Source organism: Cervus elaphus, chromosome 19, assembly GCF_910594005.1.
Source record: "Cervus elaphus chromosome 19, mCerEla1.1, whole genome shotgun sequence".
In the NCBI taxonomy this organism is placed as follows: domain Eukaryota; kingdom Metazoa; phylum Chordata; class Mammalia; order Artiodactyla; family Cervidae; genus Cervus; species Cervus elaphus.
This window is the reverse complement of record NC_057833.1, coordinates 19,607,842-19,679,930: the sequence shown is the minus strand read 5'-3', so window position 1 is coordinate 19,679,930 and position 72,089 is coordinate 19,607,842. Positions and strand designations below refer to the sequence as shown.

General features: G+C 35.9%; 1 pseudogene; it reads right to left on the bottom strand.

Annotated features, from left to right (window-relative positions):
• Nucleotides 1-20,899: 20,899 nt before the first annotated feature.
• Nucleotides 20,900-39,923, bottom strand: LOC122675199 (annotated as a pseudogene).
• Between the last annotated feature and the right edge of the window lie 32,166 nt (nucleotides 39,924-72,089).

The window sequence follows — 72,089 nt, the reverse complement described above, 5'->3', positions numbered from 1 at the left end:
GTGACTCTTATATGCTTGCTTTTATCTTTCTGGCCTTGATTCTTGACTCTAGTCTGTGTCTTAATGTTACCTTCAGTGCAATATACAGAGATTTTAACTTCTTGAGATTTTGATTTCCAGAATATCATAAAAACACCTTGATTTTAGATATTTACATTGTGTCACTAAGGAAACCTCTTGATTCCAAACTCTTTTCTTTCACCAGGGAAGCCTTCAGAACTATAATCTTGCCAGATGGGATACAGTGGGAATTCAGACAGTTGTTTCCTGATAACTTAAGGTTCTTAATTTTATCATTTTCCTCTGAGAATCAGCCATTCTTCAGTCCATCACCATTGAAAAGAGCTTGCTATGGGCAAAAGAGCACCGTGATCAGATGTTTATACTGCAAAGAACAGATGTGAATACAGCGTACTCAGTCTGTGTTTCTTCTAGGCAGCACTGACCTAAGTGCCTCTCTTTTCCTTCTAGATGCAATTAGAAAGGTTTGGAAAGAGAAAGCAGACAGAAGCCTGTTATTACTTTTTTCCTATAGTTACAGTAATATAAGTACACGCAAAAAAAGTCTGTTGTTTCTAAGGGATTCTAAGCTGATAGGTTTCTCACCAATTTAATGATAGACTCTTCTACTCATTACTCATTCATTTGCATAAAGACTGTAGTGATCAGGATTTCTAGTTGTTTAATACTGATGGATACACAGCAGGAAAAAAAAAAAAAAGGCTTGATGGAGACCTGAATATACTGATTTTAAAACAGGTCTCTTTTCAAGGCAGCAAAGAGAAAACCCACAAAGTTAGCTCACTGCCTCAACTTCCTCCCTGATGAGGAACACAGAGCATATATACTACCACCTAAGTTGGTAATATCTGCATTTTGGCTTGAAGTAGCCAGTTTATTGGAACCTCTGACCTCACTATTTAAAAAACACACATGCTGTTTTTCCACTCCAAGTAGTGCTAATAGCATAATCCTCAGGGCTCATCAATTATAATTTTGCTTTACCCTTTTTATCCTAAACAGGGAACAGTCTGGCATAACACAAGAACTTGACCTTTTCCTAAGATTTATAGAATATTAGTCAAGAACATAATAAATGCATTTAACTTACCAAATCAGAATTATATGTAATAATCAACCATAGTCTTCTGGCAAATACATTCTGTTACACTCAGTCTGTGCCTTCTCTGCTTCCTCTTGCAATAGCAAACAAAAACCAAATTGATAAATGTAGCATCCATTCAGGGAGAGGGAAATGGCAACCCACTCCAATATTTTGCCTAGAGAATCCTGTGGACAGAGGAGCCTGGTGAGCTGCTGTCCATAGGGTCACAGAATCGAACACAACTGAAGTGACTTAGCATGCATGCGTGCATTGGAGAAGGAAATGGCAACCCAGTACAGTGTTCTTGCCTGGAGAACCCCAGGGATGGGGGAGCCTGGTGGGCTGCCGTCTATGGGGTTGCGCAGAGTCGGACACGACTGAAGCGACTTACCAGCAGCAGCAGCAGCAGCAGCAGCAGCATCCATTCAATATATAGTGATTCTCTGTGACAAAAGAGTAGGATACAGAATGACATATTCCAGGGTATAAATTATCTTTTCTTTAACTCGTCATACTTTCTTTTCTCAAATGTTATCTTTAAACACTTAGCACCTTAGCCTATATCCTTGTATTCAGACTCATAAGCTATTTGTAATAAACTAAAATAATGCATGTAATATTGACCAAGATGACCTTAACATCCTCCTCAGCTTGACTAAACTTTAAACAGTTTTTTTTTTTTTTTTCTGACTCTAGCTCTGGCCACCTTTTACTGAGAGCTTTACTTTAGAAACTGTGTAACTGCAAATTCTTTCTCAGCTTCTTGAATGGAGATAAATCCCCCAATCTCTTGCAAGTTTTATAACCCAGTAATGTTGTTCCCAAGGATCTGGGAGCTATTCCATTTAAATGTAACCATCAAGAAAGATAAGATTCCTATTCTCACACAGAGAATCCTCCCATTCTCTTTGTGAGGACAGGGGTCTAACTTCAGTAAGTTGTTGTTTAGTCACTAAATCATCTGGCTCTTTGTGACCCTGTGGACTATAGCCCACCAGGTTCCTCTGTCCATGGGATTTCCCTGGCAAGGATACTGGAGTGGTTGCCATTTCCTTATCTAGGGGATCTTTCTGAATCAAAGATGGAGCTCAGCTCTCCTGCATTGGCAAATGGATTCTTTACCATTGAACCACCAGGGAAGCCAGCTTCACGGAGTGCCAATTAGCAAAAACACATGGCCTATTCACACTAACCTACTTTTGCCCTAATTTTCTTCGTTACTTTTTCTTTTTCACTCGCTCACTCCAGGGTTGAAAAACCATGTTGTCCTTTGTTTCAGTAGAGCTGAGTTCAGTCTTTCCTCCCTATTACAATAGTCTCACTCTATTTGCAGTAGTCTTGAATAGAATCTTCCTTCTTTATTTAACTCTATCTAGTGCAGTTCTTTTTGAGAGTATCCATAAATCCTTATAAATGTGTTAATATGATATGAAGTAAGTTTTATATTTTGTGATGAGAAGCAGTAAGAAATCTAGGCTCTGTCTATGAAATAACTGTCTGATCTTTTTATACACAATATTTTATATGCAACATCTTATTCAATTTCCAAACTTAATTATTATTAGATTTAATTATATTTTGATTCAAAATTCTGCATTTATGAGAGCTGATAACACTATAACATAAATAAAAGCACTACAAATTGCTTACTAGGCTAATTTTCACTTGGGCCATGGAAAATGGTTAAAATGTAGTCGTATTAATGAAAATGCAAAAGTTTAACCTAGACAGTTAGTTTTCAGAATATACATCACAAACATTACATAGTTGGTCTGTTTTCTTTTGTCTAGGATAATTGCCAAATTAAATATAGCTTGGATACTAGTGAATTTAGTCTTTAGCCAAAGAAACCTAATTTTCTTAGGTTTTCTTAGGTTTATAGAGTTTTCTTCATATCAGTATTATGAGAAAGAAAAATTAATAGATTCATATCCTTTTAAAAAGAAAAGCTAGTCTAGGCTATAGGTAAACCAACCTTTACCATACCTACACCTACATGATTGACCAGATATGCCTTGTTTTCTAACTTTATTATAGTTTTGCTTGCACTAGGTCTTTGTTGCTGCATGTGGGCTTTCTCTAGCTGCGGAGAGCTGGGGTTACTCTTCATTGCAGTGCATGGGTTTCTCACTGCGGTGGCTTCTCTTATTGCGGAGCTCATGCTGTAGGTGCCAGGCTTCAGCAATTTTTTTACTGAATTAATTGCAGACTCAGCAGTTGTGGCACGTGGACTCAGGTGCTCTGCAGCATGTGGGACGTTCCCAGACCAGGGATTGAACCTGTGTCCCCTGCACTGGCAGGCAGATTCTTATTCATTGTAGCACCAGGGAAATCCTGCCTTTTTTGTTTATATGGAAATGTTTTGTATCTAAAATCATTACTTAAAAACTCAAAGCATAATTTTACAACACTTTTTTGAAAATACTAAAAGAAAATACTGAAGTTTTAAATTATGCTATATTTAAAGTGTCCTTAAATATTTAGAGCAAGAGTCTATATAATATGAATTGCCTTTTCATTTTCTACATATATCTACTCTGCCGAAGAATAACTTACTAAATATCTTCAGGCATAACTGGAGAACATAAAGCCTTATCTTACAAGTATTATCTAAACATCCCCTGCTGGATAAAGGGAGCTAGGCTAAGCTTCCAAACATCAAGATTTAAAGAGCTATCATTCATCACATATATGACTGGCACTGAATATTGATCTATGCGTTTAGAAAGGCTTTACGACATTTCTCAACAGTATGTGTAATAGGTGTTGATGGTACTTAGTAGAATAGCTTTTTGACATGAAAATTACTTATGTCCAGTATAATCATTCAGATCCGGACAGTTCAAATGCTTATCCTAACAGAGATGACTTTGCTCTTGCTAGGAAGTGAAACTGACATAAGGGTTGCTGAAGGAAATAAAATATGCAGCACTCTAATTTGTGTTAAAAACAGTCTTCTCATTTTGCTTAAGAATTTTGAGATCCATAGGGTGATTCAAAGCTAAAACATTTGAAAACAGTATGCTAGTTTTGTTTTAGCCTACACACTTTAAACATTCACTGAGTAGTCTAAAGGGTTTATAGTAATACAGGAATGTCTTTTTAATGTATTTGATTTTTGAATGAATTTGGAAAAATGCAAATGAATGGAAGATTTTAAATTATTCAGTCTGGCCTAGTATTTAGAGGTTGAAGTTCAAATATATCTCCAAATACAGAGTTCTTTTGAGAATTAGTTGAGTATCTTAATTGCTTAAAATAATCTGTGATTATAAATAAAGGACAATTGTATGGATATTAGAAGATGCAATTATTACTGTAGATTTAATTTTAGAGATTTCTGTAATTAGTGAAGACTTAGCCTTTAGAATACTTAATGAGTATAGTGAAGGAGAAAGTTATTTTAAATGGGAGAAACCTATTTTCAGTACAGGTATACCTCCTTTAATTGCACTTTGCCTTATTGAGTTTCACAGGTAGTGCACCATTTTTCCAATTTGAAAGTCTGTGGCAGTCAAGCCTCAAACAAGTGTATAGGTGTGGTTTTTCCAACAGCATTTGCTTACTCTGCATTTCTGTGTCACATTTTGCTAATTCTCACAATATTTCAAACTTTTAAATTACTATTTTATTTGTCACGGTGATATGTGACCAGTCTTTGGCCTTACTACTGAAACTTGGTGAAAGCTCAGATCACTAGTGGTATTTTAGTATTAAAGTATTTTTAAATTAAGTTTTGTATTTTTTTTAAATATAAAATACACCATGCAACAAGAACAGAGTATATATTCTTCTCAATTACACATATAGCATTTTCTAATGTAGACCATATTTCTGGGCCACAGAGCAAAACAACAAATACAGATATCATGCAAAGTATGTTCCATATCATACAATAAACTAGAAATCAATAACAAAATGTTACCTGGAAAGTTTGGCAATTATGAATAAAGCTGCTGTAAATATCTTTGTGTGGGCTTTTGTGTTTACTGTTCATTGGAAGGATTGATGCTGAAGCTGAAACTCCAATACCTTGGCTGCCTCATGTGAAGAGTTGACTCATTGGAAAAGACCCTGATTCTGGAAGGGACTGGGGGCAGGAGGAGAAGGGGACAACAGAAAATGAGATGCCTGGATGGCATCATCGACTCTCTGGACATGAGTTTGAGTCAACTCCGGGACTTGGTGATGGACAGGGAGGCCTGGCCTGCTGCAGTTCATGGGGTTGCAAACAGTTGGACAGTACTGAGCGACTGAACTTCACTGAACTGAAATTTTCAACGTCATGCAGTAAATACCAAGAATCATTGATGAATTATTTAGTATTGTAGAAGTATGTTTAGCTTTGTAAGAAAGTGTAAAACTGTCTTCTGAAGTTGTATAATTTTGCAACACTAACTCCCCACTAACAATGAGTATAATAAACCCCTTGTAGCTCAAACGGTAAAAAAAAAAATCTGCCTGCTATGCAGGAGACTTGGTCAGGAAGATACTCTGGAGAAGGGAATGGCAATCCACTCCAGTATTCTTGCCTAGAAAATCCCGTGGACAGAGTTGGACATGACTAAGTGACTAACACTACTGGTACTAACAATGAATAAAATTTTCTGTTGCCATCCTTGCCAGTATTTTCTGTTGTCAGTGTTTCTGATTTGGGTCCTTCTGATAGGTGTGTGGTGGTATCTGATGATCCCTTTAATATTTTGCTGATAATATAATATATGGCACATCATTACATATGCTTGTTTGCCATCTGTATATATTCTTTGGTAAGTTGTCTATTAAAGTCTTTGATCCATTTATTAATCAGGCTATTTGCATTTCTTACTGCTGAGTTTTAAGGGTCCTTTGTATATTTTAATAACTTTTATCAAATGTGCTTTTTTTTCAAATGTTTTCACTCTCAGTGGTTTGTTTCTAATTAGTTTGTCTGCTGCAGAGCAGATTTTTTTATTTTATTTTAATGAAGTCATTATTTCTTTCATGGATTGTCTCTGCTGTTACATTTTAAGAAGCATCGCTGTGTGTAAGGTCATCTAGGTTGTCGCCTATATTATCTCTAGTGGTTTTAAAGTTAGTTTTGCATTTTTAAATTTTGATCCAAAACACATTTTAACTGGTGAAGATTGTGAGTTTCCTGTTTAGATTCACTTTTTTCCATGTTAACAACCAATTGTTTCAGCCTTTTTTGTCCCATTGTCTTGCCTTTGTTCTTTAAAGATAGTTGACTGTATTTATACAAGTCTGTTTCTGGTCTCTACTCTGTTACATTGATTCTTTCACCAAAACCACAGTCTTGGTTACTGTAGCTTTGCTGTAAGTTTTGATGTCAGCATCAGTCTTCCAGCTTTGTTCTCCTTCAATGTTCTGTTGCCTGCTCTAATTCTTTTGCCTCTCCGTATAAACTTTAGAATTAATTTGTTGATCAAGAAAATAATTTTCTAGAATTTTGATTAGAATTGCATTGGACATATAGATCAAGTGGAAAGAACTGATACTTTGTATTGATGACTAGTCAAATTGATATATAAAATCCTAGATTTTTCCCAACCTTGGAGCAATTATGCTGGGTCATGCCAGCTGAGTGCTTTTCATGAAGTTGACTAAGATCTTAGGAGGGACTACATTACAACTAACCTTTTCTTTCTGTTAAGATCTACTTATTTGCCCTCCTTTCCAAATATATTGATCCATAATATTTTACTTGCTAATTTGTCTCAGATTTCACTTTTCCAAGAAAATGGTTTTAAATGGATTTTCAAAACAGTGGGTCAGTTTCTCAGATTCTTGTCTAATAATTTTGGAATTAACTAGAGGAAGACAGCTGGGTTTCAGGCTTCTCTTTCTAGTCTTGATCCTTAAACACTGCACTGACTTAGCAGCTTCCCAATATCTTTACACATTTTTTAAAATAAATTATTCAGCTTTTCCAAATAGCATTAGTAAGAGGGCAAAAGTGACCTAAACTTCCATTCCCCAAAATGTATTTCTTTATTCTCAAAGCAATTTAAAATTTCATTGTAGTATTGTACATGTTTCAGGCTTCCCCAGGTGGCACAGTGGTAAAAGAATCCTCCTACCAATGCAGGAGACACAAGAGACATGGGTTTAATTCCTGGGTTGGGAAGATTCCCCTGGAGTAGGAAGTGGTAACCTACTGCAGTATTCTTTCCTGGAAAATGAGAAGCGTGGCAGGCTATAGTCCATGGGATTGCAAAGTGTCAGACAGAGCTGAGCATGAGTCCTGTGCTATGATTAGTTGCTCAGTGGTGTCTGACTCTGCGACCCCCATGGACAATAGCCCGCCAGGCTCCTCCGTCCATGGGGATTTTCTAGGCAAGCATACTGGAGCGGGTTGTCATGACCTCCTCCAAGGGATCTTCCCAGCCCAGGGAGCACACCCAGGTTTCCCGCATTCCAGGAGGGTTCTTTACCATCTGGGCCACCAGAGAAGACCGCACACATTGCACTACTATTATATATGTTTAGATTAGACAGTGTGTGGTGATGCCGTTGTCAGGACTGAGTTGGATAAAACATAGGTCTGATTAATGTCTTATGGTCTTATGTATGTCCTCAATCATCATATCAAATGTGCTGCTGTGCTGTGCTGACTCCGTTGTGTCCAATCCTGTGACCCTGTAGACTGAAGCTCTTCTGTCTGTGGAATTCTCCAGCCAAGAATACTGAAGTGGGTTGCCATTTCCTTCTCCAGGTATCTTCCCGACCCAGCGATTGAACCTGTGACTCCTGCATTGCAGGCGAATTCTTTACTGTTGAGTCACCGGTGTAGTACCTGAAATTTAGTTTGAAAAGAAGTAACTGATTACGCATCATATCTTTATGAGCTAAAATAAATCATAATGACTGACTGACTGATTGTCAGGGAGCACCATGTGTTTTAATTAGCACTTTTAACAAAAGGATTGTTAAAAATGAGCATGGATAATTTGCCTACCAGACAGTAGTACTTTATTGTTCTTAATGTTGATAGCAGTCATAGTGCAACAGAAATTCATTTAGAGATTTTGACAGATTATGAACAGAAACATGACTTTTTGCTTAACTATATAATTTTAAGCATTAACGAGTTTTGAGAATGCTTTCTCAATTTTATGTTCCTCCATATCTACATGAATATTGACATTGCATTTTGTCATGTATCACCTCGACTTTTAAAAATAGATAAAAATGGAGTTTCTTTCCTCCATTGCTTTCCTCCTCTTGCTTGCAAGTCCTCAAGCAAAGTAGAATTAACCATTACATATTGATTCCCTGTCACATTTCATAGGCCATAACATAAATATCCAGACTTCGTAACATTTAATAGGAATAGTCAGTCATATATTTTCTTTTTTATGAAATTCCAGTGAATAGCTACCATTCCCAAAATAAACAGCAATAAATTTAATGTTATTACATAGATTGCCTTCATATAATTTGGTTTAATACTTTGCAGCTCAAAACTCTTTATAATAAACTTTACAAAGCTTATTGTAGAATGACATAAAAATATTCATTAAGAGAGAACATGTTATACCTTTTAAAGTAATGTAATCTCATAAAGAAGCAGTTTCTGTGTCACACAGTAAGGACTAATATACTCAAAGTAGATTCATTGAGTTTTTAAAATTTTAGATTTTTTCATTCTTTTCACTTGAGGGCCTGCAACTTATTAAGTGACAAACTGAATTTTTTACTGAAAAACAATCTTCAAATTGATCATCATATTTCTATGCTGGTCCTTGCATTATAGAAGGAAAGCTAAGCAGGCTGTTAGGTCACAACATTGAGTATACAGTTTAGGTCTTATTATTTCTATGACCTTGAGTAGCAATCCTGAGACTTTTTTCTTTTCCTATAAAGTGAAGATAAAAGAGACTGTTGTATTTTTTTCTGAAAGATCTTTGCAGAGACCAGATGAAGTAATTTATTAAAAGTCCTGTAATTAAAAAAAAAGTCCTGTAATTATTAGATGACGTTACTATTAAGTAATAAGTTTTATCAATAAGAGATTCCCTTTATCCTTAATGTTTTCTATGTTATAAAAATAGTAAAAAAATAGAGAGTTTTGAACATATTTAATGTAAGATCTTATTATTAATATACTGATTCTATATTTTCATTCTGTGGTTTGAATTTAAAGAAATTTCATGGTCATTTTTGAAGGAAAATATGAAAGCATTCAATTAAATTCAAAAACATTGATTGATGGTCCATGTAGCATTGTGAAGAGATATTAAAAAATAAGCAAAAATAAATAACATGTGTTATTCCTTCAAAATTGATGAATATACTAGGAATGTGATGATGAAGAAAACAGATATATGTTAGTAAATAATTACAGTAACAAGGCCAAATGAAAGAATTGCTCAGGGCTTCCCTGATGGTCCAGTGGTAAGGAGTCAGCCTTGCGACACAGGGGACATTGGTTCAATCTCTGGTGCAGGAAGACCCCACGTGCTGCGGGCAGTGAGGCCTGTGTGCCCCAACTAGAGTCTGTGCTCTGGAACCCGCGAGCCACGACTACTGAGCATACCTGCAGCCATCACTGAAGCCCCTGGACCCTAGAGTCTGTGCTCTGCAACAAAAGAAGCCACAGCACGGTGAAGCCCTTATACTGCAACTAGAGAGTGGCCCCCACTCTTTACACTTGGAGAAAGCCTCTGTACAGTAACGAAGACCCAGTGAAGCCAACAAATAAAGAAAAAAAGAAAGAATTGCTCAATAAGATTATATGAAACATACTATAATGCCACTGAGTAAGGAGACAGTATTTTTTATTTTTATTATTTTTTTTATATTTGGCTGCATGGTTTATGGGATCCTGGTTCCCCAACCAGGGATCAAACTGATGCCCCCAGCATTGGAAGTGCAGAGTCTTAACCACTGGATGGCCAGGGAAGACCCTGGACACAGTATTTTTAAATATTAGAACTAAAGGAATATTTCCTAGGGTAATAAAAATTTATTTAGAATTTGAAAATTAAAAAAAAAATAGAGCATAGAAGAGAGACAGGGACAGAAAAGAATAAAGCTTTAGTGAAGACAGAACATTACAAAAAGTGCTTGAACAGAGAACAATTCTGCTGTAATTGAAGAAGGGTATGAGTTGTAGCACTGGAGTAGCTTCAGAGATATGGATTTGTCAATTTGGTAGATGGCCAAACAGGTCTTATCAAGGATTACGAACATTTTTCTCCATAAAGAACAGAGAGCTATTGAAAATTTTAAAAAGAAGATATGGATTTTTTTTGTTTTTTTTTTGGCAAGTAATTCAAACTGAGGTCAGTGAAAACTGGCAAATGAAATATATGGATAAATAAAGTCAAGTGAGGAAATTATTACTGTAAATCAGTTGTGAAATAATGAGATCTGAATTAGGATTTGGCAAGAATATATAGTTGACCAATATACATCATGGAGTTAATGTCTAACTGGATTGGGCAGAGATACAAAAGAGAGAGCATGTGAAGGTAGCTCTGAGATTGCATTACAATGAGAAAACTTTAAGTGAAATAAGAAGTAGTAAATAAAAGAAGAAATTTGGGGTGAAGGAAGGAGAAGGAATGGTTAAAAGTATTTGTAGATCTCCTAATAATATGCCAGACATCTTATCAGGCCTTGGACATAGATGAAGAAGTTTAAGGACTGTTAGCTGCGTCTCTAACTTCTAACATGTCCTCATTGCCTGAAATGGGCTGGAACCGGAAGAGCCATGTGAATTTTGAGGTTTTACAAACACTCAGTCCATGCACGTGTCTTGTGCTGTGCTGAGTCCCTTCAGTTGTGTCTGACTCTTTGAGACCCCACAGACTGTGGCCTGCCAGGCTCTTCCGTCCATCGGATTCTCCAGGCAAGAATACTGGAAAGAATTACTCCAGGGATCTTCCTGATGCAGGGATCGAACCTGCGTCTCTTACATCTCCTGCATTGGCAAGCGGGTTCTTTACCACTTGTGCCACCTGGGAAGCCCAGAAGGTGAATAATTGGCCTGTGACCAAGTGATTGGGCACACTCTCAAGGATGCTCATTTTGGAAGTTCATCTTTTTTGGTTGTTTGCTTGTTTCTAACTGGATTGGCTTACATACAAGAAAAGATAGGCATTTAAATGGAAGCAAAGTCAAGTATAAAATATGGGTATTAGTTCATTGTCAGTCTGAGATCAATGAAAGCCTTATCTGGAAAGAGGTTCAGAGAAAACAGAAATCAAGAAACAGAAAACATGTAAAAAATTAAACACATACACATTTATTAAGTTGAAAGATAGGAACCGCCCTCACCCCAGAAGAAAAAAACCCAAAATCAATAGGTGGCAAGCGTAGAATTCTGAGTTTAGCAGTGAAATTAATTACTTCCAATTCCTCAAGATTGCAAGAGCAAATAATTTGTCTTGAAGTCAGTCCTGTGCACAACTGTTCCATAAACAATTGGGATAATAGTAGTAGCATAACATGGTAGGTTCTGATGCCAAGACAGATATTTTCCATTTAACCTCAGAGACTGAAAGTGACAACTGAAAATAAAAGTCACCGGGTGCTCTACATTTAGTGATTCATCAGGTCCTGGTGTCACCACCCTGCAGTAGGACATCACCACCTTAGTTTTCTTATTTCAGCTTAGTTTTCTTATTTCTGCATATTTGGTGCTCCAGGCTCATACTCCCTGTTATTATTATAGGCAGTGTACTTGATGCAAAGGTGGGCTATCGTCTGGGAGAGCTCAGCGTTTGTATAGTCATTTCCTTCTTTCATTTTGGGAGGAGGAGTAGATCACTGAGCAGTTGTAACATCAAAGAAAGATAAGGAGGATCCTGAGAACCTCATAAATGTTAAGGGAAATGGGAGGCAAGGAGAGGTTGACATCTAAGTCCTTGGGTAACTCAGTCATCAGGCTTACAACCACTCTTTGTGGTCCAGAAGCGGGGAAGGGCTTAAAGACAAATGATATGCTGAGACGTTCAGGTAGAGAAAGGAAATGTCCCACACCTTGAAGCTCATAGTTTATGAGAGGCATGGTACCTGACGCTCATATTTGCATATGAGTTCTAAAAGTGAACAGTATAGGAGATAATCAGTGAGATGGGGACTGCCGGTTTTCTTATAACAAGCAGAGCATGAAACAGAAAAAGTTATAAGCACATAAGATGAAGTAGGTAAGTGACCACAAGGCTTTGTAAGGGAAACATTTTTACCAAAGAAAGTTGCAAGGAATTAGATTGGAATGTGTAATAAAATAGACTACTATTGATGGCATCAAGCTTTCTGAAAATGAACTGTATGATGAGCAATGATCCCATCAGACTTTACTATAACCTCATGATAGCATTCATTTTAGGTAAGAAATCACATCATGCCAGTCAAATATATCAGCAAGGGAAATTTTATATATATATAATATATGTATATATAATTTATGTAATATAAATACATATATAATATACAAAATCTTCTCTTTCTTGAAGATTACCCCTTCTGAATTGTGTAAATAATTGCATTGAGTGTTAATTACTTGGTTGTAGGAAGGGAAATAAGAATTTGTTATAGAGACCCTTTTTATTTTTCATTTGTTGGTTAAAGGCAGGAGTTTTCTCTCCTTAAAAATAGTAACAACCAAAATCCAATATTTTATCAATTTAAACTCATCTTTATGTCATATGGAATCTAGCATAACATCTAGGACTTTCTTCTTTCCGGTATGTATATGGGATGAAGAGAGGGGGCTTCCCTCATGGCTCTGCTGTAAAGAGTCCACCTGCAATGCAAGAGACGCAGGTTTGACCCCTGGGTTGGGAAGACCCCCTGGAGGAGGGCATGGCAACCCATTCTGTTATTCTTACCTGGAGAATCACCACAGACAGAAGAGTCTGGCAGCCTGTAGTCCATGGGGTCACAAAGAGTCGGACACGACTGAAGTGACTGAGCACGCAGGGAGTACAGTGTGATGTCAGATGCTGCGAAACATGACTCCACCAAAACCCAGTAAAACCCACTAAAATTCAAAACAACATCTTAATCTGTGGGAGGCTCTTCTCTGAGGTATAAATAAGATACTCAGTATTAACAAATCTTTGCCTCCTCTGTTCTTCAAAGTTCTGTGCATTGCTTTGTATACAACTGGTTGGAGAAAAGGAAATAGTATCATGATCAAAAGTGGAAGATAGTCGCAGGCCCTACTCTAATTGAGACACATTTGTCCTCAAGTTCCCATGGCTAGAATTAAGTTATATGATCACATCTTATTGCAAAGGAAGCTGGAAATTTCAACCCAATTTTGTGCCCAAGAAGAGGAGGAAAATAACACAATTAACCAGTTACTCAGTTTCTTCTCTGGTTTGCCAGTTTGCTTTCTGGCCTCTTCTTATCCCATACAAATAGCAGTCACTTAATTCTCAAGGGACTCAATCACAATCAATCAGAATAATTTAGGTTATGCTCATTAATTAACAAAGGCAGTGTCTCAGTGGCTTAATACCACTTAAATTTATTTGTCACTCCACAGTACATGCCCTGTACAGTTCAGCAGAGGGGCTGTAATTATAGTGATCACATAGGGAGTCAATGTGATAGAAGCTTCAGAAAGGCGTATACTTTTATTATCACCATGGCAGGGGGGTCAGAATCCAGAACTCATATAACTGCTGCCTACATTTCATTGGCTAAAGCATGCAACTTGTCCATAACAGCTTCCAAAATTTTAGAGCAGTAATGTTCCCAGAAGGAGGAGAAATGTAATGTGTATCTTAGATCTTTATGACCTTTCTACAATTCCAACTATTACATTCACTTCAAAGTTCTAAATATCCAGTAACTGTACAATACTCTCTATTAGGTCATTGTTTGTATGGCTCTTCATGATTTATCAAGCTATGAACTGAAAAGAAATTTGTCCTTCTCATCCAGTATGTAATGATGAACAAGGAGAAAATGACCACTATGCACGCTTCATTTCAGAAGAGTGGAGATGGGACATCACACACAGTGGTCATAAAAATCATGCAATCTTCCTGAGAAGTAGTACTCATGCCTGGAAAATTCCATGGATGGAGAAGCCTGGTGGGCTGCAGTCCACGGGGTTGCAAAGAGTTGGACATGACTGAGCAACTTGACTTTCAGTCTTTGTAAAAGTTTCCTTCTGTGTTGACAGGAGAAGTTCCTTCACTGGATTCAGATCCTGCTCTTTGGAAGGAATAGCTTTCAAGTTTCTTCAGTGTCTTGCATGTGTGTGTGTGTGTGTGTGTGTGTGTGTCCATGCACACACATGCGTGAGCAAGCATGCCCACCTTAATTATATCCTTCCTCACTCTCATCCTTTGATTGCATCATCTAACGTGGTCCCTTGGAAATGTGTCCTCACTGGGGTCTACACAGTTTCCACTGCTTTTATCCTACCATTGAAAGTTTGAGGGCAAAGAAATGGTTTAATACTTAATAGAGAAAGCCACAATTACATTAAGCTCTTGTTGCTCTTGGTAACACAGTTTCCCCAAAAGAAAGACAGCAAAGTTTGCCTGCTTCCTTCTAGAAATATCTTTGTTCCAGTAAGTTTTTATTCTTCTTAGACATAGGTCTTAAGATGTCTTTATTTCTCAATTTCTGCAGATCTATTTATTCTCTTTCAGCACAAGGCTATTTGAAATTATAGGCTTAGGTGGGAAAGAAAGACCCTTAGTTTGTACTTTGTAACAAGGCTGAGTGATCTTGTTTAATGGGAAACTTAACGGACATTTATTACTCAAACAACTTTTGACTCATTTACTAGATTTTGAGGCCAGAGCAGCTGGGTTTTTTAACTGGCAAGGCCACACATTTCTGGACTTTATTTATTCTCTTACATTTCTGCCTGAAAACTGTCAACTCTTTTCTGTACTTGAGCTCATTTCTCTTGTTTAGTACTCTGGTAAAAGCAGAAAATAAATGCCAACAAACACTATCATTCCATTTCTTTCCAAACACTTCCCACAGAGCTGCAGTCTTGTTAAGGGCATGGACTGCCTTCCAAGTTACCAACAATAACAGTTTTGCCAGCTGTATTGTCTCTTCATAAAATAAATCTTTAGTTTTCTGACTGCTGATACCAGTTTCCTCATAAATCACTACTAAAATGCTTACCTATTTGTATCAGTTACAGTGGTGCTCTAACCATCAAATAATTTCTGCACTGGTTAAAGAAAGCCTATAAAGCCGGAAACAAATAGCTCCAACATGAATAGTGGTACAAACTGCACAAAATTACTTTCTAACTAATATGTTCTAAACACACATTCCTAGTCTGTAGCCTATTTTTAAAAATCTGTTTATAACTTCCAGGAAGTCCAGTATATATTATCTGATAAGAACATTTTTTTCTTTTCCAAAAAAAGTGCTAGAATATGATACAATACAGTTTTTAATCCCACATAGTTCCTTTGTGCTATTACTGGCAAATACATTTCTAGATGCTATAGCCCCAACAATATATGCATATAGTTTTGTGCAATTGATTGTTAAATCCATCACAAGAATAGTGGATAATTTCTTTACAATGTCCTTTATAATTGCATAGTTACTTTTGCTGTTGTTCTTTTTTTCCATGTGAATTCATATCACTTACTTTAAGCCTGAAGCTAGTATTTCTTATAAAGCAGATTTGGCAGAAACAAATTATGTCTGTTTCTGTCTGTATGGGAATGCTTTATTTTTCCTTCATTTTTGAAAGATAGCAGATAGCATTCCTGGATACATAATTCTATTTGACAAGATTTGTTTGTTTGCCTACTCTTTCCTTTGAATACTATGAACATGACATCCTACTTCATGACATCCGTTGTTTCTGATGAGAAATAAGCTGATAATATTAGCGAGGTCCACTTTTACGTGAGCAGTCATTATTCTCTTAAACTACTTTCAAGATTTTCTCTTTGACTTTGTCTTTCAGCATTTTTACTGCAATGTTTCTACTTGTAGATATCTGCATTTATTGTACGTGGAGTTTCATGAAATTTCTGGTTGTGTAGGTTAATGTTTTCAAAAAATACAGAAATTTCCTGCCATTATTTCTTTAAATACTTTTCTCCTTCTTTCTTTTCCTTTTCTCTGGCACTACCATTATGTATATAGGCATACCTTGGGGATATTACCTGCTCAGTTTCAGACCACCTCAATAAAGTGAATATTGCAATAAAGCAAGTTACACAATCTTTTTGTTTCCTAGTGCATATAAAAGTTATGTTCACATTATATTGCACTCTAAGTGCATTATGTCTAAAAACCCAGTATATACATACTTTAATTAAAAATTCTTTATTGCTAAAAATTGCTAACCATCATCTCAGCCTTTAGTGAGTCATAATATTCTTTCTGGTAGAGGATTTGAAAAATTTCAAAAATTACCAAAATACTACACTGAAATGCACTGGAGCAATCTGCGTTGGAAGAATGGCATTAACAGATTTGCACTGTTGCTACAAACCTTCAATTTGCAAAAAAATGAAATATCTGAAAAGTACAATAAAGTGACATGCAGTTAAACAAAGTATACCTATATGTTGGTGTGCTTAATGGTGTCCAACTTTTAAAAACTTTATTTTTCCTCATTCTGTTTTTCTTTTTTCTTCAAATTGTTCGATCTTCATCACTTATGATTGAGTTGACTAAATCTTTCAGTTCAAATATACTGTTAAACCACTGTAGTAAATTTTTAAAATTTCTATTATATTTTTCAACTCTAAAATTTTCATTTTATGCACTTTGTATTATAATTTATACATTTTTGTAATTATTCTTTACCTGATACTACTTTGTCATCATACCTTTCTTTGCCTGTTTAAATATGTTTTGCTTTAGTTCTGTAAGTGTGTTTATCCTTGCTAATATAAAGTTTTTCTTTAAATCCAACACTGGTTGATATAGCAGGTGACTTCTGTTGCCTGCTTAGTTTCTTTGCTGTATGGGTCATACTTTCCTGATTCTTTGACATGTCTCTTTCTTTAAATTAGAAACTGGACATTTTATATAATATATTGTGGAAGTTTGGGGTATTCTTCCTCCCCCCAGTATGGAGCTTGTTACTTCTTCATTTCCTTGTTTAATGACTGACTCGATTATTCTGCTGAGGTCTATTTTGACTCCTCCCATCCTCCAGTGTGAAGCTTCTTATGTGACTCCTAACATCAATAACCTCAGATATGCAGATGACACCAGAGCAACACTCGCCTTTCCCCTTCCTAGTGCATCACCATCATAGCAGCTGTTTCTCAACTGAATTGCCAGTGAGTGAACCCTGAAAATTCTAGGCTCACATTTCTGTTCCTTCAAGTGGGTTAGGGACATTCTTTCTTCTATCCCCACTTGGACACCCTCAGGGCAGAAAGCAAAGAACTAAAGAACCTCTTCATGAAAGTGAAAGAGGAGAGTGAAAAAGTTGGCTTAAAACTCAACATTCAGGAAACTAAGATCATGGCATCTGGTCCCATCTCTTCATGAGGCAAATAGATGGGTCTAACAATGGAAATAGTGAGAGACTTTATTTTGGGGGGCCTCAAAATCACTGCAGATGGTGACTTCAGCCCTGAAATTAAAAGATGCTTGCTCCATGGAAGAAAAGTTATGACCAACCTAGACAGCATATTAAAAAGCAGAGATATTACTTTGCCAACAAATGTCTGTCTAGTCAAAGCTATGGTTTTTCCAGTAGTCATGTATGGATGTGAGAGTTGGACCATAAACAAAGCTGAGTGATGAAGAATTGATGCTTTTGAACTGTGGTGTTGGAGAAGACTCTTGAGAGTCCCTTGGACTGCAAGGAGATCCAACCAGTCCATCTCAGAGGCAATCAGTCCTGAATATTCATTGGAAGGACTGATCCTGAAGAGGAAACTCCAATACTTTAGCCATCTGATGCAAAGAACTGACTTATTGGAAAAGACCCTGATGCTGGAAAAGATTGAAGGCAGTAGGAGAAGGGGACGGTAGAGGATGAGATGGTTGGATGGCATCACTGATGCAATGGACATGAGTTTGAGTAGGCTTCTGGAATTGGGGGACAGGGAAGCCTGGCGTACTGCAGTCCATAGGAAGTCCAAAAGTCACTCCATGCCTGAGTGACTGAATTGACCTGAGAAGTAGAAGAAAAAGAGAAAAGACCATAAGAAATATTTCAAACAATAATGGATGAGAAATTTCCCAAATTAATGTCAGACACCAAACCATAGATTCAGGAAGCTCAGAGACCATCAATAGGATTAATGTAAAAAAAAAAAAAAAGAAACAAAAACCACCAATCAAACCCCAGGATACTTAGGACTATTAATTTTCAAGCCATGGACAATCAAAGATAAAGTTCTGATAGAAGTCAGATGAAAGAACACCTTACCTGTAAAGAAATGACTTTAAGATTAACTTCTGACTTCTCCTCAGTCCGTGCAAGCAAGAAGAGGCTTTAGTGAAATAAACTGTACACTGTACACTGATAAATTATTCTTTAAAATGAAGGAGAAGCTATCTGGATGGGATAGGAGTTTGGGAGAGAATAGATACAGGTATATATATAGCTGAGTTGCTCTAGTGTATACCTGAAACTGTCACAATATTTTAAATTGGCTATACTCTAATATAAAATAAAAAGTTAAAACATGTAGAAGAAATAAAGACTTTCTCAGACAAATAGAAGTTGAAGGAATTTCTTACTAGTAGATCTGCCTTGCAAGAAATGTTATGAGTTCTTTAGAGAGAAGGAAAGTGCTGTGCCATAAACTTGAATTTAAATAAAGAAAAGATCTTCAAAGAATAAATAGATGAAGGTAAAACATGAACTTTAATTTTTCTCATTTTTAACCAGTCTAACAACAATTTGCTAAGCATAATGATACCAACAGTGTATTTAATTATATAAGCTATGTATGTTAGAAAAAATATGCTTAGATATGCTTACTGTAAGACAAATGAATGGTAGCAATAAAACAAGGGATGAAAGGGAGGTGTTAAGATTGTTTTGTTATTATTAAGTCCTCATACTACCTGTCAAATGGCATAGTGCTATTTGAAAGTAGACTTTGATTAGCAACATATAAAAAGATAAAAATAGGAAATACAAGAGATATACTAACAAAGGAGAGAAAACAGAATCATACAGACAAATCACAGGTGGCAGAAAATGGCAAGGAAGACAAAAATAGAAACGAAGAAAATGAAAACAGTAACAAATATGATAGATCCACCTATACTAATAACCACTTTGAATGTCCATGGTTTAAAGTGGTTTAAATAACCACTTTAAATGTCCACAGTTAAAGACAAATTGTCATAGTGGATAAAAAAACAAGACTCAAATATATTTCCAGAGAAGGTGATGGCACCCCACTCCAATACTCTTGCCTGGAAAATCCCATGGACTGAGGAGCCTAGTGGGCTGCAGTCCATGGAGTTGTGAAGAGTCAGACACAACTAAGCAACTTCACTTTCACTTTTCACTTTCATACATTGGAGAAGGAAATGGCAACCCACTCCAGTGTTCTTGCCTGGAGAATCCCAGGGACGGGGGAGCCTGGTGGGCTGCCATGCATGGGGTCGCAGAGTCGAACACGACTGAAGCAACTTAGCAGCAGCTGCAAGTAAATTTTATTAACAAGAAATCCATTTTCAATGAAGAAATGATGAGTGCTTCCCTTCTGGCCAAGATGTATTCACATGGACCAGATTTACCCTCCCATGTAAATTAACTTAAAAACTCTAACCAATCATACACAAAAAAAGGCAAAATACTTGAAATAATATAATGTGTATAATATGGTTATGTAAACAGAATAAAGTAGTAAATGGAGAATCCCATGAAGAGTCAGATATGCTTCATGTCATACGAATTTTAAAGGAAAGGTTTAACTGATATAATTTGTGTTATCTGTTGACATCATGTTTGTTCAGATTTTAAAGGGAAGACAGATATCACCCTTCTAATGCCCAAGTTTGGAACCATTTTGAAGCTAGGTGAAAAATCAAAATAATTTTTTTTCCCTATAAATCTAAACTGGAGAAACTGTGATGAACTTGTGGCCAAATAGACCTCTTAACATGTATTCCAGATGAGAGATCTACTATGTCGTGGGCAGTGCTGGATAGCTGACTGCCACCAGCAGATCCCAAGTACCCTCTTTGCAGGCAGGTGGTTCACAGTGAGAGAACTCCTAAGGATGGATTCATATTTATCTTCCTCTTCCAGTTGTGTGCATCAGCTAAATAACTCTTCCCTCCTGGGAAAAAGTAAGGAAGTTTAGAATCGAATGTTCCTCTCCTGCTGTTCCTTCCAGAAATGGAGTGAAAAAGCCCTTCTCATGTTGCAAACAGAAAGACAAGTGTCCTCTGTCACCTGTAAAGTAAAAACACTGACTTGTCTCAGAAATAAAACAGAAGAAGAAGCTAAAATCAAGCATTATTTACTGTTTCTTCCTGTAAAAGAGTCTGAAAAGAAGTACTTGGGAGGTCAACTTGAAGTTATTATTTCATCTTATTTGTCACATGCAAAGCTACTCTTCACTTAATTATTTAAAATTTCCCCCTCATGAAGATATGGTAATCTTTTTACCATTAGTTAATTTTACTTTGTTGGCTTTTGTGCTTAGAGCAATTTGAATTTGACAGTTGGAGCATTCTAATAAAGAAAGTCAGTTAAACACCTGTCCAAATTATTCCCTACATATACAGCAGTGGAATGTAAATTTGCATTGAAAAAGATTTATTAGAAAAGTTTAGCTGGCTATCACCTACTTTTACTGCCTTTTTTTTTTTTTTAACACAAATAAGACCTTTTATTTATCACCATTAAAAGTCCAAATTTTTCACAGATATTTGGACAGCTGACTCATACCCATCAGCTTGATCAACTTTAGTGCTTATCTCATCCCCAATAACTTTTCCAAAAATGCTATCTTCCCCATGCAGTTTCATGAGTTTTCCAAGTTCATACATGGGCTTCTTCAGCATATTTGCTTTTGTAACAGTGTCATCATGGAACAGATAAATAGATTGGCAAACCTTTTCTATGTGTTTTCCAATGCTGTCTGGAATCAATTTATTGACTACCCTTTTTAAGACATTTGTCTGCACCTCTCAGGTCATGATTTACATTGTGATCTTGTGGATCTGGCTGACCTACCAGTGCTGGGCATAAAAGGTCTTCTGAATCTAACTGTTGCATTTTCAGTAAAACTCACACAGAATAGATGAAGCAAATTACCATCGGTAGTGTTGGCATCAATGTGAGCTTCAATCACAGTCTGACATTTTTTGACTCATAGAGAACATTTTGTCACAGGTGAGATCCATGCCATGGAAATTAGTCAGGCATTTTTTACCCAGAACATCCTCAATAATTAGCTTGAATTTTCTAAATGCAACTTCATCATTCTGCAGATCAGCAAGGCTCACTTCAAAAACACAACCCTTGAAGCCATCAGTTGTGATTTTTGTTCGTTGGGTTCTCATGACCAGTGTTTTCCCAAGATTTCTTGTATTGAACCTTGCTGATGCTTTCACATCATACCAATCCTTCTTAGAAAATGAGTCAATCACTTTCTTCTTGGCTCCCTTTTTGCTGGTTTTGTAAAGTGCTTGTTCTTCCTGACTACCACGGTGCTACTCAGAGATCTAAAAGGGTTACTGCCTTTTTAAATATGAGAGATCCATCCAAATGCTATTAGAACTGATGAAAGTAAATATTCTAATGCAGTGTGTTTCAGTAAAATACAGTAAGAGTTATTTTAGAGGCTATAAAAAATAAACATTAGTTAAAAATCATGATTTTAAATCTCTCCTTAATTCTCTGCTGTTGTTCTTTCAAGATATATTTTACTATCACCTTAAGATGTATATGTATGTGTGTGTGTGTGTGTATACATATATATTAACATACTTGTTTGTATAACTCAAACAGGTTTTTAAAACTCTCAGCTTAGTTGCTATAAGTAGCTACCAGAATGATTATCAAGTTTTCAAAGAAATCATAAAAGAATATTGTCAGATTGCATCCTTGAATTTCACTTGATGGAATGATTTTCTTTTCCATGCATTGTTTTACTCATTTGAATATTTGATTTGTTTTCACTGAAATAATTTCAGATTCAAGTTCTTAGTTCATAATGCCTTGGTCCTTTCGTATAAAATATGTTTTGGAGATTTGTTCATTCAAAGTCCTGACATATGAAAAATTTTAGATTCTCTTCAGAGGTGCCTTTGGGTCCATAACTACTTGTTAGCTGTGTGAAAACTGGGAATTGTCTCCTATTAAGCCTTCAGATAGTCTGTGTATTCTCTTCTAATGTAATATGCTTATCCCCTGAGGTTTCCCCAGATGACGTTTCATGAGGGCATAAACCTAACTTCTGTAGCTTTGATATCTGTCTGTGTTTGCATGTATTAGATAACCCAAACATTTACAGAATGAGGAATGAGGAATGTTTAGCCTTATAACTAGTATCTCTTGCATCACTGAGTGATTTATATGCCTCCCCTTTAAACCTTTTGAGATTAAAAAAAATTAAAAAAAAATAAACCTTTTGAGATTGAGGAAGAAATATTTGTTATATAAGTCTATTGGATTTCCTGTATTTTTTCTTCTTCAGCACTGTTTAAATTTGATGTTTGAATGACTTCTTCTTAAGGAAGATTTACCATTGTCTAAATACTTAGGCTGATGGAAATCCTTGCTTGTTATTGTCTGTTTACAGCTCCATAAAGGATTAGGTTAGTGATCAAAGGGCACATATTTTGATGCTGACATTGAAAGACAAATATCCAAAGAATGTACACTTTGATGATGTGATATACTTCAGATATCATGTTGAAACATAATGGTGTAGGGCAATTTGAAGTGCAGGCTACTGACTATATTAAGTGCAAGGGCTCAGGCGTTTTAAGTCGTTATGCTCACTGGCTTGTCAAGATGGCATGTTTTGTCAAAGAGGTTGGAAAACAGAATCCTGTAGTAAATTAAGATAGTTTTTATTTTTTATCAGTATTTCTAACCCACTGGTTTGATGTTTCATGATTTTTATAAACTCATGATAAGTGAAACTCAGATTATAATTTAAATTTATTCTGAATACGTTATAAACATTGTAAATGTTGATAATTATGTTAAATAATTTTTTTTTAATTTTCAAATTTTCACCAGAAAATGTTTTACAGAATCCTCAAAGTGGTTTTGGAAGGCAAAACCAGAAAGATGAAAACTATTTTCCTTAAAGTTAAGTGCAAAAAAACACGAAGATGAACTTCAACACATTTACTATTTTCAGTCCATTATTCATTTGTAAACTAGTAAATGCAGAAAGTTGTAGAATATTCCAGAGGGTAAGTTTTATTTCCCATTTAAGGAGAATAATGTGGCCACCAAATACACTGTTTCTAATTTTGGTGCTTTCTCCAAATACACTGCTTTGGTACCTTTTTCAAAAAGCAATTATGATCTACTGCTTGGACTTTTAATTTTTCCAGCGTGTATGTATATCTAAAGTTTTAACCATAAACTCATGCAGTTGTTCATCATGAGACCATTCTTAAAATTTGAAGAAAATAAAGATACCTGATTATATACACTTAATACATTGAGATATCACTATCAAAACAAGTGCTTATTTAATGGCAGTACATGTACTATATCAAACACATTTACTCAAATCATATTACCTCTGGGCTCCTGTGTATATTCACACAATGATTTACTCTAGTGTATTCCTTTTCTTGGTTACTATTATCACTATTCATCTAATTAATGTGTGCATCAAGGGACAGTTTGCATAAAGACTCACTTAGTTAGTCATTTGCCCTTAAGTCAATCCTAAAGTAAGAAGAAAGCTAAATCTCACTATTGGAATTAAAATGATACATAAGAAGATGTATAAAATATATGTATCAAGAGTTATAAATGTTAACTCAAGTTTTAAATAGATGATTACATCCTAGTTTCTTACCTTAGAGAACATAATGGAGAATGGAAGAAGGCTAAATGTATCAGAATGAAATAGGATTATCCTTTATCTATAAATTTATAATGAAGATAGCATAGATTAGAAAATAATTTCATACAAATATAGAATTTAGCAGGCAAAATTGAGCAGATTCTTGAATTCATGTAGTTAAATGTTATTTTCAGAAAGTTCACACACATATACTTACATATTCAGTCATTCACATGCATGCATAAAGCAGGATTTTGCTTTTATTCTCTGTATGCACAGCATGGAAGAAAACTAAACTATTTTCTGTTTTACAGAGATGTGTTTAAGATTAAACACACACATACACAGACATACACACAAGTATTCAACTCAGTGAAGGAAAAACAGAAAAGTGCTTTTCTATTCTATACATCTAAATTTTAATCTAAATACTGAAGACAACATTTGGCAACTAGATATGTTTTATGTATGATCCTTTATTATTTTTTATTAATTGTATTGAAATATAGTTGCTTTACAATGTTGTGTTCATTTCTGCTATACAGCAAAGTAAATCAGCTCTATGCTTCATATATCCCCTCCTTTCTGGATTTTCTTCTCATTTAGGTGGCCATGGAACATTGCGTAGGGTTCCTTGAATTATACAGTAGGTTGTCATTAGTTATCTACTTTATGCATAATATTAGTAGTGTATATAATAATCCCAGTCTCCTAATTCATCCCACCCCTTTCTTCCCCCTTTGGTATCCATGCATTTGTTCTCTGTGTCTATGTCTCTATTTCTGCACGGTAGCTGTTGGTTCTCAACTCATGCTGTATATCAGGATCTGCTTAAGGAACTTTATAAAAATACTGATGCCAAGACTTTACACCAAAGATTTTGATACACTGTTTCTGGGTTTAGGTCTTTATTAGGATAAAGAGAACTAGTGTCTAAAGCCATTTTTGGAGATAAGCAATTATTTGAAATATCGCATGTAGTGAGAAACATGTTAGAAGAAGAATCAGTACTAGCATCTGGTAAGCTGCCCAGTGTGTGGGACTGAACTAGGATGGACCTGTTCTCTTTGAGCCTGACCTTCCTTGTGTGCAAAATGAATAGTTTGAATTAAATGATGTTTAACATAGATTATGTAGAATTCCAGTTCTAAAATTTCTGATGTTGTCATCACGTATACACGCATTTACAGAATTTGATAGAACACAGTGACAAAAATAATTGCAGACAACTTATAATTTGATAGCAGTTGTTGAAACGGTTTGTTTACTGGCAAAACCTTGCTCTGAAAGATTTTACTTTCAGTACATTACTTTTATAGACTAGAATTATGATGAAATAAAAATATTATATTTGGCATCATAAGACTGGTTTAAATTTCAGCTGCGCTCTGTACATCTTGCATGGCCTTGTACATGTGGTTTGACCTCATTAAATTCTGATGTCTTCATCTTTAAGGTGGTGGTGGGTAGGATAATACATGACAATTATTCAGAGAGCTGTTATGAAAATAGCACTGTATGTTTAATATTCTTTAATTAAAAATTTTAGTTATATTTTTAAGAATTGAAAGAGTTTTACAAGAGGGGAGATAGAATATGAAACTCTAAAGATTAAAAAAACAAGAATTTATAAATTTGTAGACAGGTTATTTTAAAAGTGATTTTTAGTGAATGCAGCTTTGGGTTTTCAAGGGAACCTTAATCTAGTAACCCTAGAAAAGAATTTAAGATCAAATAAAATATACTTCACCTATGATTTAGTTTGGGGGATGCTTTTATTGTCTTGGGATTTATTTTATCTCAGTGGACATAAGATGTGGGATCAGTGTATCTCAGAGTGAAGAAGGAATAAGACCCTCAAGGAGCTGCAAATATGTTACCTTGGTGATTGATGAGTATGAAAACAAGATGATTTTCTGGATGTTTAGGTATGTTCGTAAGATCTTTTGGTCCAGCCACAATGCATCTGTGAAACACTACACAAAGTGAATTACAATGACAGCAATAAGTTCACTCATTTATTTGTTCTTTGAGCAATTATTGATTAGACAACTAATGTCAGGAAGATCTCCTAGAGGAGGACACGGCAACCCACTCCAGTATTCTTGCCTAGAGAAGCCTATGGACAGAGGAGCCTACAGTCCATGGGGTCACACAGAGTCAGACACAACTGAAGCAACTTAGCAATACACACACATTAGGAACTGAACATCAACAAGATCCCTGATCTCGTAGAGTTTTCACTGTACAAAGAGGAGCTAGACATTATCATAAAGTCATCCAAATAACTTGCCAATTTTAAATGTTACAAAGTGCTATATAGTAAAGTGCTTGAGAGCATGTAATAGAGGACATTTATGAAGAAGAAATAGTGTAACTAGGTTCTGAAAATGAGCAGCAGTAATTATTTGGAGGTATGAGAGAGCATCCTTTATAGAGGTATCCCTACCAGGCTTCAGGTGTTTTCTGCCTTCAGACTGCACAGCTCCATTTCCTTGCTAATGTTTTGCTAACTTATCCGGCTTGTGTTCAATGGCAGAGTGTCCGATGCCTCTTTAGGATCCAGTTCCCTTTCAGTTTACTTTATCTCAACACAAAGGGATTATTCTTTTTAATGGAAAGGTGTAGTATTTTCTGGGAGAGCTCCAGGATTTTGCTCACCCTTTTCTCATATACTTTAAGTTCATATCCTGAATTTTCCAGGTTTTTCAAAGTGAACACAAAATCCAAAAAGAACTCCACATTTTGTCCTCTTCCTGCATTTCCAATTCCTCACTTAGGCAGTGTGCATCTTTGCTTGAAAGGTGGGAAGGGAAGTAGGCCAATACCTGCTAAAAGAAACACAGATGAATATATCAGAAACTTATTCTGCTAAATCGCTTAAGATTCTTTTTGGACTTTTGAGTGAATATGTAAAATATGCAATTAAACATGTAAGTAAAGAGGTCAGAAAAAGGCTTAGGTTTATCTTAGAAATTTGTGTTGATTTTGATGTTACCTATCTTTGTTCATATACAAATACAGACATTTGTATTGATGTTGATGTTATATATTGTTGTTGAAATATGTATGTCTATGTATTTGTCGTTGCTGTTGTTGTTTAGTCTATAAGTCATGTCTGACTATTTTGCAAGTCTGTGGACTGCCGTGGACTGTAGCCCACCAGGCTCCTCTGTCCATGGAATTCTCCAGGCCAGAATACTAGAGTGGGTTTCTGTTTCCTTTTCCAGGCGATCTGCCCAGATCAGGGGTTGAACCTGCATCTCCTGCATTGGCAGGTGGATTCTTTACCACTGATCTACCAGGGGTCTATTTTTTAACTTGCACGGCAATAACTCTGACCTTGTAATAAGTAATAAATACTATAGCATATGTGTTTAGAAAGACTAATCTAAAATTAGAAGACTATTCAGTGTTCAAAATGTTCTAGCAGAATCTTTCAGAATGATGATAATATTCATGTTCACTCCTTTAACCGTACAGACTTTCTGACCTTTGAAGAATATTTTGGATTATAGCTGTTGAACATGACAGCCAACATAACAAACACTCATTCTCCTGCTCTAGGTAAGAATTAGTCATTAACGATATGATTGATGTACTAATATCAAATTTTCAATACAAAGTTTATAATTACTGCCTTAAGTTGTTTCTGATACTACTGTGTGTGTCTCTGTAAATTCCTTTCCATAAGATATGTATTTCTCAGGAACCTCGGGATTTTGGGGATCTCACCATTTCATCCTCACCCACACCACATGGATCATGCCTCCTAGCCAAGCATTCTGGTGTTCCCCTCTTATGGTACTCCTTAGGAAATGATCAGGAAACATTTATTACAATCAAAATTAATTTAAACATTTTCAGCATAAGATTATCAACTATACACAAACTAAGGCTAAACTTGGGTGCATTTTGTTTATTGAGAGAAGAAGTTTCCTGGCAGAAAATTTAGGGGAAGGGAATATGACACAGAGGAAAAGTAAAATCTAATGTGTAAAGAAACACACTACATGTGTGCATGCATGCTAAGTTGCTTCATTCAAGTCTGGCTCTTTGCAGCCCTATGGACTGTAGTCTACCAAGGGACTGTCCAGGCAAGAATAGTGGAGTGGGTTGCTGTGTCCTCCTCCAGGGGATCTTCCTGACCCAGAGATCAAACCCACATCTCTTGTCTCCTGCATCGGCAGGTGGGTTCTTTACCAATAATGCCACTTGGGAAACCCCAAATACACTATACACAAACACATGTACACATTTATAGAATTGAAAATTGAGAAAAACTGAACACTAATTCATTTATAGAATTTTAATTTATAGAATGTTCAACCTGGAAGTGTATTCTTTTTTCAGAGAAGAACGTTACTAATACACCCTCTGTTTCTGGATACTAGGCCTCTAGATTCAGTTCTACCAGCTAACTCTATGCCCTTGCTGTATCACTCAACATCTCTGGGACTCACTTTTCTTTTTTATTAAGTATGAATAATACAGTGATTGTATTACTGGTTTCTATTACTGGTTGAACAACAGAATCACTGAGGAATTTACATTTTAAAGCCCAAACTGATTTTTTAGGCCCCAAATAAGATCTACTGGGTTAAGTAGTGCCTACTAAACAATAACTTCTACTTTGAATTTTCAAAGTATTTGAAATGAGCAGTCCATTTTGAGAATTGCTAGACTAGATTATTATTGCTAACACTTCTGCTCTCAGCAACTTTAGAGTCTGTAGCTTAGCTAGAAATAAGAAATAAATATCACTAGAATGTTATTATATGCTTCAAATGAAAAATAGTCAGAAAGTTGAATGTTTATATATACAACCTGACTTAGATGTGATTCTTGTAGGGCACAAAGAGTAAGTTGAGAGCTACATGTATATACAAGGACTATCAACTTTCAACCAATAGGATTTGAAACTCTCAAGGTATTACACTTCTACAATTTTACTTTCATAATTTGACATTAATTCAAAGTACATAAGATTAAATAATTTATTTAAAATATTGTACATTTGAAGAAGTGAATATGTCAATTTGACCAGCCAACACTAATCATCAAAACTTTTAAGATTACTTGCTTTGTTTTGAATCCATTTATTTGTAACTAAACATAGTGATTAATGCAAAGAAATAGAGTAAACAATAGAATGGGAAAGACTAGAGGTCTCTTCAAGAGAATCAGAGATACCAAGGGAACATTTCATGAAAAGATGGGCACAATAAAGGACAGAAATGTTAGGGACCTAATAGAAACAGAAAATATTAAGAGGTGGCAAGAATACACAGAAAAACTATACAAAAAAGATCTTCATGACCCAGATAATCACAATGGTGTGATCACTCACCTAGAGCCAGACATCTTGGAATGTGAAGTCAAGTGGGCCTTAGAAAGCATCACTACAAACAAAGCTACTGGAGGTGATGGAATTCCAGTTGAGCTATTTCAAATCCTGAAAGATGATGCTGTGAAACTGCTGCACTCAATATGCTGACAAATTTGGAAAACTCAGCAGTGGCCACAGGACTGGAAAAGGTCAGTTTTCATCCCTATCCCAAAGAAGGGCAATGCCAAGGAAGGCTCAGACTACCACACAATTGCACTCATCTCACATGCTAGTAAAGTAATGCTCAAAATTCTCCAAGCCAGGCTTCAGCAATACGTGAACTGTGAACTTCCAGATGTTCCAGCTGGTTTTAGAAAAGGCAGAGGAACCAGAGATCAAATTGCCAACATCCGCTGGATCATCGAGGAAACGAGAGAGCTTGAGGAGAACATCTATTTCTGCTTTATTGACTATGCCAAAGTCTTTGACTGTGTGGATCACTATCGACTGTGAAAAACTCTGGAAGAGATGGGAATAGCAGACCACCTGACCTGCCTCTTGAGAAACCTGTACGCAGGTCAGGAAGCAACAGTTAGAACTGGGCATGGAACAACAGACTGGTTCCAAATAGGAAAAGGAGTATGTCAAGCCTGTCATTGTCACTCTGCAGAGAACATATGAGAAACGCTGGGCTGGAGGAAGCACAAGCTGGAATCAAGATTGCTGGGAGAAATATCAACAACCTCAGATATGCAGATGACACCACCCTTATGGTAGAAAGTGAAGAAGAACTAAAGAGCCTCTTGATGAAAGTGAAAGAGGAGAGTGAAAAAGTTGGCTTAAAGCTCAACATTCTGAAAACTAAGATCATGGTATCCGGTCCCATCACTTCATGGCCAATAGATGGGGAAACAGTGGCTGACTTTATTTTTGGGCTCCAAAATCACTGTAGATGGTGATTGCAGCCATGAAATTAAAAGACACTTACTCCTTGGAAGGAAAGTTATGACCAACCTAGCTGCTGCTGCTGCTGCTAAGTCGCTTCAGTCGTGTCCAACTCTATGCGATCCCATAGATGGCAGCCCACTAGGCTCCTCTGTCCATGGGATTTTCCAGGCAAGAGTTCTGGAGTGGGATCAAAGTAGACAGCATATTAAAAAGCAGAGACATTACTTTGTCAACAAGGTCCATCTAGTCCAGTCTGTGGTTTTTCCAGTGGTTATGTATGGATGTGAGATTTGGAATATAAAGAAAACTGAGGGCCAAAGACTTGATGCTGTTGAACTGTGATGTTGGAGAAGACTCTTGAGAGTCCCTTGGATTGCAAGGAGATCCATCCAGTCCATCCTAAAGGAGATCAGTCCTGGGTGTTCATTGATTTTAGTATATGTGCTGCCAAAGTGAGCACCTGGGTGTTCATTGAAAGGACTGATGTTGAAGCTGAAACTCCAATACTTGGGCCATCTGATGCAAATAGCTGACTCATTTGAAAAGACACTGATGCTGGGAAAGATTGAGGGCAGGAGGAGAAGGGGACAACAGAGGATGAGATGGTTGGATGGCATCACTGACTCAATGGACATGGGCTTGGGTGGACTCCAGGAGTTGGTGATGGACAGGGAGGCCTGGAGTGCTGTGATTCATTGGGTCTCAAAGAGTCGGACACTACTGTGTGACTGAACTGAACTAATATATATATAAATAATGAAAACACACATAATTAACCTGACCTAGATCATAGTCCCCATGTCTACACAAATTTCCACCCAAATCCATTAAAATGGAGTTACTTTTATATCTTGTCACTATATTCTATTTACTCTAATATCTCCCTGAAAACTCTGATGAATTAGAATATAAATAGTGAATCTTACTGCTTCCCTCTGAAGCCAAATATGAACTATAATATTTTGCTCTACTGCAGAACACTATTTGATATCCTGTACCTTGAAGGGTATGAACCTTTAAGCATTTATGGACAGATGTCACATATTAGTGTATGTATAGCAGATTATATATTGAATGATCAATTTTCTTTCCTCTGTGGATAGCAGACTAGCTATCTGGTCTACTAGTCTAGTCTAGTATCCAAATTTTCCTTGCATTCACACAAACAAATGGATTGCCTGTATGGTATTTGAAAAGGTTGCTGCAGCTCATTGAGGTGCTCATCATTAAGGGAGAACCTACACAGAAAGCTCTCAGAAATGAAATGGAAGCAAGACATATTTTACTCTGTTTAGCATTTAGGCAGCATTTTTGAAAAGTACATTTTTATTAGAGAATCCTCACAACAGTCTTATGAGCTTCATCTAGTGGTGTTATGCTCACTTAGAAATGGATAAATTAAGGGCCACAGGAGCCAGGCATTGTTCCAGGTCATGTGGCAGCCAGGCAGTGGAGGAAGCCCAAATTACCACTCTGAGACCTGACATTTCCTTCGTGTTATTTTTCTTCCATGAGCTACACTCCCCATTTTTTCCACAGAGGAAACATTTCTAGGTAAAATCAGATATATAGTATTCATACATAAGGTTGGTAGTTACAGATAACTTTTAAAAAGGCAAATGATGGCAAACTGTCACAGTTATCATTCATGAGTGTATCACCTGTTCTTCACTCACAGTGATTCTTCTAATCATATAACAGTTTATCATATGTTTTAAGGTAATTGGTAGGTTTTATATATTTATGTATTTTATGATACCTTAGACTATTTTCTTCCTTTGGGGGAAACAGTAAACAAGATTCCAAGATAGGAACTGATCATGCAAGTCAGAAAACAAACAACATTGGAGGCAGACTGATGGAAAAGAATCATTCTTAAATACCAGAGTGGCATATTTTCCTAGGGTTTAACAAGGTCTAATATGCCTCAATGACCCACCAGTGATTCTGAAGGACTGATGCTGCATGCAGATAAATTTCATTTTTGCAGTGAAAAGTCCAAGAAAGCTTGTTAGTTTTATTCAGTGCTGTAAGAAGCATGACCACAATAATTCCACTTGTGAATGGTCATCTCTAAGTTGACCTGAACAAGTGTTTCTTTTAACTTGTGATAATCCTTGTATGTCTGCCTTAGGAGACAGAGCTTGAAATTATTTTTTCTTAGTATAAACGCTTTCTACTTTTGAATTCATTGCTTAAAACAGCTGTTATTCTTTGGCCTATTTTCATTCATTATTACATAAGATATGACCTAGAACAGGAAGAATGTGAAAATACTAGTCCTCATGGAATTAGTTACTATTCTTGATACTCATTCAAAGATTTTTATTATTGGGTTACTTCTTTCTGTGCTCAATTGTGCTTTTTATTAAATTTTCTTTTTGCCCTCTCTGCTTTTACTTTGTTAATTCCTAACTCTGTATGCAAAGTTTGAAATATATAGAGATTACATCATATAGTTTTAAGCAATAAGGATGTGCCGAAAACAGACTGGACTTGGTTCTCCAAAGAACGGTTTTTCAACCTCAGCACAAGTGGCATTTGGGGCCTAATAATTCATTGTTCTGTGAGAGGCTAACCTGCACGTTGTGATTGGTTTAGCAGCATTCCTGGCCTCTACTCACTAGATTCCAGGAGCATTACTCCTCTCCTTCCCCAGGTCATGGTAATCAGAGTTATCTTCAAACATTACCAAGTATCCCCAAGTGGAGAAAGACAAAGTCTCCCCCATTGGGAACCTCTTTCTCAAGGTCATTCCAGCCTCTCCTCTCCAGTTCTGCAGTTTATCATGTACTGTTGTAAGTCCATTTACTCAAAATTTACTTTATCTTTAGCTTACTCATGATTAGTTTATTTGTACTTAAGGCCTTACACAGTGTAGTCCATGGCTGTTTCTTCAACATTTTCTTTGCTTTTAACTCACTCTGTTACAGCCTCACTAGCCTCCTTGCTTTTATTTAAAAATGGCAGGCACTTGAGAGTCTTGGTTTTCTACTGTCTTGAATGCCTTAGTCCCAGTTATCTACATGGCTTACACCCTCACTAACTTCAAACCTTTGTCAAATCTCCGCTTTTCAACAAAGCCTAACTTGGGCACACATTTAAATTATAAAAACTCCCAACAGTATTTCCAAGTTCATTTATGTTATTCAATTCTATAATTTATTTACTTATAACTAAATTTATTTAGTTTAATATTATATATTATATTTTATCCATCAATATTAACAGTCTCCAGACATGAGAATGCAAGTGCTGTTATTTTTAAATGTTTTTCTATTTTTTTCACTGTTGTAGCCTGAGTATCTGCATTAGGAACTGGTCTATAGCAAATGCTTAATAAGTACATATTAAATTAATTAATTAATTTTTAACATAAATTTTTGGTCCTCATTCCCCATTATTCATCTTGAGCTAAGGATAAATCAAACATCAGAAAATTCTCTGGAAGTGCTATCTTTGTTTTCTTCTCTGAGACAAAGTGCACACACATTTGGTGACTGAAATTTTGGCATAGACTCTCTTCATGGTGAAGGATGAATGGACATAAGGGAAAAATGAAGCACTCAGAAATAAACTCTACTGATTACATCAGAAGGACTAGTTCAGTTCAGTTCCGTTCAGTCGCATCCGACTTTTTGTGACCCCATGGACTGCAGCACACCAGGCCTCCCTGTCCATCACCAACTCCCTGATATACTCAAACTTATGTCCATTGAGTCAGTGATGCCATCCAACCATCTCATCCTCTGCCGTCGCCTTCTCTTCCTGCCATCAATCTTTCCCAGCATCAGGGTCTTTTCCAATGAATCAGTTCTTTGTCTCAGGTGGCCAAAGTATTGGAGTTTCAGCTTCAACATCAGTCCTTCCAATGAATATTCAGGATTGATTTCCTTTAGGATGGACTGGTTGGATCTCCCTGTTGTCCAAGGGACTCTCAAAAGTCTTCTCCAACACCACAGTTCAAAAGCATCAATTCTTCGGCCTCAGCTTTCTTTACAGTCCAAATCTCACATCCATACATGACTACTGGAAAAACCATAGCCTTGATTGACTAGACGGAACTTTGTTGATAAAGTAATGTCTCTGCTTTTTAATATGCTATCAAGGCTGGTCATAACTTTTCTTCCATTGAGCAAGCATCTTTTAATTTCATGGCTGCAGTCACCATCTGCAGTGATTTTGGAGCCCCCCAAAATAAAGGCTATGCCAAAGAATGCTCAAACTACTAAAAAATTCCATTCATCTTAAATCCTAGTAATGCTCAAAAGTCTCCAAGCCAGGCTTCAACAGTATGTTAACTGTGAAATTCCAGATGTTTAAGCTGGTTTTAGAAAAGGTAGAGGAACCAGAGATCAAATTGCCAGCATCTGCTGGATCATCGAGAAAGCAAGAGAGTTCCAGAAAAAAATTTACTTCTGCTTTATTGACTCTGCCAAAGCCTTTGACGGTGTGGACCACAATAGACTGTGGAAAATTCTTAAAGAGATGGGAATACCAGACCACCTGACCTGCCTCTTGAGAAATCTATATGTAGATCAGGAAGCAACAGAACTGGATGTGGAACAAGAGACTGGTTCTAAATAGGGAAAGGAGTACATCAAGGCTGTATATTGTCGCCCTGCTTATTTAACATCTATGCAGATTACATCATGAGAAACGCTGGGCTGGATGAAGCACAAGCTGGAATCAAGATTGCTGGGAGAAATATTGATAACCTCAGATATGCATATGACACCACCCCTATGGCAGAAAGTGAAGAGGAACTAAACAGCCTCTTGATGAAAGTGAAATAGAAGTGAAAAAGCTGGCTTAAAACTCAACATTCAGGATGGGGAATACATGTACACCTGTGGCAGATTCAAGTCAGTGTATGGCAAAACCACTACAATATTGTGAAGTTATTAGCCTCCAATTAAAATAAATATATTTATTTAAAAAAAAAACTCACATTCAGAAAACTAAGATCATGGCATCTGGTCCCATCACTTCATGGCAAATAGATGGAGAAACAGTAGAAACAGAAGGACTGGTACTAATGATAATATTCTGTGCTCTTAAAAGTGTATGACCATAAGTATATGCTTATTCTGTAAATCAGTCTTGAACTTGAGAACACTCTATTTATATTGCACACTTTCACCAAGTTGCAGTTTTCAAAGGCTTACACTACGCCCAGATACATCTATACAAACTGATTCCATGTTCCTTAAAAATTCTAACAGTTAAGTCAAACAGCCTAATTTCTGTCCTCAGTGAGTAAACACTGTAAAAGACAAATCAGCAATGAACATGAAAATAATAAATGATTGAGATTGTATATGTTGCTGAGTGTTAAGAGAATCAATTCTGATAGAAAATGAGGAAGCACTATTGGAGCTGTTAAGAGGGGCCAAGAAAGGGCCAGTAATATATATAGGGGAATAAGGCATGGAGAAGGAAAGGCACTATAGATTGGAAATAGTACTGGCCCTAGAGCAGCAGTGAACACATCTTCCTGGATTAACTGGCCAGTGTATTTACAAAGGGTATTAGAGATGTGAGCCAGGACATTCTATTAAGATATATTTTATTTCTACTGACTGAATGAACATTTATCTTTTAACATCTTAATTGATGACTCATTTCTCAAATGATGAATCATTTTTTAGAGTAAATCCAGAGTCCCATTACAAAGGTATTTTGTTTTTTAATTTACAAAGCTCTTTTGTCTTAAGTATCCACAATAAAGATGCGTGTGTATAAGTTTTATTCTCCTCTGACCACCTGGAAAAGCTAAGAGGAAGAGAAAATTCCTCAGAAATCAATTCTTTCAAGAATGTAAATCAAGAACTATTTTCCAGAATTTTTAAGTACTTAAAAAAAATTATTACAAAAATATAGTGTGTCCTATGGTATTTTTCCTTAGAATTATAAAAATATAAAAGATCCTCTGAGTACTAAATTAAAATGATAAATAATAAAATAAGAATATCTCTAAAGAATTAAGGTGCTTCCCCACATATGAAGAGTAAAATGGATTTGAAAGTTGTGTGATGACAATTTTACTTCTGTTCTTAGCTTGAGTTACAATAATATATCTGTTCTATATTTGGGGATTTTGAACACAAGATTTATAATCATTTAAGGCTGAGAATCTATTTATGTAACATGATATGCTGTAAAATGAAAGGTACTACCTGTTAAACCAGTAAAATAAGACATGCTAAAAGCCATCTTCAAAGTAGTGTAAATATATATAATGTTAAATGTGTGTTTTAATATACATTTCTCTCAAAATACAGAGAATTCATATATAAGTCCCAAATCACTGTAGAATATTTCCATGAAAGAAGTATCATGTTTTGTTACTATTATTGTCAGTCTAAGGAGTAAATGCCTGTAGTTCAGGTCACTAGTTTAATCTTTTACTGGTGTGCTGATTTCTATCAGATGATCAAAAAGATGATAAGTATGTCACCATTTATTTATGATTTTGAACATTGCAGATTTAAAGAAAGTAGTCCATATGAGACTTTTTCTTAGACAATAGCACTATCCTGGTATTTCTTTATTTTTCTTTCTATACAAACATGTAAGATAAAGCTCCATGTTAATATCTGTGCAGTTTGGATAACTGTTAAAAGCATAGTTTGAAAACAGGTTGTTGAATGTCTGAACCTTCTATATCAGTGTTAAATGACCTGAATGTGACATGCTCAAGAGGCCCACTGAAGAAGTGGACTTGAGGATCAAGGTGGTGTTTTTCCTTGTTGTGTTTGTTTGTTTACTTCTGTTTTTTCTAACAGAACAGAGCTATCTGCTGTATCTAAAACTGTGGTTGTTGTTGTTCAACCATTAAAGCCATGGCTGACTCTCTGTGACCCTATGGATTGTGGCATACCAGGTTTCTCTGTCCATCACTATCTTCTTGAGTTTGCTCAAACTCATACCCATTGAGTCACTGATGCCATCCAAACATCTCATCCTCTGTCACCCCCCATCTCCTCTTGCTCTCATTTTTCCTAGCATCAGGGTCTTTTCCAATGAGTCAGCTCTTCACATCATGTGGCCAACATATTGGAGCTTCAGCATCAGTCCATCCAATGATTATTCAGCTTTGATTTACTTTAGGATTGACTGACTTGATCTCCTTGCTATCCAAGGGGTGCTCAAGAGTCTTCTCCAGCACTACAGTTGAAAGCATCAATTCTTTGGTGCTCAGACTTCTTTATGGTCCAACTCTCACATCCATTCAAAACTACTGGAAAAACCATAGCTTTGGCTAGACAGACATTTTCAGCAAAGTGATTGGTCTCTGCTTTTTAATACAGGTTTAACCTGTAGGTTCACCTGTATAGATTTTGTCATAGCTAATCTTTCAAGGAGCAAGTGTCTTGCAGTCACTGTCCATATTGATTTTGGAGCCCAAGAAAGTGAAATCTGACACTATTTCCACATTTCCCCCATCTATTTGCTATAGATGTGGTAGGAGAAGACTTTCAAGATGGAAGCAGTATCTACAAAGCATTAGAAGAAACACCACTAATTAAAATATAGAAGAGAGGGGGATGAATTTCTGGAGTGACACCCTTGAGTAAGGGAAAGGTTTGGGTGTTTGTAGGACAGAGAACACATCTCAGCTTTGCTTGCAGATGAAACAGGAAGGCATTTGCTGGCCGGATGGTACATGTAGTAGAGGGAGTCAAAGCTTTTATTTAAGTATCTCAGTGAAGCGAAAGGGAAGTTAAGGTCATCAGCTGTTTGTGATTTGAGAAGAAAGTGAAATTGGTATTTAGGAATGAGAGAGTAAACAGACTTGACAGCATGCTGTGGTATCCTGATGGAATTACTGGCATATATGAGGTTCAGCATCATTAATCTGTACTAGGTCAGTTAAAATGACTGCATTTTTTTCTTCATTCAATTTCAGTTGTGCAGGTGCATGTGAAAAGAATTTAAATAGTAGCATGTAATGAATGGTAGTACATCCACATAAATACAGCAGAGCCAGAGACGTAAATCCTTTTTATGTATTTATGTTCTGGAGTGTTTGAGAGAACAGGAGAAAAAGCCATACGTAGAATTTAAGGAGTCACAAAATATGAAAGTAACAGAAAAGTGCAAATAATGCCAGCTGACTACTCAAACAGATAGTTCACAAAATGATACACAGAGTGAATGGAAACTGTGTGTCATCCTTGTACCTGTGCATAATTGCTACCAAAGAATAATGGTTTCTTATCCTCTCTAATTACATGAAGCCTTCTTAAAATAATCAAGAGGCTGCTCAGAAGATAGCAAGAGAAAAACTACACTGGAGAAAAAAATAGGGTATGAAGTTCCATAGGGTATATTCAGCATATATGAATTGTATCCCAAACATATTCATTGATTGTTTCACTTAACTGGACATATGCATTCTGATATTAAAAACACATGAAACAGCATTCAGAAGTTGACTTTACAGCACGATTTTATTCACTCTTTCAGTGACTATTTTAGATGGATAAACTACTATGAGCTGGGTATTGTTCTAAGCATTGTAAACACAGTATTTAACAAAACAGATTTCTGGCTCCTGCAGGTTATACTTCAACAGAAAAAGATTCATACAACCATAACCATATAAGTGAGTTACATATAATGTTATCCGAAAGCAGTAAGTAAGATGGAGATAAAGGAAGCAGAGGAGGTGCCGAGGAAGAGGGGTTTAGAGTTTAAAATATGCAATTTTTAAGCAAAATTTCAAATGAGATGGAGTAAAGGGCAAGGAGACTACCTGGAGGGTTTTCCAGGATGGGAGGAGGCGCAGAAGAGGCAGAGTGTCTTGTGTGCGCAAGAAACAGAAAGGATACCCATTGTGCCTGGGAGAGAAGCAAAAAAGAAGAATATAGTAGGAAATGTGGGGAGAAAAGTATTGTGGGGCTATATCATCTATAGCACAAATGTTTATGTTGATATGATCTAGAAAGGAGCCTAAGATGTGGCTGTTTCATGAAGAAAAAAGGAAGTCATTGCTTTAGAGAGAGAGGTTGATGAAAGGTAGTGTTGGTATATAGACAGCCCTGTATAACACAGACAATTTTCCTCTGAATGATCTGATAAAGACCAAAATTTTTTTTTTTTTAATGAAAAAGAAAGAACAAGAAAGCAAACAAGCAAAAACAAAATGAAAGCCCTGTCCTTCCTTAGAAAAGACTCTTACCCAGGGCATAGGATAAATAATACATTTTTATTTACAATGAAGCTGTTAGAGGCCACTCTGAATAGGACCAACACAATGCATTGTAAAACATTTTTTTGAACTATGCATTTAAGTTTCAGTAATTTCTATTCTGTCTGTTCTTTTGAATGTGCTATGTTCTTGGAATAAAGGCATGTGATATACTTTTTTTGCTTTTACTTATTAACTATAACATGATGGAGAATTTGACATTTTATATTGTGTTTTAGTTTCCTAGGGCTGCCACAACAAATTACCACAGACCTCGTGGCTTAAACCACATAATTGTATTCTTTCAGAGTCTGGATGCTGGCATTCTGAAATCAAGTCACCAGCAGGTTTGCACTTCCTCTGGAGGCTCCCGGGAGAGTCCTGTGCCTCTTCTAGTTCTGAGGGCTGTGGCATTCTTTGACTTGTTTTAGCTTCCCTGGTGGCTCAGTCGGTAAAGAATCTACCTGCAAAGCTGGAGACTTTGTCCGATCCCTGGGTTGGGAAGATCCCCTGGAGAAGGGCATGGCAGCACACTCCAGTATTCTTGCCTGGAGAATCGCATGGACAGAAGAGCCTGGTGGGCTACAGTCCACAGGATGGCAAAGAGTCAGACATGCTGCTGCCGCTGCTAAGTCATGTCAGTCGTTTCCAACTCTGTGCAACCCCATAGACGGCAGCCCACCAGGCTCCCCAGTCCCTGGGATTCTCCAGGCAAGAATACTGAAGTGGGTTGCCATTTCCTTTCCCTATGCATGAAAGTGAAAAGTGAAAGAAGATGCTCAGTCGCTCAGTCGTGTCCGACTCTTAGCGACCCCATGGACTGCAGCCTACCAGGCTCCTCCGTCCATGTGATTTTCCAGGAAAGAGGACTGGAGTGGGGTGCCATCACCTTCTCTGGAGTCAGATATGACTGAGCGACTAAGCACAATACACAGAGTAATTCTAATCTCTTTTTCTCTTTCTGTCTTCACATAGCCTTCTCGTTTGTGTTTCTTCTTATGTATCTCTTCTAAGAATGTGTTACTAGATTTAAGACCAACCATAACCCAGGCTCATCTCATATTGAGATTCTTGTCTAATAACATCTGCAAGACTTCATTCCAGATAAAGTAATACTCTGAGGTTCCAGATGGCTTTACCTTTTTTAGAGACATTATTCACCCTAGTATATCTTGTTATATCAGTCTTCTATGTGGTTCTCTTTCAGAGCCGATGCTTCTTCATTATAATAAACCATATTGTATGCATGCTTGCCAAGTTATTTCAGTTGTATCCAACTCTTTGCAACCCTGTTGACTGTAGCTCACCAGGCTCTTTGTCTGTGAAATTCTCCAGGCAAGAATACTAGAGTGGGTTGCCATGCCCTCCTCCAGGGTATCTTCCTGACCAGGGAGTTGAACTTGCATCTCTTAAGTCTCCTGCATTGTCAGTCAGGTTCTTTACCATTCATGCCACTTGGGAAGCCTTATTAACCTGAGATAAAATATATTGAAAGCATAAATAATGTACTCAGTGTGTTTATTGACTCTGTTTCCAGTTTTCATATATTTTACAAAGATTTAAAGCATCAAAACATCTGTAATCTGTACAGTTCTTATTCACAAGCTTCCCCTGACAAGCCCCATCCCTGTGATAATAGTGCTAGAAGCCATTCCCTTTGAACAGCAAGATGCCTCAAAATAGCAGCTTTAAAGACAAAGACTTTGAATACATCAATCAGTGACCTGGGTTTAACATTGATTTTACCCCCCACCCTTAGTTAAGATGCCTGACAAGCTAGTATTTTAATACATGACTTTATCAATAATCCTTTTCCATAAGTAAAATCCAAAGAATATGAGGGGCAAAACGTGATACAGAAATAGATGAATATTATTGACATACCAATCCTAAAACACAGTGAAAGTGAAACTGCTAGTCGCTTAGTCGTGTCTGACTCTTCGTGACTCCATGGACTGTAGCCCATCAGGCTCGTCTGTCCATGGAACCCTCCAGGCAGTTATACTGGGGTGGGTAGCCATTCTCTTCACCAGGAGATCTTTCCAACCCAGGGATCCAACTTGGGTCTCCTGCATTACAGGCAGATTCTTTACCATCTGAACCACCAGGGAAGTCCCCCCGAAAATAGTGGCATCATACACAAGAGTGCATCCCAGAAATAGTTTAGGGACAGAACATTTAATTTTTGGTATTTCTGTGCTGAGAAATAAGAAGACTACACAGGTTATAGATTTTACTTTGTTGTCACACTGAAGTAAAATAAGCAATAATTTGTTTTTTGAAATAAATGCAACCTTACTTTTCTAAGTCACACTTACTGTAACTTTAGACCACAATTCAATCATGGTGAATATTTTAATCTGTTATCTTGAGCCTTCTATTTCTTCTTGTAAATATCTCAGATTTATAAGTTTCAGACACTTAAGGAAGGTCCTTCTGCTCTTTACTCCACATAGGTTATTCTTGGATTAGTTTCTCCAAATCCACACGCTCTTATAAATTTGATTGGTTATGAGTTGTTTGCTAAACCGGAATAAGGCTGATAGCTCTGATTCCCCAAATAAGTATCCCTAGATGAACAAATGTATCTTGAGCATATCTCCCCTTTTCCTGCTCAGTCGCTTCTGGGTCCAACTCTCTAACCACAGCCTTCCATTCTGGCTTTCTGTGGAAGGATATAGTGTATGAGTAAGTTTTCTTCCAGCTGTTCCTTAGAAACTGAATTGATCATTTTCCTTTTATGGAAGATTGATGATACAGACAGCATTATTTTTTCTTACTATATATATATGGGGCTTCCCATGTAGCTCAGTCGGTAAAGCATTTGCCTGAAATGCAGGAAACCTGAGTTCAATTCCTGGGTCAGGATTTTTCCCTGGAGAAGGAAATGGCAACTCATTTCAGTATTCTTTCTTGCCTGAAGAAGTCTATGGATAGAGGAGCCTGTGGATAGAGGATTCATGGGATCACAAGAGTCGGACACGACCTGGCGCTATCTTTATTCTTTATGCATGTGTATATATACAGATATATATATAGGCTTCCCAGATGGTGCTTTGTGTGTGTGTTAGTCGCACAACCGTGTCCAGCTCTTTGCAACCCCATAGACTGTAGCTCGTCTGGTTTCTCTGTCCATGGAATTCTCCAGGCAAGAATACTGGAATAGGTTGCCATTTCATCTTCCAAGAGATCTTCCCGATCCAGGGATTGAACCCAGGTCTCCTGCATGGTAGGAGGATTCTTTACGGACTGAGTCACCAGGGAACTCCCAGGTGGTGCTAGTGGTAAAGAACCCACCTGCCAATGCACGAGAAGTAAGAGATGCAGGTTCTATCCCTGGGTTGGGAAGATCACCTGGACGAAGGCTGGCAACCCACTCCAGTATTCTTGCCTGGGAAATCCCCTGGACGGAGGAGCTTGGTGGGCTGCAGTCCATGGGGGTTGCAAAAAGTCAGACATGACTTAGCCATTGAGCATGCACTCATACACACACACACACACACACACACACACACACACACCCCATCATCATCATCTGTCAATTTGTATATCTTTATTTATTTGTTACTCTTCCTGAATCCCTTCCTCTTTTCTTTGTATTGTTAGTCCTATGAGCTTAGTATTACTCTCTAATGAGTCAGATAAGTTATTGTGACTCTAGGAAAATCAAGAACATATATGGTATTTCCCTGATGCTGAGAAAGAACAAAACATCCTCTGATGTCAGGGAACTGATCTGACCTCACATCTAGGTCTCTGTTATCCCAGTTGATGTGAAGTTTTACACCTAAATCATGTTGTTCTGTTGGACATAAACAATATCACAGAATATCTGTATCAAATGAAGTCACTCAGAGACCATGAAAAAGTGAGACAAAAATGGGATCTCTGTGAAAGCCATAAAATACCAAACACATTTTCTTTCTCTAATGAGTTTCCAATACTCCTTTGGCAATCAAGCTTTACCCTTACTGTAGTATTGTCTTCCTATAGATAAGATTTATTGAGATACCCAGTCATATAATTGACCTCACTTTCTGGCATCATCCAATTTAGAGCAATTGGTCACATGCACAGATTCTCCCCAAAACTACCCAACCAAGTCACAAATCCTGTAACAAAGTCTTGATATGACCTTCTTTCTTGATTCCTGATGGTTCCCTATGGGGTATACTCTCCCTCACTGTTGTCAGTAGTAAACCCAGTGTGTTCAACTGCAGGATTTCCTGGTGATCTTTAGTTGAAGGACGTTAGCAGAGCAAATCACAGTATTATGCCAATTCAGGGGAATGCATTGCCAGTTTTATAAGGAAACCATTGAGCAAACAATGTAGTCAATTTCAAACCAAACCAATCTTTTTGCCAACAGAATGGCACCATGTAATCCATTCTACACACCAAAGATTTAGCTATTTTTCTGAAATAAAGACATAAACATGTTAATTCCATGCTGATTTAATTTTTAAGATTTCACCTGCACATAATAGCAGGGCTACTGATATTTTATTTAATATCTATAAGCTGAATATTTTTCTACAAATTAGAGAAATTATAAAGGCCTATTACTGATAATCATTTAAGGGAAGAATAATGTGTATATAAATAATATACACAAATCTTGAGTCTGTTGTTTGTTGCACTTATACAAAATAGATGTTGTTGTTCAGTCGCTCAGTCGTGGCTGACTCTTTATAACCCCATGGACTACAGCATATCAGGTTTCTCCGTCCTTCACCATCTCCCAGAGTTTGCTCAAACTTGTCCATTGAGTTGGTGATGCCATTCAACCATCTCATCCTCTGCCGTCCCCTTCTCCTCCTGCCCTCAGTCTTTTTCAGCATCAAGATCTTTTCCAACGAGTCAGTGCTTTGCATCAGGTGGCTAAAGTATTGGAATTCCAGCTTCATCATCAGTCCTTCCAATGAATATTCAGGACTGATTTCCTCTGAGATGGACTGGTTGGATCTCCTGCAGTCCAAGGGACTCTCAAGAGTCTTCTCCAGCACCACAGTTCAAAAGCATCAATTTTTCCATGCTCAGTCTTCTTTAAGGTCCAACTTTCACATCTGTACATTACTACTGGAAGAACCATAGCTTTGAATATATGACCCTTGCCACATCAAAATATAGAATACTAACCACACTTCAGAAGTCTCCCTTTAGCACTCAGTAGCAGCTTGACCATAATATCCCTAGGGATTTTTAATATTAAATATTATATTCCTTGGCATAAGCAGCTCTTGAATTTGGGGCTTGTTATCATCTGAAATTCCCAGAAACTCATAGGCAGTATCTATTCAGATAACTTTTGCCTCATTCTCTTTAACTTTGATACTTATATTCAAAGTAGATATATATTTTTGCTTTTACCATGATTCAGATTGTATTTTATGCATTCTTCTTGAATTTATTGTCTTTTTATTGTATCCACCTCAATTTGGATTATTTTACACTGGTTTATCTTTAGAAATATGAATTCCCTTTTCTGCTGTGTCTAACTGAACTGCCTGTAATATATATAGTAAATCCTTTCAGTTGTATTTCTCAGTTCTAGTATTCTCTATTGTGCATTTCTTAACCATTATAGATTTCTAATAAATTGTGTTATCCTTTCCTCAATTTTTATATACACATTCAGTTCAGTTCAGTCACTCAGTCGTGTCCGACTCTTTGCAACCCCATGAACTGCAGCACACGCCAGGCCTTCCTGTACATCACCAACTCCAGGAGTCCACCCAAACCCACGTCCATCGATTCGGTGACTCCATCCAACCATCCCATCCTCTGTCGTCCCCTTCTCCTCCTGCCCTCAATCTTTCCCAGCATCAGGGTCTTTTCAAATGAGTCAGCTCTTCACATCAGGGGGCCAAAGTATTTGAGTTTCAGCTTCAACATCAGTTCTTCCAGTGAACACCCAGGACTGATCTCCTTTGGGATGGACTGGTTGGATTAGTCTTCATTATAAAAGACATTCAAAGTTGCTCAGTCATATCTGACTCTTTGAGACCCCACGGACTGTAGCCTGCGAGGTTCTTCTGTCCATGGAATTCTCCAGGCAAGAATACTGGAGTGGGTAGCCATTCTCTTCTCTAGGGGATCTTCCTGACCCAAGAGTTGAGCCTCGGTCTCCCGCACTGCAGGCGGATTCTTTACGATCTGAGCTACCAGGGAAAACTTATTAAGGCCCACTTCTACTAGTGCTGATATCTGGAGTTATTTATACTACATTTAAAAATATGTGTAGCTATATGTAATAAATATAGGTTTATTTACTGTCTGTTGTTTGCTTTTTCTCTTCGATGTTTTGTTGTGACCTGATAATTTTAAATCAAATGTGAGATATTATGATTGAAAATACAGAGTCTCTAGATGACATTATATTCTTTCAGACAGGATTATTTTTCTTCTGACAGGCAGGGAATATGGATAGATAAGATTGATCCAATGAGAAACTGAAATACTTTCAGATTGCATTTTTGGATTTTTTTTTTTTTCTTTTGATGGCTGATATGTCTTCACTTTGCTCCTGAGACTTAAGTTTTCTGAGTTCTCAACTGAAAACAAGAGTTTTTAACCTGATTTTTTTGGGGGGATGGGGGGAAGTGTCCAGACCCTTAGCTCTCAGCAATGAAAAATGACAAAAAAACCCCTCAACTTTGCTTTTTGCCCCTTAATAACCACTTTCTGTTCAGTATTCAGCCTCTTAATCATGGTCCACATGGAGATTAGAAAATAGTAAATGCCTTCAGGTGGAATCATGCACAGAATGATTTTATTCCTTCTCTGCAGTTTCATTTTCTATAAACTCCTGACTCTTAAAATATTTTACAGCCCTGTATATGTTTATCAGTAAATGTTTGGTAGACAAAAATCAGCACTGAATAGAAAGTACACCTCATTGGACTTAATTTTTGTCTGAGATCTTGGATTCTCAAGTGTTGGATGCCTTGGTTTTTCTCTGATACAGTCGAAGAACTGTTTCTCTTTACCATATGTAAAATAGATAGCCAATGGGAATTAGCTCAGGGAGCTCAAACAGTGGCTCTGTATTAGCCTAGAGGGGTGAGATGGGAGGGATATGGGAAGGAGGTTCAAGAAGGTGGGGACATATGTATGCCAATGGCTGATTCATGTTGAGGTTTGACAGAAAACAAAATTGTAGCCTTCAATTAAAAATGAATAAATTAATTTAAAAACACAAAGAACTGCTTCTGTATTTTTACATATATTATTTTTATTATCAGCAGAAGTGTTATTTGATATCAGCCATCTAGTTATTGCTGAATATGGCCACCTTACATGTTTTTACTTAGTCATATTTTGTAAATATTGTTTCACAGGTGGAGCATTAAGGATATTGGACTTTAAAATCTTTTGAGTGTTAGGTATGAATCACAGGCTTGATCCCGCATGGTTATAAAATAGCTAATTTAGCTTCAAATGTCATGGCCTCTCATAACAGAACCTGAGGACAGAATGGAGGAAAAGAGAACAAAAAAAAAAAAAAAAAGATTTTCACTTTGTAAATTTTTCTCCTTTAATAGAGTGAAGATTCCAGCATTCCAAGAAGTATCCAGCAGATACCCTTGGTTAGAAAAGTTTCACTTCCTCTTTTAGGCCAATTACTAGCAAAGAGGAAGGACTGCCATGTTTAGTTTTGTCTGATTATAATTTATTCCTGGGGCTAGGCAATTGACTAGCTGCTGAACATTAGGTTCTGTTAACAGAGAAGGAATGAGAATGATTTGTTCTTTAGGCAAACTGTCCTTGTCACACAAAATATTTCACAGGCTTTATTCATTTCATTTTTTCAGCTTCAGCTTCTGTCCGTATCGTCATGTCTCCTGTGTTGTAGATCGGTTGTTCCACCTTGGCACAGTCGACATTTAGGGCCAGATAGCTCTTTGTTGTGATCGTGCTGGTCACTGTACAATGTGCAGCCGCATTCCTGACCTTTACACGCTAGGGTGCTAGTAGTGTCCCCCCCTCACTCATTTGAGAAAGCAAAAGTATTTCCAGATGTCACCAGATATCCTCTGACAGGCAAAAGCTCCCTCATTTGAAAATTCATTTATCTAGATGTCAGAGTATAATGGAATAGAAAAGAGGTCTTGAAAAAGAGACTTCATCAACAGAATTAACATCCATCCAGAGAATATGTGTATATGTTTATAGAATAAATTAAAGCATGTTGGAATAAAAGATATCTCCATGCTTGCAGTTTCTGAATAATAAACTTCAATCACACAAAGCAGTACAAGGCTTAATCCAGTTGTTGGCCTCAGCCTGCTGTGGATGTTAATGAGGTGACTCATTCACTAGTAAAGGAACATATAAGAAAAATACTTGATATACCAAAATATAGGAACTGTAGTTACTTTGGGGTTCCAGTAATTTCCCTTTAAGATGAAAGAATCTAAAAGGAGTTTAACAGTCCTAGACCTAGACTCTTATGAGTCTCTAGGAAGTATTTTTCATTTTGCATACTTAGAAATTTATATGATGTCTAGTCAAATGCCACCACCATCCCTATGGCAGCATATAGTGGTCTTGCAAGCACAAGTCTTCCCAGGGTTTCTATTACTACCAGCTAAAGAGTTAAGTGAAACATAGTTTAGAGAAGCAGTCCAGAAGTCACTCATGATTCTTGAAATGAAAGTCCAGTAATTAGTTGTAGAATATATCTATCCAACATTTAGACTCAAATGTTTAAACTCAAATTTAGACTCTTTTAGATAGATTTGAGGCAAAGGTACTTTGAAAAACACCATTTATTCATCTTGGACAGATAGTAGTTCAATTTTCAATGAGATGGAAAGAGATCTGCATTTGTTTTGTAGAAAATATTACTAAGGAAAACTAGAGAAAGATGTTTCCTACAAAGTTGTATATACTACTCTAGTAACATTTTCTTTTTACACGTGGGACCAAAGTTGTTGCGTAGTATCTAATGTTTTTATGTTTTAATTTCAATAATTGTTTTAATTGATTTACTTTCTCTTGTTCTTTTCTTTATCCTCCCCTGAGAAAGACAAAATTTCTGCGATCTCACTTATATTTTTATTTAGAGTAATCTTATTGGATTAATAATTCTCCCCTTAGTATACATTGTAAACTAGTGAATGGTATGAGTCATTTCTTTATTAACTATTGTAGGTCTTTTTCAATATTTGTAACTACTGACCCTTCACAACCATTGGTATGGATCTACTGAAAGCTACAGTTCTAAGTAACACATAAGAGCATTTCTTGGTCAAGAAAATAAGAAAATTACAGATGATAAATGCAGTTAGAACTCTCAACCATATAAGCTCCATCCAAGAATCTTGAGATAGCTATTGACAAAGAGGTTCTTTTTATACATTTAAATTTACTTTCTTTTCTCTTGTAAGTATATATTTATCTATGGGGTTTCCCATAAATATAATGTCTGTTTCCCTAAGAGATGGGAGTTCCTTAGGGAACTAACAGTACCATTATGAAATAAAGCACTTGATATATTTGTTAAATGAATAAAGTACAGCTTAGCCAGTCATACATTTGTACTGTGAATAACTCACTTTGCTACTCTCTGACAGTCTATAGATTCTATGCATGTTAATATTAGTACCATTTATTCTTATACTACTATAATTTTTTATTTCTTATATATGATATCATTTATCAAGCATATGTCAGCCAGTTGCTAAGGAAATCTTCTCTTTTATTCAGAGTAATCACATAAACATAATAATTAACTTATACACTAACATTAGTAAATATGGCTATTATTATTTCCTAGTCACATATGAAGCAAAGATGCTAAGAAAGACTAAGTGTATATAAAAGTATATGAGATGCTAACATATAACCTAGGCAATTTGATTCCAAACTATTACTCTATGTATTTACAGATTTTTACAATCCAAATAGATTCTTATAAAGATCACACTAACCAAAGTACTGTTTGCAAAGTAACTTCCTTGCTGTTAAATTTTAGGTTACATCATAGATCATATATATATACCCCTTAACCTGGTGAGGTTAATTTTAAATCATATTTCTTATAACAATAATATTTTTCAATAAGAATCAGAAGGAGAAGGAAAGAGAGAAGAATCACTCCACTACAAAAGTAGAAATATTCCTGACAATCAGTCAAACCCTGGATTCATATTGAAGTGGAATTTTGTTGGAAATATTGTTGGAATATCATAGTTAATTCCGATGCAATTTAAATTAGACTATTCAGGCTAATAATGGTTGCCATAATCCAGATATCACATTGCATTGCACTTTTAGTCATCCTAGCAGTGAAAAATCCCCACAAAAGTAATATGTGTACAGTATTTTTATTTAAATACATACATGGAGAGACACAAAAATGCACATGTGCAAGACCATGAACTAATTAGGAAGAGAAAAATGTGATTAATTTTTATTATTTAAGATATATTAAATAGATTTTTATGAGAGATCCAGATATACCACTGCTGAATACAACATAAAAATTTTAAAATAAGATATATAAAAATATATTTTATTTTCCTAAAATATTTTAAAAATAATAAGTCATTTCCATTTAGGATGATTTCAGAATCAAATGCAAGCGTGTATAAAGCATCAGCACAGAACCCACATTCTATACCAATGCTCTTAACTATTAGTCTTGTGATATTTGGACCCATAGCTCAACTGCATGTGTCCAATCCAAATCCTTTTGTATTTTGAATATGTGTTCACAGTTCTCAGTATTCATTAAAACATTCTTTCCTGTATCATTAGCTTTATGTTTTGTATTACAAGTGCCTACCTTTCACCCCAGGCTATGTGCGTGCTTGTTAAGTCAATCTCTTCAATAGGAATTCTTCCTTGCTCAGTTTAAATTTATGAAATAAGATAATACAATAATGTTTCAAGATTGTATCCAGCTATTGAGGACTCCATTCATTCTGTCCATATAACATTCTTCAATTACATTTCATAATTTCTATGACCATTTTTTTTTCCCCTAGAGAATCGTGGGAGTGTAATACAGAGCCATTCAAAAAGGCACACAGTCAACTTTTGAATTCTTATAATTAATGATAATTTTATTCCCACATAAATTACGCACCTCTTCATTTGTAATTTTTTTTTAAGATTAAGCAACTTCTTTGTTGCTCACTGATAAAGAATCTGCCTGCAGTGCAGGAGACCTGGGTTCGATCCCTGGATTGGGAAGATCTCCTGGAGATGGGAAAGGCTACCCACTCCAGTATTCTGGCCTGGAGAATTTCATGGGCTATTTAGTCCATGGGGTCACAAACAGTCGGACATGACTGAGTGACTTTCACTTCACAAACAACTTCTTACTCCCAGTGGAAAGGAAAGCTATCAAATAGATAGGTGTCTTATTCTTCCTCCTTAAAGCAATGAATTTCCCAGGAGCAGCCCACTGGAGACTTTCAACCAGCAATGGCTTTGAAATTTCTCTTTTCCTCTGTTGGCCTACTCACTGTGGGTGTTCAGCAAAACTACATATTTCATCTTATTCCTTGTGATCATTTGTAGTTGGAAGGTTGTGGTAAGTGAAGAATTAGTCTATCCCTCTCCCTGAAAGTTGTGTAGGAGCAACGTTTCTTTATAGTTAGAAGGAAACTTGGGAAAAAAATTATTCAAACCAAAAATAATTTAATTTACTACACTTTATTTAGAAGGGCATATAATATATACTTTATTTAGAATGATCATGCAGCTCTTATTTTGTCACATCTGATATTTTACAGATTTATTAGTGTTAGGTAACTAAAATATATTGAGTATTATCTCATTTTAATGACAAAATAATCTAGCCTATAGCCAAATGGTCTAGAAATGGAAGAAACAGTGCAGCATTTGATAGCAATTTTTCATCTTCAAATATGCATAGTTTAATATACAATCAGAATTATAGTTTCTTAGAACAAAATAATACACAATTAGAGCAAGTTTAGGAAGAAATTGACTTCTTAGGTATAAAAATGTTGCGTTTTTTTTTTTTTCTACTAGTGTGAATACTTAACGTAAACATTTCCTTACATTCATTGAGACATGTTTTCATTTATATTTTCTTTTATTTTTAAATAAAATTATGTATAAACTGCAGAACATGATGATTTGATATACATATCCATAGAAAAAACAATTAGTCAATCTAGTTAACATATTTCCTCATATAGTTACCAAAATTTTTGTGTAATTATAGAAACTTAGATCTATGCTTTAGTAAAATTTTCAGTAGTCAATACAGTGTTATTAACTATTGTCATGTTATAGTTTAGATCTCTAAACTTATTCATCTTACATAACTATAACTTCATTTATTTTTTAAAAAATGTTATTTCATCCTGTAAAATGTAACTCAGAATTTTATGGTCACAAAAATGAAGAGAATTTTAAAGTTTTAATGTACATTTTAAAGTTGAAGAACAATAGTACTTAATTACCAATAAAACTTTCAATATTTTTATTAGGATAGATTTAAAGAGTAAAAGTGGTGAGATAAAATATATAGCTGTTAAAATCTTTTAATTTTGTTTTAAGCAAGTATTTGAATCAGCTTGGTATGGAATTTAGATTCTGCTGTATAAATTTTATGACAAGTTTTTTTAATGTCAATTTTTAAAAATTTACAGATATTTTATTATTTATAGCTATTCAAACTTCAAACAAAAGTGGAAATCAATATAATAATGTCTAAATACCAATAAAAATTTTCACAATTATTTTTAGTAGGCATGATAGAAAAGATTTTTAAGATCTTTGTGTCAAATCTCCCAAATGTTGATTCTGTCTCCTAAATCTATCACAAATACCACTTCCTGTCTATTCCCACTTTCACAGTTTTAATTCAAGCCCATTTTATCTAATTTATCACATTGATTATTAATGTCTTTTACATGAACATTCCTCAAATTATTGTCATAATAAGCTTTTGCATAGAAAGTATGAAAATATAACTGTGTCACTTGGTGATTGGTCTTAATAATTTTCAGCAGCATTCTCTCTTTTTCAAAAGCAATCACACATAATACCTAGTTATGTGTGTACATTTTAACAAAAAATGAAGAAATTGGTTAAAATGAGGAGTGAATCCTCAAACTGCACCTGCTCATCCTTTTTCTCATACAAGTTAGAGGCCCTGAGAGGCTTCTGTGGAATAATTGAATTCTATGGCACATAATTTGAAAACCACTCTTTATACTGATTTGAAAACCAAGCTGTGAGAGCTATAAAAGGAACTTTCTAATCTAATTCCAGGAATATGTTCGCTTTCATTCTTTCCACTTCTCCATATAAGCCTCTGTCACAGCCATGCATAAATGGTTATATTTTCCAAAACGGGCCACAGTGCTGTGCATCTCCTTGCCTCTGTAAATGCTCATCCTCTGCCTGAAATGTAATTTTATCCCTCATTCCACTGTCTTCAGTTCAGTTCAGTTGCTGAGTCATGTCCAACTCTTTGTGACCCCATGGACTGCAGCATGCCAGGCTTCCCTGTCCATCACCAACTCCTGGGGCTTGCTCAAACTCATATCCATTGAGTTATTGATGCCATCCAACCATCTCATCCTCTGTCATCCCCTTCTCCTGCCTTCAATCTTTTCTAATGAGTCAGTTCTTCATAACAGGTGACCAGGGTAGTGGAGCTTCAGCTTCAGCATCAGTCCTTCCAATTAATATTCAGTATTGATTTCCTTTAGGATTGACTTGTTTGATCTCCTTGCAGTCCAAGGGACTCTCAAGAGTCTTCTCCAACAGCACAGTTCAAAAGCATCAATTCTTCAGTGGTCAGCTGTCTTTATGGTCCAACTCTCACATCCATACTGGAAAAGCCATAGTTTTGACTAATGTATCTTTGTTGGCAAAGTAATGTGTCTGCTTTTTAATATGTTGTCTAAGTTGTCATAGCTTTTCTTCCAAGGAGCAAGCATCTTTTAATTTCATGGCTGCAGTAAGTTTCCTTTAACAGTACAGATATCTGACGGCCTAGCCACTCTAAATAAAGGAAAGTTCTAAGTGTACTCTTCTCTTTATTACTTTCATACATGTCCATAGCTATATTTTTAGTATTTACTATGCTTTGGTTTCATCGTTATGTTCCTTGATATTCTAAATCTCCTGAAAGAATTTTGTTCTAACTATCTCAGTGTTTCTAGCAACTGGTAGAGTTCCAGATACTTCATAAGACTTAAGAAACTCTTAATAAATCAAGTAAATTTTAAAAGACAGTATGGTTTAATTTAAATGTATTCTCATTATTATTAATTTATTCAATCTTATATAGTCTATAAAAAATGGATATATCTAACAGTATGCACAAATCAAAAATATAGACCACTGACTATATGCCAGGCATTCTGATGTGCCTTTTATATGAGTTAGGACATTTAATCTGCTCCTGATATTATGAGGTAGGTATATCTAGTGACCACAGAAACCTGAGGCTTGTCAGTCAGTCAGTTCAGTCACTCAGTCATGTCTAACCCTTTGCGACTCCATGGACTTCAGCACCCCAGGTTTCCCTTTCCATCACCAACTTCCAAGCCTATTCAAACTGATGTCCATTGCATCGATGATGCCATCCAGCCACCTCATCCTCTGCCGTCCCCTTCTCCTCCCTCCCTCAATCTTTCCCAGCATCAGGGTCTTTTCCAATAAGTCAGTCCTTCACATCAGGTGGCCAAAGTATTTGAGTTTCAGCTTTAGCATCAGTCCTTCCAATGACTATTCAGGTCTTACTTGCTTTAGTATTGACAGATTGAATCTTCTTGCAGTCTAAGGAACTCGCAAGAGTCTTCCCCAACACCCCACTTCAAAAGCATCAATTCTTGGGTGCTCAGCCTTCTTTATACTCCAACTCTCACATCCATACATGACTACTGGAAAAACCATAGCTTTCACTAGATGGACCTTTGTTGGTAAAGTAATGCTGCTTTTTAATATGCTGTCAAGGCTGGTCATAGCTTTTCTTCAAGGAGCAAGTGTCTTTTAATTTCATGGCTGCAGTAACTATCTGCAGTGATTTTGGAGCCCAAGAAAATAAAATCTGTCACTGTTTCTATTTTTCCCCCGTCTATTTGCCATAAAGTGATGGAACCGGATGCCATGATCATAGTTTTCTGACTCTGAGTTTAAGCAGTCTTTTTCACTCTCTTTCACTTTCATCCAGAGGCTCTTTGGTTCTTCTTTACTTTCTGTCATAAGGGTGGTGTCATCTGCATATTGAGGTTATTGATATTTCTCCCAGCAATATTGATTCCAGCTTGTGCTTCATCCAGCCCTGCATTTTTCATGATGTACTCTGCATATAAGTTAAATTAGCAGGGTGACACTATATAGCCTTGACATACTCCTTTGGAACCAGTCTGTTGTTCCATGTTCAGTTCTAAAATGTTGCTTCTTGATTTGCATACAGATGTCTCAAGAGGCAGGTGAGGTGATCTGGTATTCCCATCTCTTTAAGAATTTTCCACAGTTCTTTCTGATCCACACAAAGACTTTGATGTAGTCACTAAAGCAAAAGTAGATGTTTTCCTGGAACTCTCATGCTTTTTTAATGACCCAGCAGATGTTGGCAATTTGATTTATGGTTCCTCTGACTTTTCTAAATCCAGCTTGAACATCCAGAAGTTCATGGTTCACATTCTGTTGAAGCTTGGCTTAGAGAATTTTGAGCATTACTTTGCTAGCATGTGAGATGAGTGCAATTGTGCAGTAGTTTGAACATTCTTTGGCATTGCTTTTCTTTGGGATTGGAATAAGAACTGACCATTTCCAATCCTGTGGCCACTGCTGAGTTTTCCAGATTTGCTGGCATATTAAGTGCAGCACTTTCACAGCATCATCTTTTAGGATTTGAAATAGTTCAACTGGAATTCTATCACCTCCACTCGCTTTGTTCATAGTGATGCTTCCTAAGGCCCACTTGACTTCACGTTCTAGGATGTCTGGCTTAGATGAGTGATCACATCACCGTGGTTATCTGGGTCATGGAGAACCTTTTAGTATAGTTCTTCTGTGTATTCTTGCCACCTCTTCTTAGTATCTTCTGCTTCTGTCATGTCCATACCATTTCTGTCCTTTATTGTGCTCATCTTTGCATGAAATATTTCCCTGAAAGTTCTAATTTTCTTGAAGAGATCTCTAGTCTTTCCCATTCTATTGTTTTCATCTTTTTCTTTGCATTGATCTGTGAGGAATGCTTTCTTATCTCTCCTTGCTATTCTTTGGAACTCTACATTCAAATGGGTATATCTTCCCTTTTCTACTTTGCTTTTAGCTTCTCTTCTTTTCTCTGCTATTTGTAAGCCCTCCTCAGACAACCATTTTGCCTTTTTGCATTTCTTTTTGTCTGGGATGGTCTTGATGACTGTCTCTTGTACAATATCATGAACCTCTGTTCATAGTTCTTCAGGCACTCTGTCTATCAGTTCTAATATTTTGAATCTATTTCTCACTTCCACTGTGTAGTCATAAAGGATTTGACTTAGGTCATAGCTGAATAGTATAGTGGTTTTCCCTGCTTTCTTCAATTTTAAGTCTATTTGGCAATAACAAGTTCATGATCTGAGCCACAGTCAACTCCTGGTCTTGTTTTTGCTGACTTTACAGAGCTTCTCCATCTTTGGCTGCAAAGAATATAATCAGTCTGATTTCAGTGTTGGCCACCTGGTGATGTCCATGTGTAGAATCTTCTCTTGTGTTGTTGGAAGAGGGTGTTTGCTATGACCAATGCATTCTTTTAACAAAATTGTATTCATATTTGCCCTGCTTCATTTTGTACTTCAGGGCTAAATTTGCCTGTTACTCCCGGCAACCCTTGACTACCTACTTTTGTGTTTCAGTCCCCCTATAATGAAAAGGACACCTTTTGGGGGTGTTAGCTCTAGAAGGCCTTGTAGGTCTTCATAGAACCGTTCTACTTCAGCTTCTTCAGCATTACTGGACAGGGCATAGATTTGGATTAATGTGATATTGAATGGTTTGCCTTGGAAACGAACAGATATCATTCTTCCATTTTTAGATTGAGGTTTATAATACTATCTAAATTACCCAAGGACACAGAGCCAGAAAGTAACATAGTTGGTATTTAAGCCTATCTTGCCAGATTATTGAACAGGCTTCCACCAATTCTGTCTTCTCTAAATTAGAGTACTGAATTTATGGCAAGCTTTAAAGGCTTGCCATTTGTTTCAGCAAAGAATCAAAAGTTATTTCCCAAACCACAGTAACATTTGTTTCCTAGGTTTGTCCATTCTATCTCAGTTTATAACAAATGCTAGCCAATGCTTGCAGCGGTTAGAAATATTTTCTGCAGTAAATCGAGGGTACACAGTCATCGAACTTAGTTCAGTGTCTTAATGATGTCAGTTACAGTATCTTCCTGATTCCCCTAAACTTATTTTTGCCTTCCAGATAACAGAAAGATTGTTTAGTTTTAGATGTTAAATCAATGTTCAGGGTAGGATGAAGGTGAAAAGGACAATGATAGTCAAGTCTGTTTCTTTATCGGAAGAGCAGAACATTTCTCAGAATCCTTATCAGACTTTTGTTTTCATCTTATTGATCAAAACTGAGTCACATGGCTTTCAGCTGTGTTTAAGCAGATTTTCTTCATCATCTATTTGTAATTTATATTTGTTGATTTAGTTCATCAACCTTTACAATTTTATTTTTGCAGAGCATCATCCTTTCAGGACTCTAGAATTTCAAATCATCGATTTGTTCCCTAAAAATTCATCAGCCTTCTTTTACAATACCATTAGTAACTTAATTAAGATATTTTTAAATTCTGTGCAAATATTCCTTTCTACAGTAGATTCTGCTTCTGCTCAGTTGACTTGCAGAGTAACAGTCACTAACATGTATGCAAAAACCTCATTTATCTTCAAATTTGATAGCAATAAACTCACAATAGAGGTAGGAGCCACAAAGTATAAAGTTATTTTTAACTTCAGAGAAAGCTAATAGAATGATTGCCTATTTACCAGAAATATATGCTTTTTTAAATCATAGATATCACTTTCAACACCTTATGGAGAGGTTCTAACTAGATGTATGAACAATATAAACCATTAATTTTATTTGATTTCTAAATATAGAACATTGTAGAGGAGGATTCTGAAAAAAAAGTCCAACTAGAAATAAGCTAAAGTCATTATCACAGAAGTTGTAATAGTGTTAACTACTAGATGGAAAAAAGCAGGTACAAGAATTTTAAAAGCACTAAGCTATGCTAAGATTAAATACAGTCTTTTGTAGTATAACATGCACACATTCCAGCAAAGGACTATAAGTAATGTTTATTAAAATAACAAAATCATCAAATAAAAGTCAGTTCATGTTCAGAGAACTTATGAAAAAAATAATAGAAATATTTAACATTTTAGAAATGTTTTCATAAAATAGTTAATAGTAATATTGGACTTCAGGAGTTAAAATTACTAAAATTCCATTTTACAGAAAATTCACTTTTATAGAATGCCTTTTTCTTGGGATGACAAGCAAATTTGGCACTATTGTGAATAACTTGTAAATTCTTGATTCTCAAAGGAACTCACATTAAAAGCATAATATATAATTCTTCATCACATGTTACTAAAAAATGAATACGATTAATAAAGAAAAGTCATAGTAAATTGATTTTAGTTACAGAAATCATGCGTTTGTTATTTAATAATATGGCAGAAATTTTCAGTTTTCTCAAAATAATCTATGTTATTATAAATCCAACATCCTGTTTAATGCAACATCAATTATTAACTATTGTGGGCATTTAATTAATTTTATATCATAAAAATTTAAATATACCCAGTATTATAATAAAAGTATTAAATTCCTCTGAAATATTTAATGACCTAATAAAGTCATTAGTGTAAATAAGAAAATAATGGCTCCATATCAGATTGCTTCGTGTTTTCTGAAACTTCAATTTTTATGATAGCTTTGATGACTCACCTTTCACAGTAACCAAAAAGGAAAAAAAAATATGTCCTTGGTATAATTCTACTATTTAGGAGAAATTTCAAATACTGCATGTTTTGTTTACTCTGGACAAGGTCAAATGAAAGTATCTTATCTACTACAAAAATGGATCTTGATTTTCAGTAAGACATACTGTTTTTAGTTTTTTAATTGCATTTTTTAAAGAGAATAGTTTTTTACTTATAAATCATGATCTCCAGATTCAAAGACCAAAGAGCAAACTAAGTAACCTTCTCATTTTAAAATGTAGTAAAATAATTTTAAAATACCAATGTTTCCCCAATACAGGCATACCTCCTATATTGCAAGTTTGGCTTCAACCACTGTAATAAAGTGAGTCATACAATGATTTCGGTATTCTAATGCATTGTAAAAGTGATGTTTATAACTATAGTGCTATTATCTGAGCATCTGAGAATCTCTGTGATTCTTCAGTAAGAAACTCCTATCTTTTTCATGCTACCTGAAAACAGATTCTTCAAGGTTAGAAATGACTTCATAGCTGTCATACAGCTTGAAATAAAGTGATTTTTTTTTTCTTTTGGTGTGTTATTTTTTTCCCACCGACCTCTGTATTTCCACTAAACAGTACCAATATGAGATTTTATGTTCTTCCAAATCTTTGGAATAGTTTTTTCTTTTCAATCCATGCATTTTTCTTCCTCATCCTTGAGTTTAATTAATAATTTATAACTATGCCTTAAGCTATTTCATCTTCTTTAACTGATGTGCACAAAAATTATCTAATACTTAGAAATGAACAAATGATGATTGTGAGACTTTTTAATATCATGCTAGATAATGTCCTAATAAGCCTCTATCACAGCCATCTGTCTCTCTTACGGAATTTAACTTTGTTGGAATAACTTCACAATTGATTGGGATTATGCTGTTTTACAATCCTGGATAGGTTAACTTTGCAGGAAAGTGTAAGGTATGATTTTGTTTTGTTTCCCATAGAGAAGATGAACTCAATATTCCAATTAGCCTTCAGGCCGTTAATCAGCTTGTGCACATTTTAGTAATCATATCCTGTTACTTTTTCTAGTTAACTATATACATCTCTGTGTTTCAGAAATTTTTTTGGAGCTTCTCATGTCATTCTGCTGAAATCATCTTTAAATAAATGAATCTTTAATAGGCAACCATTATTTGTGTGATAATTAAAAATTGTGTGTAACAATTTGACAAATGTGCTTTTACAAAGCTCTTGCAGTGTAGTGTATATAACAGGAGATTATGTTAAGTAGGTATAAAAACAGAGCTGAAATCCTTCAGGCTGTTGGAATACTTCCTTCAATGACCACACTCTCTGCATCTCAAATTTGAAGTATAATTCCTTTGGAATTTCATCTACCAAATTGGCTTGAAATCACCCTGAATTCAACCTTAGAGATCTTAGAATTCTGATACTATGTCTCTTCTTAGTTCATCTACATAAAACTTACTAACAGTGTTCCAAGACTCCTTCCTTCCTTCCTTCCTTCTTTCTCTCCTTCCTCCCTCCCTAACCTTCCTTCCTCCCTTCCTTCCTTTATTTTATTTTGTCCTAAGGTTCTGTGTTTGGGGAACTCTGGCCATATGAGAATTTCTAAAATCTACTAAATGTATTTCAGAGGCTTACTTCATGTGATTCTCCTTCCTCTAAAATATCAAAACAGAGTAAATACCAAGCCCAATTTCTTCATAGTAAATATATAAGAAATGCCATATTGTATAAAACTGATCTAAACTTCTCTAAAAGTAACTCTTAAACATTTTAGAGAATAGCATAGAAATGACCTTCCAAGATGAAAATTCCAAAGGTGAGGAATATACATACATATTTTATAATTTTCTATTGCGGTTCTACTACTAGTGACTTTTACAATTCTTTCTTGAGTTCATTTTTATTCAAGGACTTTCATATGCCTTTTGAAGCTTATAATTCACAAAGTAAGTTAAAATTTATTTTCTTTCATCTGTAAAGATTCACCAACATGTTTATCTTATGTGATACACAGATAAAACTCTCACATAGTGAGGAAACAAATTGATCTTTTCTTTTTCTGGGTCTCATCATTAATAGGCACTGTATTCATCTAACTCTAGGTAAACACAGTGAAAATTTCATGTATAGAGTCAACCAAAGAAGACTTCCTGTATTGAGACTGTTATGATAGCAATGCTTCTCTGGATTTTTCCGAGTTCTCTTATGACTTGCTTCCCAGGTGGTGCAGTTTGTAAAGAATCTGCCTGCCAGTGAAGGAGATACAAGAGACTTGGGTTCATTCCCTGGGCCAGGAAGATCCCCTGGAATATGAAATAGCACCCACTCCAGTATTCTTGCCTGGGAAATCCCATGGACAAAGGAGCCTGGTGAGTGGGCTATAGTCCTTGGGGTCACAGAAAGTCAGACACAATTGAGCATGCACTTCTTGTAACTTGCTAAGAAGATAGCCTGGACACCATGTTCAGAATGCATTGACAATAGTACTTTGTATCATAACGTTTTATTTTCTTGTAATAATGTAGCACAATGATCGCAAATCAAAATTTTCTCTCAAATAAAGATTTATCCATAAAAATTAACAGCAAAATATAAGGATAGACTATTTCCTGTGTCTTAATAAATGAATCAAATGGTTGTACCTACTCTTGGAGCACGGCAAGTCCACCCATTCTAGTATTCAGGCCTGGTGAATTCCACGGACTGTATAATCCATGGGGCTGCAAATAGTCAGACATGACTGAGTGACTTTCACTTTCACTAATAGACTGTATCAGTCACTGGAGATATGAAGACATGTGACATACGTTTTATTCTTAAGACAAACACTGGAGCATACATAATGAAAAAGCAAATCATTTTTAGATATCACAGATTATGCAATGAGAAGAATTAATGAAGGGAAATAAATGCCCTGAAAGTGACTGGAGAATGGATGCAGTCCAGGCTAAGGATAGGGAAGATGGGCTTCCTGGGGCGGATGGGCACTTAGCTGAAGCCTAGAGAATAGTCCTGGGAAAGAGGGATATCCTAAAAATCAGACGGGATTACTAACAGCGACTGTCACTATCTGAGTACTGACCACAGGTCCCTGTGTGCCACATTTTTTCAGTATTTGTATAACCTCATTTAATCTTCACAATGATCTGACAAAATGGGGGCAGATATTCTGATTTTAAAGAGAGAAAAGTCAAATAGATTAAATAACTTTCTCCAGGACAATTCTGCCTGTAAATGATGCCTCCGTGATGGTTGTGTTCATTAGGACTCAGTTCAATTTCATTATTTAAACATTTACTTATTATCTTTTATGTCAGGCCACCGACCCTTTGGTTCTAGATAAATGAAAGCAAATAAGATGGAGTCATTGCCTGGAAGGAACTCATTAGTGTGGCTCATTCTATCATTGTATTACTTTCCCATTTTGAGCAACTGAGGAAGTCAATTCGGTTTAAAAAAAAAACCCAAATGTTCATTCAGTTTTCAAAATGCAAAACAAGTATCCTTCAGTTCACTGCCATTAATAATTTGAGGATGTGCTTAATTATTACTTCGTGTGATTTTAATAACCTCTTATAACCTTGTTTATAAGTTATTTATCTGTATAACATTTAAATCACTCTATAATTTCCCCTCATTTATTTTGAAATTCTTGGCAGGCCCCGTGGTACTTAGGGCTTTTATATCTAGCATATAAACTAACATCAAAAAACATCGCTTATGCTACTTTGAAAGTATTATTATCATTCTTGTAAATAGCCTTTCCAATCCATTAACAGTATGCTTGCATTGTTACATTTTTAAAATTCAGTGTATGTGATTATTACTTTGCTTGCTTCAAGCTTCCTGTACTTTATTTCCCCAATTCAGATGATAATGTATGTAACTTGAAAGTTTACAACTTTAACTCTCCTGTTACTATGATGTGATTCCACAAACATTTGTAAACGTGTACTTTAGAGCTATGGCTTGCCTAAGGGACCAGTTATTTAAAATTATGCAAGTGGGTGAAGCCAACTTGTGCAATGCTGAGACACCAAGTATTTCCTTCCTCCCAGGAGAGAGGCTTTTTTCCCCCTGTAATCACGAAGTTGAAACAGAAAAAGACCAATATAAATAACAAAGTCTCTTTCCTGTCCACCCGAAACTATCACAACGTAGTTAATTGGCTATACTCCAACATAAAACAAAAAGTTAAAACATAAATAAATAAATCTAGGTGTCCTAAAAAGAAAGAAAAAAGAATGGTGGGGAAATGACATCTGGAACTGTATAACATTTGCATTTATATTTTATTTGGTGTAGAGCTCTGGAGTTGTTTTTGTTGTTGTTTTTCTTCCTTTTTTTTTTCACACAGAACCTCATATTTTGATGGGCTCATTCTTTCCTTTAACTAATGAGGAGAGAGCTATTTAGTCTCAATTGCCCTGTAAGACACACCTCTCCTTCATCGGAGGCCTTCTTATAAACAGCTGATCTACGGCTCCAACTGGGGCAGTGTTTTCAAGTACATTTTCATGATATATATTTCAGAAACTACAAATAATAGCTTGTATTCCCTCATAAGACCTCTTCCTCACAAATGCTTTTTCTCCTTTCTTATAAGCAACACTCAATATAAAAGACACACTTGTGAAAAAGAAAAACAAGTGAGACCCTAACAGTTTTGAAATATAGAAAACGTTTTTGAAGTTGTTTTCATTGAAGGTGATTCCTCTGACCGTGGGGTTGAACCTGAACACAAATGTTCTTAGCCAACATATGGGCCATTATGATAATGTATTCACACACAGATACTGGGGTCCTTTTCACTCAATTATATTCGGTTTTAGCATGGACAGATGTGATAAGTGGTGACTAATTCTGTTTCATGTTGAACAGAAATTCTGCAGCAATTATTGCTTCCACTTGGTGACTCCAAAAGGATGACACCTCCCTCATGAGTTATGTACATATTGTGGAGCCTTGCTTCAGGAGTACTGCACTCACCCTACCTGATTAGGTTACAAAATTGCTTGGTGCACATTTCTGAATGAGGATCCCCTGGGGGTTCAGATGGTAAAGAGTCTGCCTGCAGTGCAGGATCCTTGGGTCAGGATCCTGTGACCTGACCCAAGCCTGTGACCCAGGCTTGATCCTTGGGTCACAAAGATGCCTTGGAGAAGGGCATGGCAATCCACCCCAGTATTCTTGCCTGGAGAATCCCATGTTCAGGATCCTAGTGGGCTATGGTCCATGGGTCACAGAGAGTCAGATGCTACTGAACAACTAACAACACTTTCATTTCTGAATAAGCAAACAAGTCATATGAATACCGTGTTTTAGTATTTTCTATTCTAACCTGAGTCATTTATTTAAGAATAATTATAAATGCTCATTTTGATGCTAAACTGGAAGTCTGGAGTATCTTAAGGAGGCACAGTCAAAATCTTTCCCATCCACATGCTTCCTTTCCAATAAACATGTATTTGAATTCTTTGCTTTTAAAATAATCTGATAAATGAATTTAAGCTAAGTGAAAGACATCTGCATGCTTACAAAATCAAAAAATTAAGTTTTGAAAAGTATGTTCTCATGGCTGTTGATTTGATTTTGAAATACTTAAAAGATAGCTTGAGACTGAGTTTATATGTCAAACAAAAACAAAGACATTTTAAAACTTTTTTTTTTTTTTTGGTTAACTCTCCATAGATATGGTCATCCTTTTGTTTGGCAGGTTTCTCCAAGTGTTATCTCAATTAGATTACCATGTTGATAAAGACAATTGGTTCATTAAAAAGAACTACTGGAGATATCCAGGATAAGAGAATATATCTTTACACCATTATTGCCAGTTGAGAAAAGTACCAGAGGTACTTTTTTTTTTATTACTTTAACTCAGTAATGTGTATTTAAGTTTCCCCCTTGTCTTTTCATTTCTTGATAATTCATTTCTCTGAGTGTCATATAGTATTCATTGTTTGGATGTACCTCTGTTGATTTACCCACTCACCTACTAAAGGACATCTTGGTTTCTTCCAAGTTGTGGCAATTATGAACAAAACTTATAACAACCACACGCAGATTTTTGTGTGGACTTAAATTTTCAGCTCCTTTGGTTAAATACCAAGGAGCACAATTCCAGGATCACATGGTAAAAAATATGTTTGGTTTTATAAGAAACTACCAAGTGGCCATCTAGAGTGACTGTACCTTTTTGCATTTCCACCAGCGATGAATGAGTTCATAATGCTCCTTGTTCTGTCCAGCATTTGGTGTTGTCAAATGTTCTGGATTTTGGCTACTCTGTAACAGGTGTGGGGCTTCCTTTGTGGCTAAGTGGTAAAGAATCCACCTGCAATGCAGGAAACCACCTGCAATGCAGGAGATGTGGATTCAATCGCTGGGCCAGCAAGATCTCCTGGACAAGGAAATGGCAACCCAGACCTATATTCTTGCCAGGAAATCGCATGGTGAGCTACAGTCCATGAGGTCGCAAGAGTTGGACATGACTTAGAAACTAAACCACCAATAGATGTATAAGCAATATTTTGTTTTAATTTGTATTTCTATGATGATATACAATGTGGAGCATCTTTTTACACCTTTACTTGGCATATGTTTATCTTCTTTGATGAAACATTCATTAAAGTTTTTGGCTCATTTCATAATTGACTTGTTTTCTTATTGTTAAGTTTTAGATATTTTATATATATTGGATAGCAATCCTTTATCAGATGCATCTTTTGCAAATATTTTTCCCAATCTATGACTCATTATCTTGTTTTGACATTGTCTTTTACAGAGAAAATTTTTATTGAATTTCAGTTTTTCATTTTTTTCATCAATAGTGCCTTTGGTATTATATCAAAAAAGCATTGGCATACCCTAGGTCATCTGGATTTTCTTTCATGTTATCTTCTAGCAGATTTATAGTTTTGAATTTCCCTTTTAGATCTATGATACATACTGAGCTAATTTTTGTGAAGAGGGTAAGTCCTCTGTCAAGATTGATTGATTGATTTTTTTGCATGTAAATGTCCAGCACCAGCTGTTCAAGAAACAATGGTGACTCCTTTGTATTACCTTTCCTCCTTTGTCAAAGATCAATTGACTATATTTATACAAGTCTATTTCTGGCCTCTTTATTCTGTCCCATTGATCTGTCTATTAATTTTCCAATAGTATACAATTCTGATATTTGTAAGTTAATAGTTAAGTTTTAAGCTGAGAAAATCCAGTCCTCTAACTTTGTTCTTCACTTTCAACATTGTGTTGACTATTCCAGGTCTTTTGCCTCTCTATCTAATCTTTAGAATCAGTTTGTTGATATCCACAAAATAACCTTCTATAATTTTGATTGGACTGCACTGTGATCCGTAGATCAAGTTGGGAAGAACTAACAACTTGACGATACCAGCATAGCTCATTTTATTGCACTTTGGTTTCTGCTTTTTGCAGGTACTGTTTTTTAGAAATTAAAAGCTTGTGGTAACTCTGCATTGAACAAGTCTGTCAGAACTATTTTCCTAACATCATTTGCTCACTTTGTATCTCGGTGTGACATTTTGGTAACTCTTACAGTATTTCAAACTTTTTATTATTAATATATTAGTTACAGTGATCAGTGATCTTTGATGTTACTACTATTACTAACCAAACGCTCAGATGATGGTTAGCAATTTTTAGCAACAAAGTTTATTTTAATTAAGGTATGTGCACTTTTTTTTAGACACGATGCTATTATATACTTAGTAGACTAGTATGTAAATCTAACTTTAATATGCATTGGGAATCCAAATAATGTGTGATTTGCTCTACTGTGATATTCATTCTATTGCAGTGCTCTGAAACTGAACCCACAATATTTCCAAGGTATGGTGTATTGAGTCTTCTTATACATGAACTTGGACTATTTTCCCCTTTATTTAGTTCTTCCTTGATTTCATTTATCAGAGTTTTGTAGTTTTCCTTCTATCGACCTTTACATATTTTGTTAGATTTATGCCTAATTACTTCATTTTGGGTGGGTAGTAATATAAATGGTATTATATTTGTAATTTCAGATTCTACTCATTTTATTTGGTATTAATGCAGAGATTTTAAGACTGAAAATCTAATAGAAAAATGAGTTCTAGCCCATTCTCACTGCATGGCTTTTCATTGGCCACATAGATTCCTTTGTCTCCATCATTGCTGTTTATAGCTAATGTGCATCTTAGTTTCAGACTATGTCAATAATCTACTGAGACTATAACTGGTGAATGATAGCTAAGAGCGTGTCACCTTCTGGCATTGTTTTGTACTGATTCTTATATTACTATTATAAGTTGAATGGTGTCTCTTCTGAATTCATATGTTCAAATTCTAACCCCCAGTGTGACTGCATTTAGAAATAGAACTTTGAAGGATAAAATTAGGTTAAATGAAGTCATAAAGATGGAACACTAATCTAATATGACTGGTGTTTTTATAAGAAGAGGAAGAGAGACAGGGACATATGTGTATGGAAAAAAGGCTATGTGAGACATTTGAGAAGTGACCATGTGCAAGCAAAGGAGAGATGTCTCAGGAGAAATTAAACCTGTCAACCGTGATCATAGACTTCCAGCTTCAAGAACTGTGTAAAAATTTTTGTTGTTTAAGCCATCGCATCTGTGGTATCGTTCTATGGTGGCAGCCTCAGCAAAGTAATGTACTAAACTGTTGCTGATACCCAGATACTCAGTTCTGCTCTACTGACTTAAATGTGACAGACTAGTTTTCTTCTGACTTTGACATTGTATTGGTCTTTGCAATGCTTTTTAATTCTCTCAACCTCATCACTCCAATCATCACTTCCACTGGGACTATGGAAAGAGGCCCCAGTGGTCTCTATTGTTTAAGACCTGGCAGCCAAGAATTGACCTGCAGTGCAGGAGACCAAAGTTCGATCCCTGGACTGGGAAGATCCCCTGGAGAAGGGCATGGCAACCCACTCCAGTATTCTTGCCTGGAGAATTCCATGGAAAGAGGAGCCTGATGGGCTATGGGGTCAGAAAGAGTCAGGCATGACTGATCAGCTAACACTGATAGCCCAAGATTAGAATTACATCAGAAATTCACCCAGACATTCACTGAAAAGATCACCTACAAATAGGCTTTGAGATATTTTAGAAGCTCTGTCTTAATACTTACTATTGGACTCAGTATTTATGCAAATACCTTTGTTTATTATGCCATCCTGGTCTTTCCCTTCAAAACGGTTATCAAAACTTTAAATTATTTATCTATAAGCCTGTTCGCAACTAGCCATAAAATATAGTCTTCAGTAATATATATTGTATCTAGCATATCCCTTCAAGCAGTATTTTCATAATAAGGGGAAAAATAAGATACTCATTTAAAATTGTCTGAAGGCTAACAATATTTAGTAAAGTAACATGTAATGCAGTGACATGAATGTTACAGTAGTTATGATATTTGATAAATTGTTTAATCATTTGATTATACTTGAACTTGGGCTTTTGCCTTTTATAAGGTGAGCCAAATTGAAATATTTGTTTTGAGTAATCTGTGCAATTAAATTTTCATTCTTATAAACATTCTAATAGGTAAATATGTAGATATAAACTATCCTGGGAAATATTGCTATATTAATAATGTCTTTCAAATATTTAAGAGCTAATTTAACCAAATACAAAAGGATCATTAAAATTGTTTATTTTATCCCAATTTCACACACATTTCACATCATAAAGCTGATAGATTAAATTAACAAAAAGTCTCAAATATAATAAAATAATTTTTAACATCAGACAAGTAGAGTAGTGAAACATTAAAAAAAAAATTTCTGAAATTTTTAGACAATGTGACTCTTCATATTAAATGAAATGGATAATAAAATGCCTTATAGCAATTCATGCTGAAACATAAATTGTTAATATTTGGTAATCATGAGCCCATTTTTGAAAATTGCATATATGTATATATATATGCATATATATATATATATAAATCAAGAAATCTTTTCACTTAAAAGATAATCAGAAATATAAATTTATATATGTATGTGTATATATATATATATATATATATATATATCGATAGAACATATAAACCTATGTGGATAAGTTGTGGATATACGCATGTTCATTTATAGCTATGGTTATCTTTTAAATTAAAATAAATTTTAATTATTATTTATGGTGTAGATTAAATGTTTGTGAAAATATCTAATATAGTTTATTTAATTTGGAACAGACTGAAAAACTATTGATTTATTTTACAGTTACAGATTACCTTATGAATTGAAAAAATATAGCAAAAAAGGAATTTGTTTCTATTCTTTGAAAAAAATGTTTATTATAGAGAGATAATTGAATAAGATGAAAGCAAATATTTTAGTCACATAATCAAGAACAATTATATATTACTACTAGAAATAGAAACCAACTAATTTCAGTTTCATTGCAATGGTTCAGCTTGTCACCAACGAAAGAAGGCCATTCACCAGCTCAAGAGATGGGGAAATGCTAAACATTTAGAAATTGAGCAAAAATTCATTTGCTTGAATTTTTTTAGGAAAAAAAAAATAAATGAGTTTTACAAAGACTTTTTTCAAAACTAAAAGTCTAGGTACAACTCATGGTATGAATTTAACAAATTAAAAGCGTTGCTGGCAAAAGTAAGGTTCTATGCCCAGAAAAAGGCTATTTTTCATACATACATTGTGTCACAAAATACTGTGATTAAAATAAAAATATTATCCGTGTGTATGATATAAGGACATAAGTAATGCAGTGCCGTTATGTACCTTAAAAGACAACAAATAAGGTCCTTTGCAATATATCAGCACTTCTTACATTCTTTCATGCAGCCACATGGTTTAATTTGTTGTAAATTGGAATTCACTTGATAGACTTTTTTTTTTTAATTTAAGTAATTAAATCAAAGTAACTCAACATGATAGGTACTAAAAATTTTTGAAGGCATTTTGATGCCATTAGAAACTAGGGTAGGATACCTAAAAGTGAAATGTGGCGTATTTCATATGACTTATATGTCAAGTAAACCCTATTAGTTAAAAGCTGCAGAGATGTTGCTTATATAATAATGAGACACTGGAAAGTAGAAATTTAAAGTACATTTTAACTCAATACTGTGTAAATTGCACATATCCTCCAACAGAGTTAGTAACTAGGACTGATTGATTCTGGCCCTCAGTGAATTCATGCCAAATGTTCTAATTTTTTTTCCCCCATAACTAAGAAGCAAAAAGAGACAATAATGCTTTCAAAAAAGATCAAACCCATGGGTAAAAAAATGGAATGAGCACCAGGATCCAATTGTTACAAACAACCCAAAGTAAAATGACAGTAAGATTTTCAAAATTAAGCAATCAAAATATTTTAGTGGACACAAGCTGCTGAATGACCAAGAAAGAACTGTACAGAAAGTTTATAATATACATCCCCAAAATGAAGAAGAACATAATACGGTGCCACTTTAAAGCCAGCCAATCAGAATATGATATTCAGTCCAGTTCATTCAGTCATATCCGACTCTTTGTGACCCCGTGGACTGAGACACACCAGGCTTCCCTGTCCATCACCAAATCCTGAAACTTGCTCAAACTAATGTCCATCGAGTGGGTGATGCCACCCAACCATCAAATCCTCTGTCGTCCCTTTCTCCTCCTGCCTTCAATCTTTCCCATCATCAGGGTCTTTTCCAATGACTCAGTTATTCACATCAGGTGAAAAAGTATTGGAGTATTAGCTTCAGCATCAGTACTTCAAAAGAATATTCAACACTGACTCCTTTAGGATGGACTGGTTGGATCTCCTTTCAGTCCAAGGGACTCTCAAGAGTCTTCTCCAACACCACACTTCAAAAATATCAATTTTTCGGCACTCAGCTTTCTTTATGGTCCAACACTCACATTCATACAGACTACTTGAAAAATGTGGAGGAGGAAATGGCATCCCACTCCAGTATTCTTGCCTGGAAAATCCCATGAACTGAGGTTCCTGGTAGGCTACAGTCCATGGGGCCACAAAGAGTCGGACACAACTGAGCAACTTCACTTCACTCACTTGAAAAGCCATAGCCTTGACTCGACAGACCTTTGTTGACAAAGTAATGTCTCTGTTTAATATGTTGTCTAGGTCGGTCATAACTTTTCTTCCAAGGAGTAAGCGTCTTTTAATTTCATGGCTGTAGTCACCATCTGCAGTGATTTTGGAGCCCAAAAAATAAAGTCTGCCACAGTTGCCCCATGTATTTGCCATGAAGTGAAGGGATCAGATGCCATGATCTTAGTTTTCTGAATGTTGAGCGTTAAGCAAACTTTGTCACTCTCCTCTTTCACTTTCATCAAGAGGCTCTTTAGTTCTTCTTCCCTTTCTGCCATAAAGGTGGTGTCATCTGCATATCTGAGGTTACTGATATTTCTCCTGGCAACCTTGATTCCAGCTTGTGCTTCTTCCAGCCCAGTGTTTCTTATGATGTACTCTGCATAGAAGTTAAATAAGCAGGGTGACAATATACAAACTTGATGTACTCCTTTTCCTATTTGGAACCAGTCTGTTGTTCCATGTGCATTTGTAACTATTGATTTTGTCATAATTTTTATTCCAAGAAGCAAGTGTCTTTTAATTTCAAGGCAGCAGTCACCATTTGAGGCGATTTTGGAGCCCAAGAAAATAAAGTCTGTCACTGTTTTCATATTTCCCCCATCTATTTGCCATGAAACGATGGGACCATATACCATGATCTTAGTTTTCTGAATGTTGAGTTTTAAGCCAATTTTTTCACTCTCCTTTTTCACTTTCATCCAGAGGTTCTTCAGTTTTTCTTCATTTCCGCCATAAAGGTGACGTCATCTGCGTATCTGAGGTTATTGATATTTTCCCAGCAATCTTGATTTCAGATTGTGCCTCATCCAGCCCAGCATTCCGCATGATATATTCTGCATATAAGTTAAATAAGCAGGGTGACAATATACAATCTTGAAGTACACCTTTCCCAATTTGGAACCAGTCTGTTGTTCCATGTTCAATATTAACTGTAGCTTCTTGACCTGCGTACGGAGTCAGGAAAAGTGGCCTGGTATTCCCACCACTTTAAGAATTTTCGACAGTTTGTTGTGATCCACACAGTCAAACGTTTTGGAGTAGTCAATAAGGCATAAGTAAATGTTTTTCTGGAATTCTCTCTCTCTCTTTTTTTTTTTTTCAATGAACCAATGGATGTTGGCAATTTGATCTCTGATTCCTCTGCCTTTTCTAAATCCAGCTTGAACATATGGAAGTTCACGGTTCATATACTGTTGAATCTTGGCTCAGAGAATTTTCAGCATTATTTTGTTAGCATCTGAGATGAGTGCAATTGTATGATAGTTTGAACATTCTTTGGTATTGCCTTTCTTTGGGATTGGAATGAAAACTGACATTTTCCAGGCCTGTGGCCACTGCTGAGTTTTTCAGATTTGCTGGCATATTGATTGCAGCTCTTTCACAGCATCATCTTTTAGAATTTGAAATAGCTCAACTGGAATTCCATCACCTCCACTCACTTTGTTCATAGTGATGCTTCCTAAGGCCCTCTTGACTTGGTATTCCAGGATGTCTGGCTCTAGGTGA